The sequence below is a fragment of the Brassica napus genome, chromosome A9 (assembly GCF_020379485.1).
Source record: "Brassica napus cultivar Da-Ae chromosome A9, Da-Ae, whole genome shotgun sequence".
In the NCBI taxonomy this organism is placed as follows: domain Eukaryota; kingdom Viridiplantae; phylum Streptophyta; class Magnoliopsida; order Brassicales; family Brassicaceae; genus Brassica; species Brassica napus.
In genome coordinates, this window is record NC_063442.1 from 14,765,655 (window position 1) to 14,825,621 (window position 59,967).

Genomic DNA, 59,967 nt, shown 5'->3' on the forward strand with positions numbered 1-59,967 from the left:
TGTCACTCAAATCACTTCTGTTCTTAAAATGCAGCACCATTTCCGTTTATCTGCCTTAGCCAACAACAGTTCAACTTGTGATCGACTTATCCCTAAACCTATGGGCTTTTGGAATCTCAGTGTAGTTGTCTAGAGTAGGGACAAAATGGTAATTTCACTATAAAAAAAAGATTTAAAAGTATTTGATTATGTCTCTGAATACAATTTGATAAATGATGTCAGCTTTGATGTCGAAAAAATAAGCCTATATATATGTATATATATATATACACAAACTGCAATTTGAGGCGGGACGGTCCGCACGGACAAAAAAAAATCAAATCAAATGCGGGTTAAACTACTTGAACACAGATTGAATTGCATGATACTTCTAAAATAAGCATTTTGATGAAATATAAAGATTATGAATAATATAAGAGATAAATGTTTTCTTAACTATTTTTTATAAAAAAAAAACATTGAACCAATGTAAATAAAAATGAAATCTCCTAGTCATTGTTTGAGAATAAATTTGTCATGTGTCACCATCACAATGATTTTGAAATAAAAATGATGACATGTGAACATAGATATCTACATTTAATGCTAATTTATATTTTTGGTAATTTTTTTAGAATATGGTAATAAATTATATATCATCATTAATATAACAATAAATAATAGTACAAAAAAAATATAATAATATTTTAGAATTTTAAAAATATTATTTAATTATATTTTTATAGTAATATAATTTTTACCACTAAAAAATCTTCCAAATTTTATGCAGTTTTTAAGAAACTGTAATTTTCTAATCCCAATGCCATTAGTTGTTTTAATATCTACAAATTTTAGAAAGATTATTTGTTAAGTTTTGATAGTTATAACTAACAAAATTTTCTCCTATTTTTGAATTTAAATTAATATATTTTAACTAAAATAAATATATGAAAAATCTTTTCAAGGTTATTATTTTAAATATATACATATATATCATTAAATATAAATGTAAATAAAAAAATATTTAGATTATCTTAATTTTTTACATATAATTTAATTAAATATAAAATTAACTACTGTAAAAAATAATAAAATCTAAAAATTAAAAAATACATTTTTAAATATGGTTTAAATTGGATGAGTTTGTAAGATAACCATAGTGGAATAAAAATTAAGAATATAACCATGCATTGATAAGTGTGATAATTTGGCATAAAAATGGACCAGCTTTTCATTCTCCGCATGTGACTATTTGTGAATACATTGTGTGATATTGTGTTATGCTATATTTTGCTAATAGATAGATAGTACGGAACAATCAAGTAATAACAATAACACACCACAACGAAGAAAAGAGAAAGAAGAGGGAGAAGGCGAGGAAGAAAAGAAGGAGGACATAAAGGAGGAAAAAAAATAATTGTTGTCTTGTATATAGAGGGGAATGTGGGAGAGAGAAAAAAAAAAGAGAAATAGATGATAATGGATATTATTTTTTATTATATGTTTTTAAATCGAATGAAACACAACAAAACTGCGTCTTATTTTGAAATAAAATATGACTATACTATATATATTTGTATGATAATATAGATTTAAAGTCGCGTTATGGAATATTGAATAAAATTTATAAAATATATGTTTGATTTGAAAGTTTCAAAACATATTATGTGTAGAACAAAATCTATGTTTTTATTACGTAAAATAAAAAGTTTAATAATTGTTTTAAGAGAAATTAAAAGTAAAATTAGAAAACATATTTGTAAGAAGAAAAAAAAGTGTATGTCAAGGGTAATATGGTAATTATTACACAAATATCATAGACCAAATTATTTTATGGTTATATGCTTAATTTGATTATTGTTATAGACATGAACCTAAATTTCTCATTTAAATTTAAATTTTTTTATTTCTGCACATGGTGCAAGAAAACACCTAGTGAAAAATATAAACAACAAGCACCGACAAACAACAAAAGAAAATTGCATTTCATATCTCCAAAGTATAATAAATAAGGCTTATGTTTCTTCTAGGGACTTTAGAATCTAACTCTAAGAGCGAATAAAAGTAAATCTTCTAAGCAACTATCTTATATATTAAAACAGAAGACACAACCTTGATTCATGTGTGATTTTTTTTTTTAAATGAACATAATGGACCTATTCCTATAAAATCATGTTACATTTAATCTCTAATCTTATCATTTAATTTTGGGCATACCAGAAATTTTTATTGGGATATGAATAAATAGATTTAAACAATAGATGATCCATTTGATTTATAGATATTATAAATTAAATAGATATAATTTAATGTTGTAATACTATACCTCCATATGTTAATTATTTAAATATTTGTCGATGTTAACTTTTAAAATTATAAAAAAAAAATTTAAATAACAAAAATCATATTATCTAACAAAGATTAATCTTTACTTCCTTAAACCAATGAAAACAAATTTTAAACTATATAGTTTATTTTTAAAATCAAACAAAAGCTAAATGTTTAATTATTTACTCGATTATATAAATCTATGAAGCGAAAAGTTTAATTTTTTAAAAACTTTCTAAATTTGTGAAATGTTACAATATGACAATATAACAATATTTTACTAATCTTTATATATATAGTTACGATTTTAATAATGAAATAATAATCCGAAAATATATATATATAAGAAGATACAAATACATGTGAAAATTTAAAACAATCTATTCAATGAAAAAAATATACCATAAAATTATTATGTTTTAAAAATTGATAGATACATGATATACCTTAGATTTGACCTATTTTTATCCATGGTATATTAGTATTTTACTATATATATATATATCTATTTTTCCTACTTTTCTAGGTGTGTTTTCAGGTTCAGGTGCATTTCGGAGTAAAGCTATGACTTTGGGGCATTTTGGAGCTTAAAAGACATTTCATCCGAGCTGACCACTTAGAGGTCGACGAGAAGAAGAATAATCGATCGATGCGCATCAGTGCTGACGATCGATATCAGGAAATGCCTCGACAGATGAAGATTAATATCGATCGATGTACACAAGTACCATCGATCGATGTCGAGACACTAGACGCGACATTTTGTATTCAGCAGACTTAAAAACCAAGGCCAAGCCAAATTACCAAAATGCCCTGACGAGTTTTTAACCTAGTAGAATATATACTGCAAGTGTTTTGACGGCAGAGAGAGCTTTTCTTTTCTAGACCTAGTTTTGTTACAAGTTTCATTTGGAGAGAAGATCACTTGTGATTGGAACTCCTTGTTTCATTTTCTTATCATCTATTCTCTGAGTTTCTATTTATCTATTGATATGAATTGCTTTGCTATGTCTGAGTAGTTCAATTGTTAGATCCAGGGTTCAGATAGGTTTGTGGGATTAGCCCCAAACTATAGATCTGTCTTGTTGTGATATTCATGATAGATTTGTATTCATTGCTTGTTTTAGCCTAGCTAACTAGAACTTGATCATAGTATTGCATATTCAAGCACCCTTGTTATCCCATCCTGACATCTATCTATCATATTAGGATTGATAGAGAGGGCTAACCACCAATTTAGAATCTTAGTAGAGCATTTTCATACTCGCGCATAGGCCTGGCTAGAACCCGTCGATCGATGTCCTCAACTGACAATCGATCGATGTTGGCAAAAGTGTATCGGTCGACGTCTTAATAGACTATCGATCGACACTCTCTTGTGTCTGCATTTTAACCGGTGAGACACAAGATCTAGTCTGTTAACCAGTGGTACATGCGACAGCTGATCACTGAGTTAAGCGAATGAGCTCTAATATATCATGCATGCAACAGTTAGGCATCTATAGGAATTATAATCTCCAACACCTGAATAGTGGCCCTGCATCTAATATCATTTCCAACCTAAGTTACATTTATCATTTACTCGCTAGTTACTATTGCTATTTCATTTAAAACATTACAACCTTTAGAATTAATAAACACTAGATTTATTTGTTCCCTAACTCCATGTGGATTCGATCCCTAAGTACTACATCTGAACATCTTTTGATGAGAGTAACACTCCTTATAGTAATTTGAGTGGTATCAATACACATATATTATAATATATATCAATTTAGAATTGAAAACAAAATATTTATATAAAAATAAATGAAAACAAACCTCGCACGGTTGCGCGGGTCGAGATCTAGTTTCAACGGCTTAAATTAACTGATTTAGAAGGTTTGTGGATGATTTTTAACATTTGTTCCTTGTATATCGATGATTCTCAACTTCTTTAATTTTTGGATACAAGTGTTAGATGATAATTAAAGTAGCATATTATAACTGAATAATTTAAACGATAATAGTTATAAAATATATTTGTTGATGTTCTACCGTTTCTTTTATAATTTTTATCATTTATTTACTAAACATTTTTTAATCTAATGCATGCCATTTACAAAAGAAAAACTCCTAGATTATTTTTTGGATAAATGACACTTATTCTAAATTGACATTCAAATTATATAAACGATATAGCGTATTTTAAACACTATCAATAGTAACCAACAAGTTTGCCCGCAAAATTGCTTATCCTGCAAACTGAGCATGTCATACTATACGAATCGAAACCTGCGACAAATCAGCCCACACGATTCATAAATCAACCTAAATCCGTTATGGGTTGAGTCACTTAAACGGTCCGTTTAACATCGATGACCATGTTGGTACCTTGACCTTCTATGTGAACCAGATTATCGGTCGAACATGTATCCGGTTTAATAGAAAATGGTAGCTGGCTCGAGGATTAACTTTCTAGGTTGTTTTACTACGTTGAAATGTTTTGGCTTATTTTCAATTTAATATGCTAACTTCTATTTCTGTTTTGCCTTTCCGTATTTAATGTTTCGTCTTTTTTGATTTTATGTAAACATTGATATAGGACGACTTATAGTACTAAACTAGATGATAATCTGCGTGCATGCGCCAAGTGAGTTTTTATATGGTTTTAACATATTATAACACTAAAAATTTTATCGATTGTAATATTTAAAACATTACAACCTTTAGAATTAATAAACACTAGATTTAATTGTTCCCTAGCTCCTTGTGGATTCGATCCCTAAGTACTACATCTGAACCACTTTTGATGAGAGTAACACTCCATAGGGTAACTTGAGTGGTATAAAATTTGGCGCCGTTGCCGGGGAGCTTTGATCGCCATTAGATTTAGTTTTATTAATTCTTTTCTCTTTTCTTTACCCTCTTTTTCTAATAATTTTTCTTTTTCTTGTCTTTTCAGGTGCATGCCCAGCGGTACCAGAAGCAACAAGGAGAAAGACTTGTTGTTCTCAGACGATCCTGCTCATTTGGAACGCACCATCCGTAGAGGTCAACGTTCCACATCGCTCAACACAACCACTTTGTCGTCGATCGATAGGCACAATCAACCGTCGACCGACACCAGACCGTCATCGTCGATCGATCCCAATCGTTCGACAACGATCGATACTACACCGCGTACGTCGATCGATACCGTGTCGTCAAAAATGGTAAACATTATTATTCTAACTCAGGATGAGAACGGAAACCTGTATGACCAGGCCGGTCATCTGCGTAATGCAACATGTCAGAAAATAGATGCTCAGGGAACTGTAATCCCTGATGCTGATGCTACAGGAGCTGCTCAACCTGTAGATGAGGACGCTCTATCGAAACCACTGGCCGTCTACAATCTCCCAGATGAGTATTATTCCAACAGATCAGCAATTCGACTTCCAGAGATCCAGAAGCAGAATTTCGAGCTGAAGCCTCAATACTACACTCTCGTGTCACAGATACCCGACTCTGGGTTACCGCACGAGCATCCTATGGACCATTTGGAACGATTCGAGGATCTAATCGCTGCCATTCGGATGGAAGGAGTCCCCGAAGATTACCTGCTGTGCAAGCTCTTCAGATACACGCTGAATGGAGAAGCTATGCACTGGCTTAGGCAGCAACCCACAAGATCTTTAACATATTGGAGCGACATCAAGATTGTTTTTTTACGAAACTTCTTCGACGAGGCGCGCGCTGAAGAACTTCGAAACAAAATTTCTACATTCTCGCAGAAGGCTGGAGAGTCCTTCAAAGATGCATGGATTAGATTTAGGTTTTTCCAGCGAGACTGTCCACACCACGGATTTAATGAAGTGCAGCTGCTAAGCACTTTCTTCCGAGGTCTCGCCTTACAGTATCAAATGGCTCTTGATACGGCGAGTGAAGGAAACTTCACTACTCGGAATCCGTTGGAAGCTGTGAGACTTATCGAAAACCTTGCTAACAGCAGCAGCATCAAAAACACTGACTCTGAACGGAAGAAGTCTGTAGCCTCTATCGGGAAGGAACAGATGGACGAAGTAAGAGCTAAGTTAGATGTGGTGCACGAGCTTCTTAAGAAGCAAGTCTGTTCAGCTGAAGGAGAAGTAGCAGATACAGAAGGAGAAGAAGATGTGAACTACATCGGAGGTACCGGATTCTAGAAATTTGGAAACTAGGGCAAAAAAAGAAACTTCTTTGGAAATAGCCAAAGAAGTAATCAAAATTCACAATTTCAAAAACCCTTCAACAACAGCAAGAGCTACTCGAACTCTTACTACCAAAATCCACCACCCCAGACTCAGGAAAGCAAGATCGAAGAGATGCTTGATCGAGTACTGTTGGGACAACAACAAATTACCATGGATTTCAACAGTAAGATAGACTCTGCCTACAACAATCTGAACACCAAAATCGAGACCTTAGGGACTTAGGTGAGAAAACTTGAAACTCAAGTAATTCAGACGGGCGAGACTATAAAGAGGCAAGAAGCTTTCGCTAGAGAGGCAGGAGCCGACAAAGGAAAACACCACGTAAATGCCATCATAGATGATGATTTATGGCAAGTGGTGAGAAATGAAAAGCTTGAGGAAGGAGATTTCGAAATTGAAAGCTCCATGAGTCTCGGCGGATCCCAATGGTGTCGACTGATGTCGATGAACTCGCATTGATCGACAGACCATGATGAAGATCGATGGACGGATTGCTCCAGTCATCGATCGATGACGTCTGCCAATTCGACTGAATGCAATGCGGTTCGAATTCTAACTCATGAAGAATTCGCAGCTAAGCATCCTCACCCACCCTCCCCTTTCTATGATAAAATCTATCGATCGGTTGAGCCAACCATCGATCGACAGAGTGAGCCCGACGTCGATCGTCACAACACACCTCCCATCGATCGACAGGCACCTCTGACATACCGAGTGCGGTTACCTTCAATCGATAATGATTACATCAATGCACTCAGACCACCACCTAAACCATTAGCAAACCCACCCGAACCAAAATCCAACCGTTTAAATAGTTCACCAGAATCTGTTCAAGAAGAACAAGAATCTGAAGGGAGAAGGTTAAGGAAAATAAAAGGGAAGATTCCTAAAAACCTTAAGAGGGAAGCTAACGATAAGGAGATGAATGGTTTCACTAAACGAGTCCTCAGAATCCCAATCGAAAAACCTTTTGATGAAGCTTACTTCACACACCGGTTGTGGATGTTCTTCAGAGAAACAAAGGTAACTGAGGAGGACATTAGGAGAATGTTTCATCAAGTCAGAGGAAAGATGAAACACAGGATCACATTGACGAAGAAGAGTGATCCTGGGAAGTTCGCAATACCATGCGTAGTCAAGGGTGTTGAATTTTCCCATTTAATGTGTGACACAGGAGCATCAGTTAGTATCCTCCCTAGGATCATGGCAGACCAGCTTGGTTTGACCATCGAACCCCCAACAGAATCCTTCACCTTCGTGGATCTTTCAGAGAAACGATCAGGAGGCATCATAAGAGATCTGGAGGTACATATTAGTAATGCCCTTGTCCCTGTAGATTTTCATGTCTTAGACATCGAGCTTAACTGCAACTCTTCACTTTTGCTTGGAAGATCTTTCCTAGCTACAGTAGAAGCTGTATGTGACATGAACAAGAACAAATTGTGTCTAACTGTGGGAACCGAAATTCACACTGTCGATTTCCGTTTAAATAAGGAAACTAAGAAAACCCTAGTTTCCCAGAGGACCCGGATATCTGTTAATTACCACACGTCAAGCAATCAGAACACGAGAATAACAGCGATAAAAATAAGAAATCGAAAAGAGAGCAAAGTAGATCTTATTCCGAATCTGCGTATGAGCGTTACAACAAGGTATAAGCCTGGGCTCGAGAGCTGTCGGCGAGATTCCTAGTTCTAACAACCCTAAGACGGCTAAACCTAATTGAGTCGCAGCTCGAAATAACAAAAACGGAAAATTGCCTAAATTACTCTAAGTGCTAAGTTTGCTCTGAAAAAGTCCTCTCCTCTGCTCCTCGCCTAGGACTCTTTATATACTAGTTCCAAGGTCGGTTTACGCTTTTACTCTTCTGCCCTTAAGCCGTCATAGCATAAAATGGAGATTTTCCATTTTTCCCGTTCTTCATAATTATCTTCAAAACTTCCGTATTTATCCGCGGAAACTTGACATTTATCCGTCCTCGTGGGCCAAGCGTAAACCATGCTGTGGTTTACGGGCTTTTGGTTAGGAAAATCGTAGGATGGGCTTCGAATCGTGTTTTAGGTCCCTTTGGGCCGTTTTCCGACTCGACACGTTTACTACGAGTTTTCTGCGGTTTCTAATCCGCAAAGTTTGATCGATGAATTAGGATAGCGGGAAACATGGACTGAGCTTGCTACGGTCTTCGGGAGATAGCATTCGAAGGTTTGACGAGAATGCATGGACTGGTGTCGTATCGATGTTCGGAAAGGTTCAATCGCTACACAGCGACCGAACTTTGGCTCGAGCCCGGTCGCTACGTAGCGACCGAGTGAGACGAGTGCTCGGTCGCTAGAGCTCGGTCGCTACGTAGCGACCGAGCGGGACGATCGCTCGGTCGCTACGTAGCGACCGAGCTTCGGCTCGAGCTCGGTCGCTACGGAGCGACCGAGCGGGACGATCGCTCGGTCGCTACGTAGCGACCGAGCCTTGGCTCGAGCTCGGTCGCTACGTAGCGACCGAGCGGGACGATCGCTTGGTCGCTACGTAGCGACCGAGCTTGGTTTGTTCGGTTTGAATCCCAAAGGATACTTCTTCGTAAAAACTTCGTATAGGTTATTTTTACGAAAATTACGTCTCTTCTTTTACTAACTCTTTCGGAAATACGATCTACGAGGATTTTCGGGTGGTAATTCCGTCGTAACCGTTTTTGACCCCAACACTAACGCTCATAGACCCAAATATCCACTATGACCCCATCCGACTTAAGAGAAAGGTCATTAATTCTGTGGATTATGGGAAAGAACTTGGCTTCATTGGCGCATGCCATTGTGGAGCAGAGTATGAATCGGAGTACGAAACAGAGTACTCGGAATCGATCGACACCCTAACCTTTCCATCGATCGATTCTAATGTGTCAATGGTGACCGATGACCACAACAACACGTCACTCGACGTAATGCACCCACTTGACCATTTCGCTTCACCAAATTATTGTCACCAACATTTTGCCTTCCAACCTCCAAGCAAGAGAGGACATGATGATTATTCCATAGGCAGTTGGGCAGACAGTGGTTTCCATGAAAGTTTTGCAGTTGACACTGTAATTACTTCACCCAATGAGGAACATACCGAGGAATACGATGAGGATTACTGGAAAGAACGTGCAATAGAAATGTCTTTGCAGGATGAAAGACTTGAAACACACAAGTTCACCAACACGTTTCCAACATCGTTCGACGCTGTGCACTCCGCATCAGTCGATACCCACCCTCGTCCAGCAAAACAACCGCTCACATTGATCGACATCCACAAAGGAACATCAATCGATATTCGCGCCGCAGCGAAAATCCAGGAGCAGGAGAATATTCCCTCCCAACTAGGTTTATATATACCTATATAAATCGTTTTGCACCTCTTAAACCACCTACACACATCAGAGCAAACACACAAGCAAAAAAAGATGAACATTCTTCCTTCTACATCAACAGAAAAATCCATGAAGAGCAATCATCTCAAGAACACAAGTTCTGCAGAAATTACACTGCCATCGATCGATGTAACTGTATCTACATCGATCGATACTACTCTAAACTCTAATCTTTCTATTTCTAAATTGAATAATTATGCAAACATTGATTACGGTTTTCTAACACCTGATGAATTTGGTATTTTCAGGGACACAGATGGCAACGCACGTGCAATGGATGGAAGGATTTTACAAGTGTCCAGAGAGGACATAACAGACATCCTTCAAGTAGCCAATGGACCTGACAACCTATTCTTACAGCAACGTGGCACTCCAGACGTCATTCAAACAGATCCTAACAACCACGCAGGAGTCGCCACAACAGAGATCAACCCAGATCTATCACGCCAACCAAAAGGGCAAGCATCGATCGACGGTACAACGGAGACATCGATCGACAGGGTAACACCAACGTCGATCGATATGGATGAACCGACGTCGATCGACAGACGGTATGAATGTGGGAACCGCGCTTTCGACATGTATGGAGCCAGAAAGTTCACTTGGGAACAAAGGGACGAATATGGAGTCTACAGAGATGAGCGTGGACACGCACGAGGCGTAGCTGGTGAGATGATACCTGTCACAAAGGACAACATCAGGAAAATACTGGAAAGAGCATCTCTTTTTGAAGAGAGCCACATCTGTCTTCCAGAATATGCCACTTCCTTCACATCGCTCGACGCCAAAGTCTCAGCCATGAATGAGAGGCTGAGGACTTACGAGGATATGCATGACCATTTTATATCACCAGTCATGATAGATTTAAACAAATTGTCTAGTCAATTACTTGATGCCCAAAAGGATATTGAGAACATTACTAATCAAAGATTTTTGCAGGCAAAATCAGCATCGATCGACAGGCTAAGAGGACCCTGGATCGATGGCAAGAAACCTGTGGAGTTACTTCCTTACACAGCAGCAGAAGTTGACAAGATCACATCCAAGATCTACACTGCTCTAGACACCATGGAGGAACGACTTGACAAACGCTGCGATGACATCTACTTTCCATTCGACAACAAAATCAGTGGACTAGACAACCATGCAGAATGGCTACAGAAAGAAGTCAAAGCCATTCAGAGGCAACTCGCAGCTCAACATTAGATATCAGCATCGATCGATAGGACAAAAGCAAAATCGATCGACGGCAACTCGCCGAGATCGACCAACGAACACATCATCGCATCGATCGACGCTGAATCTATACCAATCGCCGAGCAGCTGATACACAAGACAGTAGAGTCAATGCAACAGGAACTGACAGATCTTTCAGCATACGCCTATGACAACATAGGCTGGCACCAGGTCAGCATTGACAACATTCAAGAAAGGCTACAGAACATCTCCAATGTACTTGGGAAGATGGATGACAAATGGAAAAGAAATGATGAGGCCACAAGAAGTTTCATTGCATCTTGGTCTAGAATGCGCAGAGATGACATGGATGCTTGCTTTCCAATAAGCAGCTGCTTCTCCACCCAATAGCCAATCACTACCACAGTCAAGCTAAATGACTATAACCAAGCGCTGAGTGGGAGGCAACCCACTATTAGGTATTTTACTTTGGTTTTATTAGCTAGCATTTAATTTCTTTCGTTTTATTTCTTTCAGATTTAGGAGACCCAAGTAGGAGGACTTGAATATCGACTGACGATGAGACGTCGACATCGTTCGACATAGGCAACCACACGACGATCGATGTAACACTTACACATCGATCGATATTTAATCTGGTCAGATGTATCTTACCTACTTGTTACATTTCGTACATTATAAGCTTTTCATCATAACTCCGGCTGAGTTACACTAAGACAGTGTAATTTATGTCTGGAGGGAGATTTACTGATATAATTTATTTTAGTCTTATGTAAAAACGAATTTCAAATAAATGATGCTTAGCTATTAAAAATAGGGACTATAATCCTATATTGATTTAAACATGAATATCTAACCAATCTTTAGCACCATTTTAGATTTACTGATTGTAGATAGCACTAAAGATGCTAAAGCGGATCAACCTATCAACTACACACTTACCTTGAACCGTATGAAGTAGCCAAAATTGAATTCCAACACTAAACCTGACATAACCGCTTGTCTTGGGGCTTGGTATACATGGGATCAGATTCTTCAGACAGGTCTGGAAGGTAACGCCTGGTTTAGATTATTTATCACATTTTCTCTCTCTAGATTTCGATCCTAGATTAGTTAGTATATAAAAAATAATATATATATATATATAAATAAAAAATATAAAAAAATAATAATAAATAAGATCTATTGTTTAATTAGGATGAGTCTGAACATAACTTGGTGGCTAAAACCATTAAGGCTTGATTCATAAAGACTCAAATTAAAGAGTTCGAAACGGGACTTGGAGGCGGCAATCTTCAAGGCTCACGTTCGCAAAGAACTCTTGGATATAGGTCAAAAAGAAGTGAACAGAACTTGGTGGCAACCACCATTAAGTTTTGATTCATGGAAACCTGTCCAATCTTGGTCACTGATCCTGCAATGGAAGCAGACTTTGACTCAAGAGAGAAATTTAGAGAGAGAAAAACTAGGAACTAACTTTTACATGCAGCTCCAGATACCTGTCTGAAATCCTTGCATCCTGTGATCGATACTCCCAAGGTAAAGCATTCACTTTATATTTATTCTAAGAAATGAAATCAGTATAGGGGATGTCACACGCGAATTGATGAGTTGTGTTATGTTAAAAATAGTTGCTAAGCTAGGATATTGCATAGTGTGCTTTTGTGATTATGACTTTTTAAATGTGGTTGCAAAATTGTTGAGGAAAGATTTCTATGTTTTTAAAATTTTAAATCCCTAAATATTTTCAAACCTCTTTCAGAGAAACTGCCTGTATGTTTTGCTTGAGGACAAGCAAAATGGTAAGTCTGGGGGAGTTGATATACCTTGGATTTGACCCATTTTTATCCATGGTATATTAGTATTTTACTATATATATATGTTTTCTACTCTTCTAGGTATGTTATGTTTTCAGGTTCAGGTGCATTTCGGAGTAAAGCTATGACTTTGGAGCATTTTGGAGCTTAAAAGACATTTCATCCGAGCTGACCACTTAGAGGTCGACGAGAGGAAGAATAATCGATCGATGCGCATCAGTGCTGACGATCGATATCAGGAAATGCCTCGACAGATGAAGATTAATATCGATCGATGTACACAAGTGTCATCGATCGATGTCGAGACACCAGACGCGACATTTTGGATTCAGCAGACTTAAAAACCAAAGCCAAGCCAAATTACCAAAATGCCCTGACGAGTTTTTAACCTAGTAGAATATATACTGCAAGTGTTTTGACGGCAGAGAGAGCTTTTCTTTTCTAGACCTAGTTTTGTTACAACTTTCATTTGGAGAGAAGATCACTTGTGATTGGAACTCCTTGTTTCAGTTTCTTATCATATATTCTATGAGTTTCTATTTATCTATTGATATGAATTGCTTTTCTATGTCTGAGTAGTTCAACTGTTAGATCCAGGGTTCAGATAGGTTTGTGGGATTAGCCCCAAACTATAGATCTGTCTTGTTGTGATATTCATGATAGATTTGTATTCATTGCTTGTTTTAGCCTAGCTAACTAGAACTTGATCATAGGATTGCATATTCAAGCACCCTTGTTATCCCATCCTGACATCTATCTATCATATTAGGATTGCTAGAGAGGGCTAACCGCCAATTTAGAATCTTAGTAGAGCATTTTCATACTCGCGCATAGGCCTGGCTAGAACCCGTCGATCGATGTCCTCAACTGACAATCGATCGATCTTGGCAAAGGTGTATCGGTCGACGTCTTAATGGACTATCGATCGACACTCTCTTGTGTCTGCATTTTAACCAGTGAGACACAAGATCTAGTATGTTAACCAGTGGTACATGCGACAGCTGATCACTGAGTTAAGCGAATGAGCTCTAATATATCATGCAAGCAACAGTTAGGCATCTATAGGAATTATAATCTCCAACACCTGAATAGTGGTTCTGCATCTAATATCATTTCCAACCTAAGTTACATTTATCATTTACTCGCTAGTTACTATTGCTATTTCATTTAAAACATTACAACTTTTAGAATTAATAAACACTAGATTTAATTGTTCCCTAGCTCCTTGTGGATTCGATCCCTAAGTACTACATCTGAACATCTTTTGATGAGAGTAACACTCCTTAGGGTAATTTGAGTGGTATCAATACACATATACTATAATATATATCAATTTAGAATTGAAAACAAACTGTTTATATAAAAATAAATGAAAACAAACCTCGCACGGTTGCGCGGGTCGAGATCTAGTTTCAACGGCTTAAATTAACTGATTTAGTAGGTTTGTGGATGATTTTTAACATTTGTTCCTCGTATATCGATGATTCTCAACTTCTTTAATTTTTGGATACAAGTGTTAGATGATAATTAAAGTAGCATATTATAACTGAATAATTTAAACGATAATAGTTATAAAATATATTTGTTGATGTTCTACCGTTTTTTATAATTTTTATCATTTATTTACTAAACATTTTTTAATCTAATGCATGCCATTTACAAAAGAAAAACTCCTAGATTATTTTTTGGGTAAATGACACTTATTCTAAATTGACATTCAAATTATATAAACGATATAGCGTATTCTAAACACTATCAATGGTAACCAACAAGTTTGCCCGCAAAATTGCTTAACCTGCAAACTGAGCATGTCTATACTATACGAATCGAAACCTTCGACAGATCAGCCCACACGATTCATAAATCAACCTAAATCCGTTATGGGTTGAGTCACTTAAACGGTCCGTTTAACATCGATGACCATGTTGGTACGTTGACCTTCTATGTGAACCAGATTATCGGTCGAACATGTATCCGGTTTAATAGAAAATGGTAGCTGGCTCGAGTATTAACTTTCTAGGTTGTTTTACTACGTTGAAATGTTTTGGCTTATTTTCAATTTAATATGCTAACTTCTATTTCTGTTTTGCCTTTCCGTATTTAATGTTTCATCTTTTGTGATTTTATGTAAACATTGATATAGGACGACTTATAGTACTAAACTAGATGATAATCTGCGTGCATGCGCCAAGTGAGTTTTTATATGGTTTTAACATATTATAACACTAAATTTTTTATCGATTGTAATATGAAAAATAAAAATGTTATAGTCTCTTAAATATATCATCGTTGTTGAAGAGTTAACGTATTACAACTCATTTTAATTATTTTTAAGACTTCATATGCACAAAAAAACATAGTGTCGAGCTTGTGGTTAGAATGATTTTGCAGCTGACACAAATCACCAAAACCAGATAGGAAGATGACGATAGGGGAATGTTCTCTATTTGTTTACTATTACCTTTCCATAAGTGATTTTATTTTCTACCTCCATAAAATTGTGCTTTCACTATCTTTTATGTTTCACTGACATAAGTTTTGTTTCTTTTTTTAACTTCTATGTGAATTCGATAAATTACACAAGTGTCAATTTAAAAAGATGCACATCTGTAAAAATTAGTTCCACTCCAGATACATATCTACGAATCAAAATCTTGAAGAAAATCACCGACAAACTCTATTCACAGGTTAGTGTTCAAATCTAATATATCAAGCTGTTATAGAATATAAGTGCATACTCAAAATATAAATGTATGACTAGTATATATTCACCAGTTCGGTCTAAAAATCATCTAATTCTAGAACAACAAAACAAATTAGTTATTTTATTAACATATGCTTTTGAGGTTTAGTTACTTAAGAGTATACCGATAAAAATATATATATATATATATATAATACTTTACCATTCTAGTATGCGTAAACAATGTATAAACTAAGAACTGTTTTATTTATTAAATGATAAACCATAAAACTTATAATAAATAGTTCAAATATCTCATTCGTACAATTATAATAGCTAGATAGGATATTATGGACAACCAAACATTAGACGAATGTTCGAATCTCTCATTCTTCGAACAAATTCAAAAGAAGGTGATTGGAATCTTGTCATGATATTTCATTAAAAGTTTTTTTATGGATAAAAATCAAGACTAAATTATTTAATTTGAATGAAATAAATAAATATATATATATATATATAGTGCTTCCACTATTAAAAATCACTTCAATTTTTAAAAAGTGTATTTCTGAGATTATCATGATCAAATAACATATTAGAAACCACTTATTTAAAAAAATAATATGTATTAAAAGTATATACATTAGAGTAAGCACATAAATCAAAACTAATACATTTTGTTTATTTACAATCATATTTTTGGTAAATAAATCAAATCAATCATTTTATTTACTTTATATGGTATATATTTAAAGTTTAGTGATATTCACATGTATATATACATATATATATATATATATTATTTCAATATAAATCTTTATTATTGACACTACCTACTCATATGATTTTATTATTATTTACATATTTCCTGCAACAAAAATTTGAACCATTAATCACAATACTTTTAATGTGAGATTTTTCAATACAAATTTCAAAATTAAAATATTAAGATCTCAATAATTTTCAATGCAAATTTTGAAATTAACATATTTTTATATAGTATGTAATTTAATTTAAATGATATTAATATTAATATATATTATGAGACTTCATTTTCATACGATTTATGATCATTTGTATCTTGCTTTAACAAAAAGTAGTTTAACCATTTATCACAATATTTTTCAATGTAGGACTTTTACCATTTTTAGTAATTTATAGTTGTTTTAAAAAATTTAAAATATAACATATAAGAAAAAAAAATATTTTTTATTAAATGTTTAATGCGATTGTGTAATTTCTTTTAGTAATATAGAATTAAACATAAAAGAGAGAGTACAAAAATGTTATCAAATATATATTATTCATAATGTGTTAATCATAAAAGGTTATTTCGTAGCTTTTATTTAAGAAAAGAATTGAATATATTTTTTTGCAGACTACTAATCAATTTGATAGTTAGTTTAATAAAAATATAATATATATTTATATGGACCAACTTATTTTTTTAAGGATTTTAAAAATCATCATAGTGATGACACGTGGCTACGAAAACATGTTGTAATGCTCTATGATTAATATAATGGGGATTTAGGGTCTGACTGGTTCAAACGCAGCGGTTGCGGTTGCGGCTGCGGGCGTTTGCGGATGCGGGTGGTTGCGGTTTCTAGCAGTTTTAAGAGATTTGTACGACTGGTTCTGCAGTTAGAAATTGGTGCGTTTGCGGGATACTTATGACTGATTAACTACCAAATACAGCAGCGGTTAAATAATAAATTAACAATATTTATACTTTATATAATTATAAAAATATCAAAAATTATAATATTATAATAAATATGTAAATTATATTTTCAAAGTTATAGTTTAAAATTTTTAAAATTATAGAAAATATTTTTATTTTTAAATTTTATAATATTAATTAAAATATAATATATATATTTTAGTATTTTTATAATTCCATTTTAAAAAATTTATTGAATATTTTTATTTTTGTATTTATATGGTTTTTTTTTAAAAAGAAAAAACATTATCCTCCCGCAACCGTCCGCAACCGCAAACGCTAGCTGGAACCAGCTTTTGAATTTAAGAGGTTCGGAGCGGCTTGAAGCGATTTGTAGCGGTTTGTATGATTGTTTCGAAACGCTGTCAACCGCTACCAACCGCAAAAGCTGCGTTTGCGGGTGGTAGCTGGAAAACCAGTCAAGCTCTTAGTTAAACATAACAATTAAAATATTTGCTGGTTGGTTAGTCATTGAATAAAATTATGCTCTTTAATTAATCTGTTTTGATTGTTAATATCTGGCGACAATGACATATACCATATGATTAAGTCCTTGCTAATAAGAATTCAATTAGACAAACATTCCTCTAGGTCCGGTTTTATTCCATGTGCGCTTCGTCAAATTTAAAAGTTCCATGGTTGAACCGGACTCCGATTTAATAGAAAATGGTAGCTGGTTCGGGTATTGGCTTTCTACTTGGTTTGAAACCGAATCCTTTGATATACTTTGGCTTATTTGCTTGCAATTTAATATGCTACCTTCTTTTTATATTTGGCTTTTCGTATTTATTGCTTTGGTCTTTTTAATGATTTCATATAAATATCGAATATGGGATCAGGATGGCTTATATTATCAAATTTAGCTAAACATAATACTCGTCTACAATGCGGCACCTGAGTACAACTGTACAAGCCAATCAAACATATGCTTGAAGCCTTAAAAAATTATATTACTATTAGGGGCCAATTCTGAACAGAAATAAATAAATAGCTATGTAGGCCTGGGACGGATCGGATATCCGGGCAATTTTAAGATATCCGGATCCGGATCCATAATTTTACTATCCTTATCTGGATCCGGGGTTTGCGGATATCCAGGTGTCGGATATCCTTCTAAAAATTATAATATCCAATGGATATCCGGATCCGGATTTGGATCCTTAAAATAAATAAAAAATAATATTAATATATATAATGTTTTTAATTATTTCTATGTATAATATTACAAATTTACATAAAATTTATATATACTATTATAAAAATGAAAATATATTAAATAAAATTAGTTTTTATATATAGATATTACTATTTTTTAAATAGTTATTAATAAAATTTACGGATATATGGACTAAAAAATCAAGATATCCGGATTCGGATTCGGTTTTGACGGATCCAACATTTTACTATCCGGATCCGGATTCGGCCTCTCCGGATTTGCGGATCAGATCCGGATCGGATCTCGGATAAAAATCTCTGGTGTAATGTTGATAGTGTACATATTAGAAGTAGATAAAGTGTGTGGTTTGATTTCTCCCCAAAATATTTCAAATTTTTATGGTTTTGGAAGGCCGAATACATAATTGGGCTTCAGGACCAAAACTTCTCAGGCACAGCCCTGCTTGTCTGTCGCGATTTATATATTTGCTGGTTGGTGTGTCATTGAAAATCATGCTCATTTGAATTAATTTGTTTTAGATTGTTAATATCTGGCAAAAATGATATAGTATGCCATGATTAACTCCGTGCCTGTAAGAATCCAGTTAGAAAACATTCTTAAGTTCGATTTTATGTCATGTGCTTGGTCAAATTTAAAAGTTGCGTGGTGTGGAGTGATAATACATATAGTAAAATTTGGATGGTATAAGCATCCATTAACCAAGTATAATAAATAATAAGCTATTTATCTTTCCTTGAACGAAAACACCTTAATAATTTCATTAATAAACATGTAACGAATTACAAAAAATAGATAATTGAAGAATAAAACAAGAAAATTTGAAATTACACGAAATTTTTGAAACAACAATCTTATTTTTAGTGATAATTTAGAACATAGATTTTAAAATGTGCTATCTCTAAGCACATTGGAAACCAGATGGAACCTTCGTACCACACTGGTTAAAGAGAACAGTCAGTGAAATAGGAACACGAAGATTAATAATGCCAAGGACATTAGCCTTCAAAGCGGTGCAGAGACAGACCCCGGCATCGAGATTAACTAGACCTTTGATAAGGGCGCAACATTCGGTCTTTTGTGGTAGAGAAACCTTAACCAAATTCAATACGTTGGCACATACCTTGAGTTTAAGAGCATCTTTACAAGTGGGTTTGCGGGGAGACGACGGTGGGGGTTTCTTGTTGGGGCTTTTGGACGGTGGTGGTGGACAAGGGGCCGATGTAGAGCTGACCAAAGTGAAGAAGATGACATTCAAAACAAGGAGAAGAGCAATTTTAGAGTAAGCCATTGATGGAGTGAAGTTTTAAGAGTTTTCTCTTAGAAAGTTTTCTCTCTTTATCAAGCTTGTGATGTTGTGTGGAGAAAATGGAGAGAGTGGTATGGCTTTTATAGGGGAAGATTCTGATCGGCTAATGTGTTTTTAATTACAATATGACGAGTGGTAACGAAATGTATTATAAGTTCGATGAACTGTTCACGTGAAGGATTAAATATTTGAAAGTATAATTATTAGGAACTGATTGATCTTACAAACTGTCAAGACATAAGGTTAATTAGTCGTTACATGCATGTAACATGCAAGAAATATTAAATTAGTCAATACATAGACAAAGTTCACATTCATAATACTACTTTTTATATTTACACTAACCATTTTTATCCTCACTAGAAAATACATTTATAACTCTAAGATTAACTAATCTATATTTAGGGTTTAGAGTTAAGAGGTGTAATAGGATTTTGGAATGTGAAATTCATGATTTTAATAAATATAGAAATAAATACTTAATTTTTTTTTAAATAGTTTCAAAAAGAAATTTTGATTTTTTTTTAGAAAAGATTGAATTTGAAAAAATATAATTTGAAAACATAAAAAAAAATTATTTTATTTTTATTCACTTAAATAATTATTTATTATATTTAGAGAGAGCAAGTATTAGAATATTTTACCTCTTAATGAATGATATATTTTTTTAAAAATGTCTATTTAGTGAAGGTAAACATGAATAATAGTACCAACAAATTGGTAAACATGAAAATATTGCTAAAAATACCACATTCATGATACCATTTTTCATGTTTACACTAACCACTTTTACCTTCACTTTTAAAGAGAGAAAATACATTTTTAATTCTAGATTTAACTAATCTAGACTTAGAGTTTAGAGTTGAGGGGTGGAGTAGGGTTTTGGAATGTGAAATTTATGATTCTAATACATCTATAACTAAATACTTAATTTTTTTTTAAAAAAATTTAAATAGTTTTAAAAAGAATTTTTGAATTTCAAAAAGAAATTTTGAAAAAAATCCAAAAAAATATATATAAAAACTTCGAATTTGAAAAAGTATAAGTCCATTATAGAGGAGTACAATAACGTGGAGACAAAGTCTAACTTGGAGAATCAGTAAAGCTTGGAGAACAAGTATATCGAGGACTTTCCATATGGACATCACATAATATTCGTAACACTTCCCCTTGATGTCTATTATAGCAAAGTGCTTTCAAAACGCCGTTGATGTTGTCTTGTTAAAAACTTTACTAGGAAAACTCAATGGGAAAAAACGTGGTTAAGAGAAAAAAGTGCAACGCATAATAACTTCCCCTCATGTGTACATACGTCAAAATCTTTGAAATGATATAAACCGATAAGATAAAATAATATCTTGGAAGTAGCAGTGTGTAACACCTTGTTGAATAAATCAGCTAAGTTATCACTTAAACGAACATGCAGGACACAGACACCATCATTCTTCTATAGTTAATGATCCTTCTTACGGTTGATTATTTTCTTTGATTCTCTTGATCTAAAGACTTTAGAATGGTGATAGAATTTTATCTTTGAAATTCTAATATACCACTTGAATGTCTATCATTTGTGTGTTCTTTGTTGCTTCGTTAAAACCTTATCATGGGAAAATCTTGTGGGATAAAAACCATGATAAGTAAAAAGAGTACAACCACACATATTGTCATATTTCTTCCCTTGGAAGTAATACTTTCAGGATATGCATTCCGATCAAATATATATCTTTAGAAAATTGGGCTTAGCAGAATAAACTCTTTTGATTTCTATTATATATTTAGAGTCTTAAGCCTTCTGGTCTATAATTCTCTTTTGATATAGACAACATTGTCTTGGTCTATTTGGACATTAAGCCAAATCATGTATTTTCATACACTCGTCTAGTCATTTATCTTATACATAAGAGTTATTCATGTTCTTATGATAAAAGTTACTGTTGTGACTTTCTTTTTTGTCATGCGAAATTATATCTTTCAGTTATGAAAAAATTATTAACTTGCTCAGTAACACTTTAGATATGGTACTTCAAGACCAAACATATATTATCATATTAATCTAAAGGGAAATTTTCAAAAATGACTCAAAATTTGATTTTGAATACAAAAGTGTACTCTAAATTCAATCAAATGCAAAGTAACCCAACGTGAAATTACAACAATCTCCTTATGACTAAACAAAAAATATGTCTTGGGTTTTACCATTATAACCCTTTGTGTGAGAAGAGTTACAAAGAAATCTTCTCAGAGAAGACTTCTTTGTAAGTCTTCTCGTTCAGTAGATCTTAAAAATAATTTAAATTTCTTATAAAAATATTTTGATGGGAAAAAAACTGAAATCATGTAATAATAAATATTTCTAAAGATATAAATTTAGTTTTACTAAAATTGATTTTTTTTTTCAACATAGATGAGCGAAAGAAGATTAACTCATGATAGTCTTTCGTTTAGGGTTTGGTAACATATGTTATAACATTATTGGTATATTTAGAGTTAGATTTTGAAATCTTATATTTTTAATTTTTTTTAACCTATATGTGTTTAATGACTATCTAATAATTTGATTTAAACACTTTCTTAGTATCTTAAAAGTTTAAAGAAGTGTTTTTTTTTGTTTAGTTGTTTGCTTATAGGGTCTGGAAGACTCACAAAAGACTTCCCAAGAAGTCTTCTGACATATTCCACCTAATTTTACTAAATTTAAGGTTCCTGCCTAATTTTTAAAAGAATTTATATTTTCCGCCTAAATTGAAGTCTTCCAGAAGTCTTCTAGGGGAAGTCTTCTCATGTATTAGATCTTAAAAGTAATTAATAAATTTTATAAAAAATATTTTGCAAGAAAAAAAATCAAAATCATGTATTAATAAACATTTCTAAATGATAGAAATTTAGTTTTACTGAAATTGAATTATTTTTAACATAGATGAATTAATGTAGATTGAGTCATGATAACCTTCAGTTTAGGGTTTGGTAACAAATGTTATAGTATTGTTGGTATTTTTAGGTTTAGATTTTGAAATATTATCTCTTTTGTTTTAGTTTGACATATATGTGTTTAGTGACTATCTAATTACTTGATTTAAACACTTTCTAAGTTTCTTTTAAGTTTAAGGAAGTGTTTTTGCTTAGTTATTTGATTATAGGGTCTGAAAGTCTTCGAAAAGACTTTGGTTTAGGGTTTCGTAATATATGTTATAGTATTGTTTGTATTTAGGGTTTAATTTTAGAATATTAACTTAAAAAGAAATGCTTACAACGGATCTTCAACATGGTGCAAATAAACTCGGCCAAGTGTGGATTTTCATAGGACGGCTCAGATGATACAGTTAAACGTAGATCCTCATAAAGTATGTAGTATTGTCGGTTGTCGAATCTTCTATGTAGTTTTTCTTATAGTTATAATATCATAATCAATCAGTGTTAAAAACAATATAATTTTAAACTATGACTCTAACTAATAGATAACATGAAAATAAAGAAATAAAATATATGTTATGAAATACAAACACAAATTTGAAAAAAATATAGAAACCAAATGACCCCACTCATTCTCTTGCCTAAAGTATATAAAGGTTTTTTTTTGTTTTAATATTTGCCTGTTTTCGATCAATTGAGTATTTTGTTTCATAATACATTGATAGTTTGATTTTAATAAAATATGATTGATTATATTTATCTTCTTAACTAGAAAAAGTGACACTATTTAAACTATAAACTAACCACCAAATGAATCTATTTAATTTTTAATAAAGATAAATTTATCGGTTATATTATTATATCCCTTTGTGAATTTGTAAAATCCCTTCTCATTGGTTTATTTTCGAGTTGACAAAAAAAAAGAAGCAATTCCAAACCGTAACAATTGCGGCAAATGTTTCGAGAAGGGCTGGGCAAATAAACCGAATCTGATAACCCGAACCGAATCTGATCCGATAAAAATGAATCCGAACCGATCCGAATCCGACGTAAGTACCGAATGCATCTTGTTTTGTGGTATTTCGGGTTATGGGTATTATCCGAACCGAATCCGAATCTAAATGGATATCCGATAGAACCCGAAACATTCAAAACCTCGAAAAGATCTTGTACCAAACATGATCTCAATTCCTAATATGTATCCAAAATACACTAAGAAATATTAAACATCTAAAATACTTATCTATTACATGAAGGTTGGTGGTTCTATTACATGAATGTTGGTGGTTCTATTACATAAAGGTTGATGGTTGAAGATGGCCGTTTAATCTTGAAGTATTTAGATTTAGATTTTGTTTTCGTTAAAAAATATTTATCATTTCATGAGAACTTGGTTTTCGTTTTATGCTTTTATTTATTTGGTTTTCTTTTTATCAGTGAATATATTTACTTTTCGTTTGATTTTGAATGATCATGGTTGATGTTTCTTATTTTTGAATCGATTTTACTTAAGTTTTGGTTACAAAATAGGTACAAATCAGGTATTTTAAAACTGACGAACCGATTTTACTCATGTTTTGGTTATAAAATAGGTAAAAATCAGGTACTTTTAAACCGAAAAACCGATTGAGACCCGAACCTGAAAGTATATTGGGTTGTGCCGGTTCTTTGAAGATTTATTAACTCCGACCCGAACCCGATAGAATCCGAACCGGTTCCGAACCGAACTTTCATATAATCCGAATGGAGCTGATTTTGATAAATCCGAAAAACCAAAACCCGATTGGATAAAACCGAAACTAGATTGGGACTCTGAATGCCCAGGCCTAGTTTCAAGCGTTTTTTTTTTTTTTGAAACGCGAGCGTTCATTTAAATACCTAACATATATATATGGGTGGAGAAGAAATTGGGAACCTTCCCAATCCACCACCTATTTTTTAATTAGAATTATAAATTATAAACGGCTTTCGTTATATTTTTAAAATTACGGTGGCCACTAAAGTATAAAACTATTTTCCTAACAATTTTTTCCGGTTTCCCAAGTTTCCTCCTCTCTCTCAAGGTCTCATTTAGCGTCTTCTCTCTCCTCTACGCCGTGAAACCGATTTCCTCTGGCCGTTAACCGTTTTCCCGATTCAGTTTCTAGCCGAGGACTAGCTTTGTTTATATTCTTCCTTTCGTGTGGATTGTGGATACGTGTATGGATTAATTTTGACTCGGCTACGCGGCGACTCGGATCTCCGCGTTTGACTCGGTCCTCGCTCGTTTCCGCCGCGTTTTCGCAGAATGTGGCTTGCCTTATTTGCATGCCGGGCTTTATATTGAATTCGCAGTCTCGATATCGTAGGGTTTCCTCTTTGTTCTTTGCGGTTGGTTTTGTAATCCGTCGCGGGGAAAACGGTGGCTCACGGTGGCAGATTACTTAATGCTATGGTGAGATGATTTCTAATTCAATTTCGCTTGAAACGATTGTGATAGATCAGATCTCGTACATTGCTTGAATTGGTGGTTCTTCGTTCTTATCTCTGCTTCGTGAATGGATAATCATCTCGCACGCGTTTTCTTTCTAATTTGAATTCGCACGTGTGAATTTGAGCTCTGTCCTCTGTTGAAACGACGACGAATCTCTCGACGGTGTTACAACTTTGAAACGGTCACGTTCTTTGACTTTTAGTGTATTAGTCAAAGAGATAAGGCCTTTTATGTGGTAGCGAAAATGTGTTGACTGTTTCCATTTTCTGTGTTCACTTTTATATATTTGTCTCTATCTTAGTGTGAATGGTGGACCTATTGTACATACTTGACCAAGTATATATATATATGTAGAAAGTTGAAACTTTTGATGTGCATCTTGATTAATGTTGACACAATGTTTTGCCAGGCGGAGAGGAAAAACTACTTGTCGAAAGAGGCTATAGATGGGTTACAGTATCTGAAACGTAAAAGGCTTCAGAAAATGAGATCAGGCTCTGTCAATGGAACAGTAGGTCTCAGCACAATTGCTAGAAGCGGAGGTGATGCTACGAGACCATCTTCAGCGTCATGTGGAATGAGATTACGGGTGACTGGCAAGGGTGGATTCTTGAAGGAGGAGAGGTTTGAGACTGATGATCTTAAATGGACCGAGAGGCTTCCAGAATGTCCTGTCTACAGACCAACAATGGCTGAGTTTGAGGATCCTTTGACTTATTTGCAGAAGATTTTCCCAGAAGCTTCAAAATATGGTAATACTGAAATCGAATATCTCGTTATGCAACTATTTAATTTTATTACCTGCATAAGTTAATAGCTTCAACTATTACTATAACATGTGCTGTAGGCAATATAGTAAATATATTATCCCTTTATTGGTGTTTTAACTTTGATCAATCCCGTTTACAGGTATCTGCAAGATCATATCTCCTTTGACGGCAACTGTACCTGCAGGCGCTGTGTTGATGAAAGAGAAATCAGATTTCAAGTTCACCACCAGAGTACAGCCTCTTCGTCTTGCTGAGTGGGATTCTGATGATAAAGTTACGTTCTTCATGAGTGGGAGGTTTGTATTTAACCCTGAATTAATTTTTTAGCACTGTATCTTCACCTTTAAGTTCTTATTTGATTTGTAAATTACTCAGGACCTATTCATTTCGTGACTATGAGAAAATGGCGAACAAAGTATTTGCACGTAGATATTGCAGTGGTGGCTCTTTGCCCGACTCATTCCTGGAGAAAGACTTCTGGAAGGAAATCGCGTGTGGCAAAACTGAATCAGTTGAGTATGCGTGTGATGTAGATGGTAGTGCATTTTCGTCTGTACCTGATGACCCACTAGGAAGCAGCAAATGGAACTTGAATGTATAGATTTACTACAAACTTGAGCTTCTCTATATTTTTGGTTAAGCATTAAGGAAAACATTTGCTCGGTAATTTCAGTTTGGTACTTATATGATTATCTTTCTTGACTTTCAGAAAGTTTCAAGGCTACCGAAGTCTACCCTGCGCCTTCTTGAAACATCCATTCCGGTATGTCGTACAGTTACATCAAGGTCACATAAGAAGCTTCTATTTAACCTCTTTTAACTTGGATTTACTTGTTTCAGGGAGTCACTGAACCAATGCTTTACATCGGAATGCTGTTTAGCATGTTTGCCTGGCATGTTGAGGATCATTATTTGTACAGGTAACTTAAATAAATTTGGCTCAAGTATATGGGTTACTAGTGATGGCCATCTAAAGTATCTTGATCTGACCCTTTTTTACCTTTGTTTCTAAAACAGCATCAATTATCAACATTGTGGAGCATCAAAAACTTGGTACGGTGTTCCAGGTTCTGCAGCTCTAAATTTTGAGAAGGTGGTTAGAGAATGTGTGTACAGCGATGAGATTCTGTCAACGAATGGAGAGGATGGAGCCTTCGATGTGCTTCTAGGGAAGACAACTATATTCCCACCAAAGATTCTGTTGGATCATGATGTACCTGTCTACAAGGCTGTACAAAAACCTGGAGAGTTTGTTGTCACATTCCCCAGAGCTTATCATGCTGGGTTCAGCCATGGTAAAACAAATTTATTCTGAATCTAAAATTTTATTGGTCAGAGAGTTGTTATCATATTCATTTGAAATTATGGTTGTGTTTGAAAAAAATATTGTAGGTTTTAACTGTGGTGAGGCAGTGAACTTCGCGATGGGTGACTGGTTTCCCTTTGGAGCCATTGCGAGTTGTCGCTATGCTCATCTTAACAGGTTGCCATTGCTTCCTCATGAAGAGTTGATTTGTAAGGAAGCAATGCCCTTAAACTCGTGTCCCAAACCCGAGAATGTGGATTTTTCACCTTCGGAATTGTCAGGACAAAAAAACATCAAGACTGCGTTTGTGCACCTGATTCGTTTTCATCATCTGGCTCGATGGTCTCTAATGAAGTCAAGATTATGCACAGGCCTTGTTTCGAATACATACGGAACCATCGTATGCAGTTTGTGTAAACGGGATTGCTATTTGGCGTTTATAAATTGCCAGTGCTACTCGCATCCCGTCTGTCTCCGTCATGGTAAAGCTATTTCTCTGTTATCTCCATCAACACATCTTTCACTGCTGTTTATTTTTTTTTGTAATTGGCGGTGTGTCATTGTGTAGATGTTAAAAAGCTTGACCTTCCATGCGGGACAACCCGAACTCTGTTCCTGAGAGATAACATTGAAGTCCTGGAAGCTGCTGCAAAGAAGTTTGAGGAAAAAGGTGGAGTTTCAGATATGATTACAAGTGATGAAGATTTATATGCCTATCCATCGCCACTCAAACTTGCAGCTGCAAAAGAAGAAGGATATTCACGGTATTCCACTATATACTTTGACTTCAATACCGAGTTGGAGATGGCTTCTGGAAACCCTGTCATGAGCTACGAAGCAAATGCTTCATGTATCTCTTCTGTTGCTGATGATTATGAATGCTCAACAACTGCTGTTCACGTAAATTTCTGACCAAGAACTCACAACAAGCTCTCTTTAACCGTCTTCTAATGTTTTGAATACTGTTTCTCGTTACAGAAGCAGGTAAATAGAGGAGCTAACTGTAGTAGCAGTAGTGATTCTAAGCTCTCGGAAGACGTAGCAAGCAGCAGTAACAGGAAGACTCGGTTCTTCTCTGCGGTTCAAGATGAAGTACTAGGTACGGACCAGGAAAGTGAGGGTTCTGATTCCGAGAGTTTCAGAGTGAAACGACGTTCGTCGCTGAAATGTGGGAACCGAACAGTTGTTCAGGAAACAAGAGACTCTGAGCATCATCAGGTACTGAAAATCGTACATACTATTTACGGTATTCATTTATTATTCAGCAAACCCTGAGATTTTGTTTTGTTTCGTGTTTATTAAATGAAAATAGGGACATAAAAGATTGAAGAGATCACAGAAGTACCACGAAGGAAGATATAGTAGTAGTAGTAGTAGCAGCAGCAGTAGTAAGGAAGAAGAAGTGTTCGTAATTTCAAAAAGAAAGGAAACTCATGAGCGGCAGCAAAGTGACGTGAAGAAGATTGAGAATCATTTTGGTGGTGGGTTTAAACGTCTGAAAGTGACAGCGTTGATAAGGCCATAACGTGACAGACAGCCTTCAACTTCCTCCTAACTACTTTTTTTTTTAACTGACTGCTGATATCTCTAACAATACGGGAAAGAAAAAGCGAATCAAAAGCAAAATATTCAGTATCTGATTTTATTATGGGAGAAGAAAGAAGCAATAAGGGGATAACCAACCAACCAAACAACCAACACTATTGGGTTTGTTTTTAGGATTTTTACCAAATCTTTGATTCTTTGTGTACATCTTTGTGTACACTTTTAAATTAACTCTTTCTGTTCCTTCTTCTTTTCATCTTATGATGTAAATCTCTTATTTTGTTTTTTGGTTATTACTTTCAACAGAAAAAGTCTAGTTTTTTTTAACAATGGCTTTTGTTGTTGTTGATATGATGATGCATAGAGAGAGCTTAATCATCTCTTAGAGCATTTTCAATTCATCTTCATATTTTGCTATGTTGTTATAATTAGAAACTAGATTTTGACCCGCACGCCCGTGCGGATGTATTTATTTAAAGAAAATATGATGTTATTTGATTTTTATGTCACTATTTAGGGTTAGGCAAAAAACTCGAATTCGAAGAATTGAACCGATCCCAATCCGAATAAGTTGTACTAAATCCGAATCGAAATTGATTAAATATCCGAATTATTCAAAATTTGGTATTTGAAGAACTGAAATCTAATCCGATCTGAACCGAAGTATTTTGGGTATCCAAAATAGATTTATATACTTATATATATTAATTATTTTTAGATTTTATATATATAAAAACATCCAGAATATATATGATACTTTTAAGTTTGCTTAAATGCTTGAAAATATATACAAATAATCAAACGTAAATATCTTAAATAGTTAAAATATACTCAAAACTATAAAAATACTTAAATAATTATTAATTCTCTACCAAATATTTAAACCAAACCTATTTAAATTGATTATTCAAATCCGAACCAAATCCTCAAAGATCTGAAATGAACACGAAATCCCAAAAAGACCCGAAAAAGAACCCGAACGGCTACCCCTAATCACTATTATATATATATCCTATATGTGTCATCATAGGTTACAAAATATGTGTTATCATATAATTAATCGTATTTTATACGTACCATCAAATAAGTTTTCTTATAATTAATAATATTTTATACGTACAATCATATAAATAACCACATAAATTGTATTTTAAAATTTAATGTGAAATATAAAAACCATAATTTAAGTTGGTGTTTGAAATTGGGATTTGTATTGTATTTTTCTTATATATATTAAAATATTTTTATAATAGTTATCGAAAAATATGTTAGTAAAAATCAAATTTTGAATATATGTTTATTTTTGAATAAATTTTTGATATAAATCAATTTTAAATTATTATTTTGATTTGAATATATATATTATCAAGTAACATAGACCCATTACTTTTTAATATAATGTAATGAACTTTCAATTTTTTAGTAGTATAAGCCCATTATTATTATTTTTCTAACTTACTACTATCCATGTTTCCAAACAATACTATTTTTTAACTACTATCCATATTGCCAAACAATCTCAATGTGTACTTCAACTTTAATAATATAGATACGTACAATCATATAAATAACCACATAAATTGTATTTTAAAATTTAATGTGAAATATAAAAACCATAATTTAAGTTGGTGTTTGAAATTGGGATTTGTATTGTATTTTTCTTATATATATTAAAATATTTTTATAATAGTTATCGAAAAATATGTTAGTAAAAATTAAATTTTGAATATATGTTTATTTTTGAATAAATTTTTGATATAAATCAATTTTAAATTATTATTTTGATTTGAATATATATATTATCAAGTAACATAGACCCATTACTTTTTAATATAATGTAATGAACTTTCAATTTTTTAGTAGTATAAGCCCATTATTATTATTTTTCTAACTTACTACTATCCATGTTTCCAAACAATACTATTTTTTAACTACTATCCATATTGCCAAACAATCTCAATGTGTACTTCAACTTTAATAATATAGATATCTCATCTTACCCAAATTTATTTCTTATTTTAAGAAAATGCGAGAGCTCATTTCTCTTTTCAAAGATGCCTAGAGGGATCTGGATCCGCACCCTTTTTTGGAATGTTCCATGCTATTGAGGCTCATACGAACGCCCATATGAATAAGTTTTGGAGTGTTACGTGGATGGAGCTTGCAAAGAGGAAGATTTGTTTTATGGGACAAGAATGGTTTAACATTACAGGAGATTTGCAAGACCCCGACATGGAAGGCATTAATATTCAAAATAATCTTATCACGACAAACTTATGAATTGCTGAATGTTAACTTGTGTTATTGATCTCGATATTACAGAGTATATATAGTCTCATGCTCGTAAACCTAGAGAGAATAATGTAAATCTATCAAATAGGAAACTATCTAATAAAGTAGATATATATGAGTATATGGTAGCTTCATATCTCTCGTAATATCCCCCCCCCCCCTCAAGTTGGAGCATGTAAGTTTCGAATGCCCAACTTGGAGAAAAACATGTCAAACTCCTTGCGTCCCAAAGCTTTAGTGAAAATGTCGACAAGCTGTTCTTTCGTTGTTACATAAGTCGGCTTGAGAACTCCTTTAACAAACTCATCTCTAATAAAGTGACATTCAATCTCAATGTTCTTCGTACGTTCATGAAAGACTGGATTGGAACTGATATATATAGCAGGCTGACTGTCACAATGCAACGTCATTGGCTCTGGATGATTAACGCCCATTTCCTTGAGTAACCCTTTAAACCATATAAATTCCTTAGTAATTGCCCCCATAGCACGATATTCAGTTTATGCGGAGGAACATGATACTGTGTCCTGTTTCTTTGTTTTCCATGAAATTGGAGATGTTCCCAACTGAACTATCCAACCTGAGAGTGAGCGACGAGAAGTAGAGCAGCTTCCCCAGTCTGAATCACACCAACCAGTAACATGAAGAGATGACTTTTCATCGAGAATAATGCCTTGACCAAGCGTCCCCTTTAAATATCTCACCACTTTCAATGCTGCAAGCCAATGCTCTTCCATCGGTGCTTGCATAAACTGAGAAAGGATGTGCACTGAGTAGGTAAGATCTGGACGTGTCGCAGCTAGATATATCAGTCTACCCACCAGTCTACGATAGCGTTCTGGTTCAGTAATAATCGGACCTTTAACTCGACCTAGTTAATGATTCTGATCCATTGGAGATCCAGCAGGCTTGCAGCCAAGCAATCCCATCTCTGTGACAATATCAGTTGCATACTTCCTTTGACATAAATAGAACCCAGTAGCGCTCCTAGCTACTTCGATTCCCAAAAAATATTTGAGAAACCCCAAGTCTTTCATGTGAAAACACACAGACAAGTAGTCCTTAAGTAACTTAATATCGGCTGGACTGCTCCCAGAGATGATCAAGTCATCGACATAAGCTAGTAATCTGATGGAAACACCATGTTTAAAATACACAAAAAATGAGTAATCCGACTTTGTTTGCGTGAAACCTTAGTTGAGGAGAGCATCTTTAAGTTTGGCAAACCAACAGCGAGGAGCCTGTTTGAGACCATAAAGAGATTTGCGAAGGCGACACACCCGAGTCTCATTAGGTGATCGAAAACCTTGTGGGATTTTCATATACACCTCCTCATGTAGTTCTCCATGAAGGAATGCATTGTGAACATCCATCTGATGAACTTCATGATTCTTTTTAGCAGCATAATCCAAGAAGACCCGAACTGTCGTCATCTTTGCAACAGGAGAGAATGTATCCGTGTAATCGACCCCATGTTTCTGCCTGTTTCCACAGACAACTAGTCTCGATTTGGGACGTAACACAGTACCATCAGAATTATATTTGATCGTATAAATCCATTTTCTGACTAGCGCTTTCTTATTCGGAGGAAGAGGCTCTAAATCCCATGTGTGTTGTTCTTCTAGAGCAGTGATCTCAGTACCCATTGAATCATTCCAAATTTTATCACTTTGACAGCTTCCTGAAAGCTACGCGGTATATGATGAGATTCCAGTGACGCCAAGAAGCTGCGATGTTGAGAAGAAATTTTTTCACAAGTAAGTACATCAGAGATCGGATATAACGAACCTGAGGACGGCTGTTGAGATGGTGATTTTGCAGAGTGAGAGAGAGAGAGGAATCAAGAGAAACTGTGTTGACCACGTAATCACGTAAATGAGACGATGGAAGCTTCGGTCTGTGTCCTCTGCCCAGATTTGGAACGTCAACTATTTCTTGTTGAGATGCTCCGACTTCTTCAACAAGAGGAGTGTTGATTGTGTTAATATGTGGTTCAGGAGCCACTACCGTTGTCTGGTCCATAGTAGTTCCATTGGCTGATGTCGTCTCTATTTCCTCAACATGTTCTTCTACTGTCTCTGCAACCTCTGAATCAGAGTCATCAGCCGCTGCCTCACCTATCTCTGGCATTGGCTCTATTATTGGTAAGGTCTGAGAGGTAGCAGCAAAAGGAAATTGATCCTCACAAAACACCACATCTCTGGAAATGAACACCTTTTCTGTGTCCATGTCAAGTAACACCCATCCTTTCTTCCCCATCGGATATCCAAGAAACGCACAACGTCGACTGCGAGTTGCAAATTTGTCGCCATGATGATGCTGATTGTGCGCATATGCTAAGCATCCAAAAACACGAAGATGCTTAAATGATGGGATCCGACCATATAATCTTTCGAAAGGTGTTCTCCCATTAAGCAGCTGTGATGGTGTTCTGTTGAGAATGTAGACTGCCGTTTTAACACACTCGCCCCAATACTCGATTGGAAGATGTGCTTGAAACCTCAATGCGCGAGCAATATTGAGGATATGTTTGTGTTTACGTTCCACTCTCCCATTCTGTTGTGGAGTATATACACATGATGTTTCATGTTGAATCCCATTTTCTTGAAAAAATCTGGAGAGACACAGAAATTCTGTTCCATTGTCACTCCTTATTGTCTTGATTTTCTTCGAAAACTGTGTTTGAATCAACGCGACAAAGTCTTGTAAATGACGTGAGACAGAAGTCTTATCTTTCAAAAGATATACCCAAACTGCTCTGGAATGATCATCAACAATGGTTAAGAAATAACGAGTGCCACATAAAGCCGTAGTACGGTATGGACCCCATAAATCACAATGAATCAAATCAAAAATTGCATTAGAACAAGTCGAACTGTCTGGGAAACATTGACGAGTTTGTTTAGCGCGAAATAAAACATCACAATTCTTAAATGAATCTTTATTACTAGAAACACCAGGAAGCAAACTAACGATACGGTGAGACGGTGTCCCAAACGATGATGCCACAAGATTGATTCTTCACCCACACTAGTAGTCAGCGAAGTAACCGTCTCAGCAACCCTCATCCGATACAGTCCCTCTCTCTCTCTCTCTCTCTCTCTCTCTCTCTTTCACCCATCCCAATCAGCGTCCTCGTAATGCGGTCCTGTAACAATAACAATTTATCAGTTATTTGTCCCACCAAACCATTATCAGTCACCAATTGACCAAAAGAAATCAGGTTGGTGTCGAATCCATCAACAAGATAAACATTATGAAGAGTAAGATGTGGATTTAAGAGAACAGTCCCCTGTCTCGAGGCAAGAACATTCAAACCCGTGGGTAACCTTACTGACACTGGAATTATGAGGCGAACATCCTCCAGACATTCGACTCTTCCAGTCATATGGTGGGTCGCACCTGTGTCTAATATCCATTCAACACAATCATTCTTACCGCTCAGAGTGTCTGTCTTTGGTTTCTGTCCCACCATTTTTTGAATAATCTTCCACTGCTCATCCGATATACCAGTGAGACCCTGACGATCAGCTTCTGTAAGTGTCACTGGCCCTGAAACCGCAGCAGCATTAGCCCCAACGATCTGTGTGCTATTAGCACGAGGCTGCATACCCGACCTTTGTTTGTTCCACCACGGCCACGACCAGAAGTTCCATACCACTCTGGATAACCGACCACTCGAAAGCAGGCGCTAGCTTCATGACCCATACGCCCACAAACCGTACACTTCCTCGATAGGTCCTTGTTGCCAGGATATGATGACGATGTCTGCAAGCTATTAGTCGGACGATGGGTCTGGTCCCGATTAACTTGAGAAGCACAGCTCATTACTTGAGTTTCTTGAACCACAGTAGACCGAATAGTTTCATTCTGAACTATAGTTTGATACACGCTGTCAAGGTCTGGGAGAGGTGTTATCGCACATATCTGAGAGCGAATGACACCATGAGCTGAGTCGTCAAGACCCGATAGGAAATCATGAACCCGAAGCATCTCACGTTCTGTCTCATGTGCTGTGTTAAGGTCGCACTCACACTTCCCACAACTACACTGTTTTGTGTTCATACATTCCCTAATGCCGTCCCAAATCCTTGTCAGCCTTCCAAAGTAGTCATCTACTGATGACCCGTTCTGTTTACATGTAGTTAAGGAGTTACGTAGTTGCTGCAGTCGAGCACCACTTTTCATTGAGAATCTCTTTTTGATGATATCCCAGAGTTCCTTTGCTACTTCTCTTGTCGAAATTGATGATCTGAGTTTAGGTTCTATGGTCTTGTTTATCCAACCCACCAGCAGATGATTATTAGCAATCCAATCTTCAAGTTGAGGAGAGTTCGCTGCTGGTTTCGGGATACTCCCATCAATGAAACCAAACCTTTTGCGTGAACTCAGTGCCATACGTAAATTAATCGCCCATTCCTCGTAGTTCGTACCGTTTAGCAACGGGGATGAAATAACAGCTCCTGGGTTATCTCCAGACGTGAGATCATATAGTGAGATCGTCCGTCTTTTAGGTTCTGCAACTGCCTCGGTGATAGACATCTTGTGCAAAACTTGATTGAATCAGTGATCTTGAATAAGCGGCTATGTTTCTCGTATATGAAGAACAGAGGCAGCTCTTTTAGAAAAAGAAACCAGCAAATTTAGAGGAACGGATCTTGCTCTGATACCATGACAAACTTGTGAATTGCTGAATGTTAACTTGTGTTATTGATCTTGATATTACAGAGTATATATAGTCTCATGCTCATAGGCGTAAACCTAGAGAGAATAATGTAAATCTATCAAATAGGAAACTATCTAATAAAGTAGATATATATGAATATATGGTAGCTTCATATCTCTCGCAATAACCTTTTACTAGGTAATTATCCGCGCCTTGCGCGGGATGTGATTATTAGTTTCGTTATTTTTAATAAAAACACATTAAATCTGTTTAATCTGGATATTGGTTCGGTTTTAAATTATTTTTTGGTTTATTCTGTTAGAATATTTGATTTTTTAATTTTTTCGGTAAAAACCAAAAATTATTATTATTTGTTTATTTTTATGTTATAAATTTTAGATAATCGTCATGTCGAACCAATAGTTTCATATTATAGTTTGTAAACGGATAATAGTTCAAGAAAAAGAAAAGAAAATTATTAAGACTAATCATTTCACTACAATTTGGTCGGTAGTGAAAGAAGCATTAAGAAAAAAAATATTTCAACTTCCAAAAAAAGAAATAGATACTTCAGTAGTGGTAAATACTTATAAATTTAATTCAATAAAACATTGTAAAACTTATATAAACTATAATATATATAACATATATATATATAATTATGTACATATATGTATATATATATATATATGCATATAAAAGATCGAATTTGATAATCACTCCTAAAAATATTGGTATTGTGATTTGCTTTTTTTTTAATTGTATTTTAGTTTTTGATTTACTTCGTAGAGTTATGCATATCCATATTTCTTGTTTCAATTCAAAACGGATAACAAATTGAATCAAAACTTATAAATATTTTGCCCAACTTTATCGGTAAACAATAAAAATAATATATATATATATATATATATATAGTTTAGTTTTTGATTCGTTATTTGTTTTGATTCGAACTGAAAAATCCAAAGTTTTATTAGAACCATGCATATGAGTTTTATATTAAAAAAGTACAAAGTATATAGCGTGAACACATTTATGAATATAGTGTAAACGTGTTAACATATTTATTATCAAATCATTGTGAGGCTGCCACGTGTCTATTATAGTGTGAATGCATTTATTGCAGAGGATCCCTTTAATATATAAGGGATCTGCAGAGTGTAAATTTGGGCTATGGAGTGTATGAAATTCTTATAGCTCTCGAAGGTGGTGTTCGCCATTCAATAGATGAAGATGATATCTATATCAACGAAATTGCTGATTCTCGCTTTTTTACATGAAGGAATTTAAACAGTGTAAAGAGTTGTTTCTTCACTTCACAATCCAAACATATTCCAATAACAAAAAAACACAATTGCAGACTAGCTTTCACGCAGTGCTCAACATTCTCATTCTGCTATGGTTTATATTGATTATGTTCCATTGATTTGGTTTTCAGTTCTATGTAGTATAGTAGCTGCTGTTGACAAGAAGAAAAAAAAGTTTCTTACTACAGTTGCTGAATGGTAGTGGTTGTTTATAACCGAAAAATATTGTGAATTCCTGCTAGTACATTGTCCGTTGTTCACTTGCTAAGCTATACACTGCAAAATATAAGCTTAGATCATGAGCAAAGAGTATAAGGCGCTCCCAAATATGTGAAACGTCCTTTGAAGGAAAAGAAAGGTCTGTCACCGGAGTATAACAATCTCTTGAGAATGGGTCTTGCCGAATTTAATTGTTTGTACAAAATGTCTCTTGTTCCGGAAACTAATCACTCGCTTTATTTGGATATTGTTTTAGTATTAGTTTTGGATACATCCTTTTAAAAAAAACATGTACTGTATATTATTAAAAGCTTTGGAATTGTTTGTGTTTAAATTTGCTAACCGAATTAAACAAACTAAAATACCTGACAATATGTATCAAAAACCGGATATTGTTTTGTCAAAAACACCAAAACTAATCAGCATTAGTATTCAATTTCGATAAGAGATTCGGTTTATTCTAAAGTTTCTAATACCTGTAAGTGTAACACATGCAGATAATAATTCTCTGTTCAAGACTTTTAAAACGTCTAGAGGCTACATTATTGAGCAACCCAGTTACTCTTAACTTACCGTACCACAGAGTATAATCTTTAATCCATGTCTTAATTAATTATTTTCTTTTCAACATCTCTGTAAAAGCTATAGGAATCTCAATCAAATGAGTTAAAAACTCGTTGCTTTTTATAAACGGAGATATCTGAGGCGTTGATCTTTCTTTGTATCCTTCATCGCAAGCATCCAAGCTATCCATTCCAAGATTCATACGAGAGATAAGGTCTTTGTAATCATGATCTTCAAAGGTTTCCATAGCTAAGTTCAATATCTGAGCAGTGCCTGAATAATCGCTGAGACACTCCATTACCAGCATGTCATTGTCCTTGGGATATTTCTTCGCGTCAAAATCCTTCTTCATCTGTGCATGCACTCTCTTCGTTTTTGACTCAGCGTTCTTCATCGTCGCCATGACTAGTTCGCTGAGATTTTTAGCGGTTTTGCACTGCCGACACCCTTCGAGAGACTTGAGGCAGAAATCGAGTTTGAGCTTTCGGTTTTTCGCTGTTGCTTTCTTGCAAGAATCTTGAATGAGAGATTTTGCTGTTGCGATAACGTTTAAGAGGAGAAAGCACGTTACTAGGTAAAGCAGAAATTTCATTGTTTTTTCTCCTTTTACTTTGTTTGTTTTTCTTTAGGAGAAACAGAGGATATGATGAGAAGAATAGATCGTTTTGTTTAAATATGTTTTAAACGTTCTGATCCAATTTATACCTCATGTCACGCTTTTTTTAGAGGGCTCATGTCACGCTTTACCACTCCACTTACGTCGTACTCGTATGTCATACTTGTTCGTTTTGACACACTCTCTCACTTCACTTCAATTTCTTGTCTGTATGTTACAGAAAAAAAAACTCATAAAAATAATAAATGTTAATTAGATTAGTGTAGACAAAAGTATACGTAGCAGCAGTGGTGGAACCAAGAAAATCTTTTATGGTGGTCAATTTCATAATTAACATATATTATGGGGGTCAATTAACTAAAATTTGCAATATTTAATCAGTTTTTAAAAAACTCTAACCCGCCTTTAAAAGCGTGGAAATACTTTTTAACAAAACTAAACTTACAAAATTAATATATTTTAACAATTTTTGATAAGTTTTTTTTGTCAGCAACATAAACATAATTCTGCAAACTAAAATGGTAGTTCTGCATTCAGATGGACAACAAAGACTTGATAATTAAAGTTTAAACATTTTATTTTTAGTGTATTTGAAAACTATATAATTATATTACTTTTTATTTATATTAAATATGAAAATTATATATTACTTAATTTTGTTTTTAAATTGTTTCAACATGTTTGTTATAAATATTTAATGAAATATCTGTAACTATTTTGATTAATTGTGTGATATATACTTATTTAATAAATTTTGAAATTATAAAACTTATTTTATGTCAATTTATTGACTCTTAACATTTTCTTTGTATAAAATTTATTCAATATCAATTTAAACCAAGCATAACTGACCTGGACCCTCTTTCTTTTCCTGCTGTGATAGCGGTAGTTCGGTTCGCTATGGCTCTAATACCCGCGATGAAGCAAACAAATAGGGTGTACTCTCATTAATAATTATATGCTCTTAAGAATAAAAACAATCTAAGAAAAAGAATCTAATAAGAAATATTTATTATGTTTAAGTGAATGCAGTTTTTATTTATGAAAATATAAATAAAATAATCCATTAATTCAATCTCCTTTATCAAAACAGAATTATTCTCATGGACCAACATCTTTTTGGTAAGTTGTTAAATTAAATACACAATTCTACTATATAGTTAAACCCATTCAAATTAATTAATACTCTATCCCTTATATTCCCACTAAATGTGTTTACAAACAACTACTAAATGTGTTTTCAAACAACACATAATTAATCTTGTATCCAAATAATATAAAACATTATCTAATTAATTTTATAATAAATAAAATTATTTTGCAGTATCTAAATCTGCGAAAATAGTTATACTTATTTTTTGAATTTGTTTCGTAAATGAATTGAGTGTTTTAGCCAAATCACTGAAAATGAGATAAATAAAAAATTATTAAAATATAGGACCTAATATTTTATATTATTTAGATACAATATTAATTATGTGTTGTTTGGAAACACATTTAGTAGTATAAGAGAGAGAGAGAGAGAGAGAGAGAGAGAGAGAGAGAGAGAGAGAGAGAGAGAGAGAGAGAGAGAGAGAGAGAGAGAGAGAGTATTAATTAATTTGAATGGATTAGACTATATAGCAGAAGGGTGTTTTTAATTTAAAAGCTTACCAAAAAAATATTGGGTCCATGAGAATGATTATATTTTAATAAGAGAGATAGAAAAAAAAATTCATAGCACAAAAAAAACTTTACAAGTAGCAGAATAGGTATGTAGCAGAACAGGTAGATGCTTAGTTAATTAGAATTTGTACAAGTATATGTACTGTATGCTTTGATATATTTCATTTGTTAAATTTTAAATTGAACAAGACCTTAAAATAAAAGAGTTGAACTAACCAATTAGTTTATAATTTTCATATCATTTTATGTTCAATATCTTTAATGCATGGTTTCTAAAGTATTATTAGCCGGTGTTCTCAAAATGCGTATTTCGCAACACCATCGTGAGTAATTACTCTAATCTCTAATACAGTTTCACTAATTCACATGTCTAACTTTTTTTATTTTGGGATAACTTTTTTGAGTGAGTACTAAAGTCTTCTGTGTTTAAGTTGAGACAGCTATGTGTGTGTATGTGTGGCATGCTTTCGTGTTTGCTTTTGAATCCCGTGATTATTCATGTGAAAGCAATCTTTAAGTTTAATCCATGTCTTAACTAATATTTTCTTTCAACATGTCTATAAAAGCTAAAGGAATCTGAATCGTATGTGTCAAAAACTCGTTGTATTTTATAAACGGAGATATCCGATGCGTCGATCTTTCTTTATATCTTGCACTGGTTCCAGTTATGCATTCCAAAATCCATATGAATGGTAAGGTCTTTGTAATCACGCTCTTTAAAGGTCTCCGGAGCCGCTTTCATGGAATAAGCAGTGTCTGAATAAAGGCTTGGGAACTCTCCATTACCTGCTTGTCAATGTCCTTAATTAAGATATTTCTTTGCCAAAAAGTTCTTCTTCATTGTTGCCTTCACGCTCCTCATTTTCATCTCAGCATCCTTTAGCGATGACATGGTCAGTTCGCTGAGATTTTTTGCGGTTTTGCACTGTCACTGACCCCAAGTCTGTGTCTTTGTCTTTGTCTTTGTCTTTGTGGGTGTACTTGGTATCTGGTTTTGCTGTCTGTCCATGGTGAATGCAGGTTAGGAGGGCTTCTGCAAGCTGTTTTTGGATGTGCCCAATCATTAAGAGCGAATCATCTTAACATGTTTACCAAAAAAAAGATTGGATATAGTTACTTTTATGAGTTTTAAATAATGATATATGAAAGTGGAATTTTAGAAATATATAAAGAATAAACAATTTAGAAGGGAAATCTCTATGAACCTCAGAATTGATTTAATAAGCATGTCTCTTCAAAAACATGGGGGATTTGATCCATGTTCTAAGCTCCACTGCTGGTCTTGTCCATTTGAATTTGTGAAAACTCAAACTAAGATATTCCTCATGTCCAACCTGACAAAGACATATGCTCTGTGTTAGTCTCCGATAGTTTAACATCATCACTCTTTAAAGGTAGAGAAAGTCCATTTTGTAGAGCTAATAAATGTACAATCAAGAAATGTCCCAAAGAGAGTTAGGACAGGAGTGACCGATTCTGATAAACTCACATGTTATGAATAGATGGTATCAGCGGAGCAGCCAAATGCAATGAATGTAGTAGCCTCTCAACTTCATTGACAAACTCCTGAATAGTGGATTAGGAAATGTTGCTAAGAAGCCAGGGATAATATGATATCAGTTGATCCATAGTGAAAGTAGAACACTAAAAAGTTCAGATGTGCAATGGCAAAGCTTATCATTGGGGGAAGAAGCTCGTTGTACTTGTACGTCTCAGATGTTCAAAGATACTATGGTACATTGTTATATGTGGAAGCACTGTGGTCTAGTGGTTAAGGTTTAAATACTTCTACACCCAAGTCTGGGGTTCAAATCCCAGATTATGCAATTTCTTGCATATTACAGGAAATCCAGGTTTGAAGTCCCGAAGAGAGCGATTTATTAATGCAGACTACGAAAAAAGACGTACAAGGGCTCTTCAACATGATGCAAGTAAATCTGGTCAGGAGTGGATCTTCATAGGACGGCTCAGATGATACAATTAGGCGTAGATCTCATAAGAGAGGTAGTATTATCGGTTGTCGTCTATGTAATAAAAAAAGGTTGGATGAAAATTAACTGGAAATGAATAAATTGATTCATTTTTATATGTTATTTAAGACCTCTTTCAACTTTCCTTATAAGTCTTTGTCTATAATATGTCTCTCAATTCATTTTCCATTAATCTCAGAATATCGAGCAAGGGGTGACTGGACTAATTTCGGTCATATAGATTATGGACATGTGATTATGGATCGAGTGAATTGTGTGGATTGATATATGATACCATTAGGGCTGTTCAATATGGTAAAACCGAACCGTACCGAACCGAACCGAACCGAAATAGACAATATGGTTTGGTTTTGGTATATACCATATAAACCGAATGGATATAATTTTATAAAAACCGTAGGATTTGGATATGGTTTGGTATATAACCGATTAAACCGAATAAACCGAATAAAACCGATTAAAAGTAGAAACATATAATTATGTATCTATTTTATAACAATACATGAAAATCTATTTGTTACATAATTTAAATTTGTGTTAATAACTATTACCATAATTTTATAGTAATAAAAAACCTTAATTTGTAAAACACTTGAACTATAACTAAATAACAATACATCGCAATTCAGACATTTTATTTTCTAAGTTTTTTTTTTATCTTTTTGATTTATTTTAGTCTTCACTAAATTAATATGAAGATTATAAATTTGATGGACAATAATTAATGGAAAGTTTTCAATTGAAAAACCATGATTTTAATGAACACTAAATATGGAAGAGTGAAAAAAATTTTCTTTCATGTTTCTGTTTTGTTTCATATTTTTATTTTCAAAATTTCAAGTTTTGATTTTAGTTATAGATTTGATTATTTTATTTGACGGTAGAATCATTTATACTTATTTGTTCATTTATTTGAACATGTAATATTTTTTTAATAAATGACTATCTTGACAATCTATACTATACTAAAAGGGGGATATAAGCCATGGAGAGGGTGTCCACATAGGATAGAAAAATCAACCAATCAGAGAACCCGAAATTGCCATGTCATCTCATTTATTTTTCGTAAAAAATAAAAAAAACAATGCGAAGGAGAGAATCGAACCCGGGTTGGTATGATATATATATAGAACAGTTACCACTAAGCCATTGACACTTTCTTGGACACATATAAAGAACCACTAAGTATATAATCACAATCTTTTATGTACATTTACAATAATATGAATTCAACTTTCAAGACTCCGATACTTTGTTTTGTAAAAAAAAAAAAGTAAGTGGCTAAGTTAATATATTCTTAGAAAGTGTGAGAACGTTGACAAATATGAAAAAGCATAGATTTTTGTTTTCGTGACAAAGTTAAGAATTTTGTAAAAGTAAGTTTAACATATAAATTTTCGTGACAAATATGAAAAAGCATAGATTTTTGTAAAATTTTGACAAAACAACTCAAAACATACTTCTCTAATGTCTTAATAAAATATTATTTAAGGGTGTAATAATTAAATATATTAATTCAATAAATTTTGTAATTTATAGACAAAACAATAACACAACAAATTTTGAAACATTTGTTTAACCTATCGATTTTTTTTCATGAGAATCCAACTAAACAAGATAAAAAAAAATTAGATTTACAAATATTTAATTACCATTTTATTCAATTTTGATTAATTTCAAATTGTCATAATGTATCTTTTTGAAGTTACAAATATGAAAAAGCATAGATTTTTGTACAATTTGACAAAACAACTCAAAACATATTTTTCTAATGTCTTAATAAAATATTATTTAAGGATGCAATAATTAAATATATTAATTCAATAAATTTTATAATTTATAGACAAAACAATACCACAACAAATTTTGAAACATTTGTTTAACCAATCGATTTTTTTTTTCATGAGAATCCAACTAAACAATTAGATTTACAAATATTTAATTACCATTTTATTCAATTTTGATTCATTTCAAATTGTAATAATGTATCTTTTTGAAGTTACAAAAAAATAATGTTCTTTCTTTATTACACTAGCATTGTATATAGATTCTATATACACAAAATAAATATAATATAACAACATAAGCTTGCTTTCCCCGATTCATATGAAAACTTTTTAAGTTATCCACCAAAGCAAATTAATTAAATCAATGAAATTGTTAAAATACAGCAAATTAATATATAATTTTATTTTAAATTAAATTATTTAAAAAGTGTATTTTCGTTAAAACAAAATAATAAATAAGTAAAACTGATTTGATGGTAATTTTTATGATATATATATATATATCAATTCTGTGAAAGAAATAGAAGCTTAATATGGAAAAAAATCTTAAATACAAAAACCTCTAAAAATTAACAAAAAAAACTAATAAATTAAACTATGATATCACTTAAAAGCTTCTTAGACCATATTAATAAAATATTTAAGCGATAATTAGACAAATTTGATTTTTTTCCAGCAAAAATTTATTATTAATTAGCATCAGTTATTTCAAGATGTTTAAGAAATGGTGGACAAAAAAATAAGATGGACATTAATGATATATGAACTATGAATAGTACTTTGTGAAGCAGACTTAGATAACATATCTGCACATCCATTTCCAGTCCTTTTTGATGCTTAAATTCAATTTCTTCAGAGTAGTTATTCCACAAATAGATCGTATGAGATATTGTTTTGATATGTAGATTTGTTTTTTCAATGTTAAGAAGATTGATAACTGTAAAAATGTCTCTTTCGAATATGATATGTCTATAACTGAGTCCCCAACATGAGACAAGTTTGTTTAAAAAGTAAATAATTTTATTTTTCTTATATTATATAATCAATATATATTATTTACTGATAATAAAAATATAGTTATTCATCTATCACAAATATCTATGCAATATGTGAATCAAGTACAACAATCAAACAACATAATGATTTCCACAAAGAAAATTTAAAAAATATATTTATGTTATGAAGTCATATTTTATATTCTTTAAATAATGTAATACAATATTATACATTATTTTTTAGAATTGAGAAATACATATATCAGTTAGACAAATTAAGCGATAATTAGACAAATTTGATTTTTATTTTGTGAGTAAAAAGTTTATTATTAATTAGCATTACTTATTTCAAGATGTTTAAGAAATGATGGACAAAAAAATAGGATGGACATAAATGATATATGAACTATAAATAGTTTTTTGTAAAGCTGACTTAGATAACACATATGCACATCCATTTCCAGTCCTTTTTGATGCATAAATTCAATTTCTTCAGAGCAGTTATTCCACAAAGAGATCGTATGAGATATTGTTTTGATATTCAGATTTGTTTCTTGATTGTTAAGAAGATTGATAAGTGTAAAAATGTTTCATTCGAATATGATATGTCTATAACCGAGTCCCCAACATGAGACAAGTTTGTTAAAAAGTAAATAATTCCATTTTTCTTATATTATATAATAAATATATATTATTTACTGATAATAAAAATATAGTTATTCATCTATCACAAATATCTATGCAAATATGTGAATTAAGTACAATAATCAAACAACATAATGATTTTCACAAAGAAAATATAAAAAATATATTTATATTATGTGGTCTTATTTTATATTCTTTAAATAATATAATACAATATTATACATTATTTTTTAGAATTGAGAAATACATATAATATCTTATCCGCGCGTAGCGCGGTTAAAAAATCTAGTATGACTAAAAATTCATATAATATGATCTCAAACAAAATAATTATGTTTTTTTGGTATAAAACCGAATAAACCGAAAACCGACGGTATATAAACCGAACCGAACCGAAGTAAATATGGATCTAGAATGGTAGTTATATTTTACTAACCGAAATACCGAAAACCGAAAAAAACCGAACCGATATCCGGATTGAACACCCCTAGATACCATGATAAATTATATAGACTTTCAGCTCAAACCCAATTAGCTGATTCATGATAAATTGACTAGTCTAATTACACACATTTGTATATTAAAAAAAAAAACAGAATCATGAATGATGCTATATAACCTTCTAGTGTTTATCAATCATAAATATATAATTGTAGAATAATGAATATTTCTGATAGGATAATCTCTTTTCTCTTAAATTATTAAGTAACCATTAATCCATATGTTAAATAATATATTTTAATAGTTTTATCATATCATATTTGAAAAAGCCAAAGGAATCAAAATTTTCTGAAACAATGCCTTATTCTCTTTTGCAACAGGAGATTTTTTATGTATTGTTTCTTTGAATCCAGTTTCACAAGTGGTCGGTGCATCCAAAGCAGCACTCAAGTGCACACTAGCGCTTCTGTAATCGCTTGATTTAACATTTTTCAAAGCTTGGTTTAAATAATCTTTACCATCAGTATAAAGCTTGATGCAGTCTTGTCCATGAGAATCTTTACAACGTTACGTTAATCGTGTTGGACTCAGCATTCTTCGTAGACGCTATGAGCAATCCTTTGAGATTAGTTGCGGCTTTGCTATGCGGGTCGGTTTCAAGAGACTTGACACAAAAATCATATTTGAAGAGAGGGTCTTTAGCTGCAGCTTTCTTGCAAGAATCTTGAATAAGAGTTTGGGCGGTTGTGAAACAGATCAAGAAGAGAAAAAACATAACAAAGAAAACGGCGAATTTCATTATTTATTTTAATTTTTTGTTGGGGAGAAGAGAAATGAGAATGGATTGATAAAGAAGCTTATCCTTCTGATTCAATTTATAGTGAAAATGAAACAAAATATTTTATAGTAAGATCGTTATGTAATTTAAGAACTTACCATTTTAGGCCAAATTGTTTGTTGTAGAACTCTTTCGATGCGATGCGTTATTTTTTAAAAATAGAGATAAAAATGTTAGTGTTAAAAATATATCACATATTCACTTATAATGTTTATTTATTACATTATGGTCAACAAGCAATGTTTGCTTTCCATTTCCAGATATAAATGTTAAATTTGGTCAACTCCTTCATCTATGTTTCCAAATTATACATGATAATGATATTACAGAATGGGAAGTACCCTTTATCTACCATTTTGCTATTTTCATCCAGATTTTAATATAAGAATAAGTGTTTTGAAACACGACCATGACCCGCGGTTGAACCGGTAAACCCAGCGACCCAAAATAAATCTGGTTTGACTTTTGAAAAATAACCAATATTTAAAAATCCAATAAAACTCACAAAAATCCATTAAAACCCGGAATCCGGTGACCGGTTACCAATAAATAATTTTTAGTTATTTTTTTAGCTTTTAATTATTTTTTAAAGTCTGTTTGTAACTTTGTATTCTAAATTTTCAATTAACAGTTAGGTTTTCAGCTATTTTAAAATTTGATTGAACTTTCTGATTTTTTAATCATATATGATACCAATTATATTATTTTATTTGTGATTTTTAGATTTGATGAAAATTTTACTATTTCACTTGAAGAAAATGAAGTGCACGATGGTAGTGAAACCAAAATTATTTGATATAATTTGGTGTTAGTTTATTTTTGTTATGAACAGTTTATTACAATGATATTTTACTTTTGGTTTATTTTGGATTTAAAGTTTAATTTTATTATTCACATTAGACATTTAATATTTATGGGTTTTAAACGTTGATATATTTTTATTAGATGTCATAACTCATAACTTGTTACAAAAATTGTTAAATAGTCTAAATCATTTTTGATATTTTGTTTGTCAAATGAAAATGAAAATAAAAATATAGAATCTAAAGTTAAGTGTTTTTAAAACATAGAATATCTATTACATTTTTATACCTCATATATAATATAATAAAATTAATTAATTTATTAACCCATGGTTCACCCGCAGTCAACTCAAAAACCTTTCGGAGACCCGAGAAGTTATCCGGTTCAGTGTTCGGGTCGGGTTTCAAAACACTGTTAAGAACCAAATATATTATCTTAAATATTTATTTCTTAACTCATCGAATTAATATTATGTGCAAGCCTCCTTAGTCCAATGGTTTTATTAAGGGTTCATTAATGCTTCTACACAAGGAGGTACGAGGTTCAAATCTTAGAAAATGTAAATTATGCAGATTATGATAAAAAAAAGTTACAGCAGATCTTCAGCGTGGTGCATGGCGTACCATGGAACATGGATCTCATAGGACGCCTCAGAGTGGCGCAGTCAGACATGCATTCTCATATGGTAGTAGAATTGTCGGCTCTAGAATCGTCTATGTAATATTTTTCACCGTGGTAATATCATAATTAATCAAACGTTAAAAAAATCAAATTAGTTGTTTACATATTGGTAAACATACAATTTTTGCTTTCCATATCCAAAAATCAAAGATATCAAGCTTATATTTATGTGTTAAAAAAAAATCAATCTTCTGTTTCTTAAATATGGCATCTTGGTTTATAAGTTGATAGGTGTCTATGATGAATAAAATTGCTTGGCATTTCTATTTTTTAAATAAAAAAAACTTTTTGTAAAAGAATTATCAGGATGCTTAAGTATAATAGAATACTAGAAACTGATCCGCACATTCACAGATATTTGTTTTTCATAATTAGAGTTATATATTTTAGATATATCGTAATATAGCTAATTGTATTCAAAAGACCTGGACCAGATCAGATAATATAGTTATTTTTGGTACAAATATCCAGACTCATTTCTATACATTTGTTATTTAGGTATTTTTAGGTTCATATATTTAAGCGGGGCCCAATTTCAAAACATAAAAAACAATACCGAAAAGAACAACCCGTACATAAATGGATAGGCAATCATGCTCATCCGTGCTGATATTGGTTCTTACATTTTTTTTCATAATTAGCATTATATATTTTAGATGAATTATAATATAACTAATTATATTCAAAAGACCTGGCTTGAATCGGATAATATAGTTATTTTTGGTACAAATATCCAAAACTGTTTCAGATACATTTGTTATTTAGATATCTTTAGGTTCCTATACATGAAAACTTAACTCATCCCGACCAAGAATGACCCAACTCAAAACTCACACATAAATTTATAATGTTCAATCATGCCTAATTTAAAAAAAAAAATCCGAAAAGAACAAGCCATACCTAAATGGATACCCAATCATGCCTAACTCATTTTATAAACTAATAAAAATGACTCTTTCTATGTGTTGGGCTTCACTAAGTGAAACAAAAAGAGTTTTTATTTAGTTAAATAATTATATAGAGTGAAAACTAAGTGAAAATAAATGTAATACATTTTTACTATTTTGATTTAAGTTATTATTTTTTTCACAAAACAAGTCTTTAAATTATGTTTTTTGCTATGTAATTTTCCACCGATTGAAACTAAAATAAAATAAAAAAATTAGTTACAAACTAAATCGAACGTTAACTATATGCAAAACCTAGTTATTTTACATTTTGATTTTATAACTGACACAATGTTAATGTTGATTAACTAATAAATAAAAAACATCGTTACTATTATTTTGGTAAATATAATTAATGATGTGAAGTATTGTTAAGGTAATATAATTAATGAAATTATGAAACTGAGTGAAATATGGAAAAACAGTTAATGTAATTATATTAATAAAATTACTAAAATGACATTATACTTCTTTTTTTTATATTTCAATCCATGTTTCTAATCAATTTTTATTTATACTCTTATCCATGTTTCTAAACAGTACCAAACGATCCTTTTATTTTAATAAGAGTTATTTTTGGATTCACCAACCAATAGTATTATGTTATTGCATATTCAATATCTTTTAAAAAAGGAAAACAATATTGTCAAGTTATATTATGTTTTTAAAATAAAAAGGTAAAAATAAATAGAAAATAGTAATAATTTCAAAAAAAATTAATATTTTTATCGTCATCAGCAAAACACTAAACCCTAAACGCTTGGATAAATCCTAAACCCTTAGATAAATCCTAAACCCTAAATTAAAAATATTAAACATTAAGTAAAAAAACACAAAACCCTTAATCCCAACCCTAAGCCCTTGGATAAAAATAAATAAAAAATAGTAGTAGTTGCTAAAAAAAAGAAAATTTTTAAATATTTTTAACGCTGTGAGCAAAACACTAAACCCTAAATACTAAACATTAAATCTTAAATACTAAACTTTAAACCCTTGGATAAACCATAAACTCTAAAATTTAAGATTTATCCAAGGGTTTAGGGGTAAGGATTAAGAGTTTAGTGTTTTAAGTGTTTAGTATTTTTTATTTAGGATTTAGGATTTATCCAAAGGTTTAGGGTTTAGGATTTCGGGTTTTGCTGACGGCGTTTAAAAAGTTCCTTTTTTTGCAACTATTAGGATTTTTTTTTTAACATAAAATAACTTGACAATATATTGTTTCCTTTTTAAAAAGATATTAATATTAAATAGTAGAATACTATTGGTTGGTGAACATATAGGTTCACCTTAAGGGGTGAACCCAAAAATAACTCTTATAATAATATAGACTAGAGATTTACCCACGCATCCGCGCTGATATTGGTTCTTACATTTTTATACATTGATATTTTTTTTTCATAATTAGTTTTATATATTTTAGATGAGTCGTAATATAATTAATTGTATTCAAAAGATCTGGTCCGAATCGGATAATATGGTTATTTTTGGTAAAAATATCCAAACTCGTTTCAGATAGATTTGTTATTTAGATATTTTTAGGTTCATATACATCAGAACCAGATTCATCGAGACCTAGAAGGACCCAACTCAAAACCCACACATAAATTTATAATGTTCAAACAATGCCTAATTTCAAAAAACAAAAACTGATACCTGAAAAGAACAACTCGTAAGGATAGCCAATGGTCATGCCTAACTAATTTATAAACTAATAAAAATGATTATTTTTATGTGTTTGGCTACATTAAGTGAAATAGAAAGAGCTTTTTAATTAATAAATTATATGGAGTGAAATTAAGTGGCAGTAAATGTAATAACTTTTATTATTTTGATTTAAGTTATTATTTTATTCACAAAACATGTCTTTGAATTAAGTTTCTAGCTACATAATTTTCCACCGATTGAAACTTAAAAAAAAATTAGTAAAACAAACTAAACCGAATGTATAACCCTATGCAAAATCCAGTTTACATTTTTTATTTTATAACTGGCACAAAGTTAATGTTAATTAACTAATACATAAAAAATGCACTATATTATTATGGTAATAGATATAATTAATGATGTGTTGTATTGTTAAAGTAATATAATTAATGAAATGATTAAACTGAGTGAATTATGGAAAGACGATTAATGTAATTATATTAATGGAATTAATAAAAAGACATTATACTTTTTTTTATACTACTATCCATGTTTCCAAAAAATTCGCATTTATACTGATATCCATGTTTCCAAACAGTACCAAAAATTATTTCAGTTTTAATAATATAGATTAATGATAAGTTGTATTGTTAAGGTAATATAATTAATGAAATTGTTAAACTGAGTGAAATATGAAAAAAACTACTTATAAGGTGATTTCGAAAATTATTGCAAGAAGACTCAAAGCGACGCTTCCGCAGGCGATTGAACTGAACCAATGTGCTTTTGTTGAGGGACGACTGCTTCTAGAAAATTTTCTTCTTGCTACGGAATTGGTCAAGGATTACCACAAGCTGTCCATATCCTCTCGGTCTGCGATCAAGTTGGATATAGCGAAAGCATTTGACACCATCGACTGGGCTTTCATTGAAGCGACCCTGAGAGCTATGAACTATCCAGACATTTTTGTTACTTGGATCATGAGGTGCATAGATACTGCAGCGTTCTCAGTTTCTATTAATGAAGAGTTAGAAGGTTTCTTCACCAGTTCTAGGGGTATTCGACAAGGATGCTCGCTCTCCCCGTACCTCTATGTTATTGTAAGTAATGTCCTCTCCAAGCTCCTAAACAAGGCTGTTGTTGATGGAAACATTGGAAACCACCCTCAGTGTGAGGAAGTTCAGCTATCTCATTTGAGCTTCGCAGATGATATAGTAGTCTTCACAGACGGCACGCCAGCTTCGCTTCAGGGAACGTTGGGCATTTTTGGAAAGTTTGCTCACATGTCAGGTCTTCAGATAAATGTATCTAAATCAACAGTCTTCGCAGCCGGTAGGGGAAAACAAGCGCTGGAGGGTGAAGCGGCTGCTGCAGGCCTCTCTGTCTCGGCTTTACCCATCAGGTACCTTGGACTTCCCCTAACCACCAAGCTTATGACCAGAAGTGATTATGAGCCACTGATTGTGAAGATTCGAGACCGTTTTCTTTGCTGGACGAGTAAAGCTCTCTCTTATGCTGGGAGATTGCAACTGATAAAATCTGTTATAGCTAGCATTACAAATTTCTGGTGCTCAGCGTTCTGCCTACCTCAGTCATGTATTGATGAAATAGAGAGCATGTGTTCTGCTTTCTTGTGGAGTGGTTCACCAAACATTACATCTCGCGCAAAGATTGCATGGGCGGAAGTCTGCTGTCCCTATGAAGAAGGAGGTCTGGGTATTAGGAGAGTGAAGGAGGTCAGTACTGTATTTGTACTGAAGCTTATTTGGAGGTTGTTCTCTCAGTCTTCATCGTTATGGGCAGTTTGGGTGAAGCAGAACCTGTTGAAACATGAGACTTTTTGGGATGCAAAGGACACGGTGATAGGCTCTTGGGCTTGGAGGAAGCTTCTGAGGTACCGTCCTCTTGCTAAGCAGTTTATTCGTATGAATATTCATGATGGACTCGACCTGAGATTCTGGACTGATCTGTGGCACCCGCGTGGCTGGCTCATTGATATTGTTGGGGAGCTAGGTACACAAAAATTGGGTATAAGAAGAGATGCCAAGATTTGTGAAGTCTTTCTTGATGGAGACTGGAGATTTCGCCGATGTCGTGACCAGCGTATCCAAAACTTAATTCTTGACATTCTAGCTTTTCCGGTCAGCTTGGTGGAAAATGTACGAGATGGAGTTCAATGGAGGAATGGGGAGGACACCTATGGCGAGCAGTTTGTATCTAAGGCTACTTGGGATCTCACTAGATGTCGCAAGGAGAACGTGGTCTGGAGCAAGCTGGTCTGGTTCCCACAGGGTGTACCGCGGTTTGCGTTCATCACTTGCTTAGCTATCCGGAATCGACTCTCAACTGGCCATCGTACGAGTCAATGGGGCCATCCCCAAGGTTGTCTCTTCAGTGGTGAGCCTGACGAGACCAGAGATCACTTATTTTTTGCGTGTCCCTACCCTTTCACGCTCTGGATTAAGGTGGTTGGGAACCTGTTTGGACAAGAACCTGATCCCGACTGGGATACAACTATGGCGCATCTTCTCACGGGATCTTTTGACAGGTTGACGTTCATACTGCTGCGGCTTGTGTTGCAGGTTACGATCTACTATATATGGCGCGAGCGGAATGACCGCAAGCACAATAACTCAGCCCGGCCTGTCAATCATGTTTCTAAACTGATTGATAAAACGGTCAGGAACCGTATCACTTCCACTGGATATGCTCTGAAGCCAAGGCTACAAGGTCTAATGAGAAGATGGTTTGAAGCACATATTCTTTAATTTTTTTCTAAGTTTTGTCTCTATTCTTTAAAACCTAAAAAGCTTTAGGTATTGTACATACATTCTTTTGCGATGATCAATAAATTTAAAATTTCATCAAAAAAAAAAAATGAAAAAACTATTAATGTTATTATATTTATCGAATTACTAAAAGGACACTATACTTTTTTTTTATATTGTTATTCATGTTTCCAAACAATTATTATTTATAATGCTATCCATGTTTCCAAACAGTACCAAAAAGTACTTCAGTTTTAAAAATATAGATAATTAATGAAATTGTTAAATTGAGTGAAATATGGAAATACTATTAATTTACACTATTAATTTAATTATATTAATAGAATTAATAAAATGACACTATACTTCTTTTTATCCATGTTTCCAAACAATTCTCATTTATACTGCTATCCATGTTTCTAAACAATATCAAAAAGTACTTCAGTATTTAGTAATCTGGATACTTTGGTATATTTGGAAAGGAAGGAATAATAAATTTTATAGTAATTTAGATATGGATCCTATAAACACGCTTAACTTTGCAGAAACAGAGTCAAGACTTTGGGCTGATGCACATGCAATGAACGAAACCAGGACAGTACCCCAAGTTGAGATTATGACTCTTCCTGCAATTTCGGGGAGATGGTGTTTTACACATGGTTCTTGTTTCGGGCAAGGTTGGCTGAGTACTTTAGAAGGTTTTGATGAGCTGTTGGGAGCAAGGAATGTCCGGGCTTGTTTATCTCCTCTACATGCAGAGATAGAAGCACTACAATGGGCAATTGAATGCATGAGAAACTTACCCTAATTTCAGGTTACGTTTGTAACGGATTGTTCTCAGTTGTTGAAGATGATTTTGGAACCAGAGGAATGACCAGCATTTGCAAGTTATTTGGAAGATATTAAATCCCTGAAAAAAGGTTTCACACGTTAGGAGATCATCTATGTACCAAGAATGCAAAATTCAAGAGCGGATAGCCTAGCACGCAGTGTTAGGAAACAACCGTCGTTTGTCGTTCACATGGATCAACATCTACCAGAGTGGTTCACAGAATGGTATGAGTTTGTTGTTGATAACAAAAAAAAATACTTCAGTTTTAATAATATAGATACACGTCAAGGTATCAAATGTTTTGAGCAATTTCATTTGTTTAATTTGTGAAATGAACAAGAAGTTAAAATCAAAGATTTGAAGGCTACATTTTAATAAATTCGCAGAAGGTTTACTGAGACGAAAACTCTTATATCGTTTTGTCACCTCAAAAATATCTCATCAACATTATAGTTAAATTGTCATATAAAGTATTGTTACACTCAATCACAAAGTAGTGCATTTAATTTAAACTTGTTAGCAAAATAGCATTTTAGTGTTTTTAAGTCCCAAATACATATTATTTCAGAATATTGATTTTTCCAGTAAGATAATATCTCTAAACTCTAAATTTTATCTGAAAAATCTAAATCCATGTTAACTATATAGTTTATATAACTAGGAAGTGAATCCATGTTAACTAATACATGTAATCTTATTACATAAAGTAGACTTTGTCTCTCTTTTTAGAGAGACACGTCATCAAATAAAGAGAAGAGAGCCTGACACGTGGCAATCTAACATAAACGATTGATCACGTTTTGCTAATGGACTTGCCCCGAATATTAGCTTATAGAATCTGAGAGCCCAAACTAGACAAAAGAGAGGATCATATCGCCATTTTCTTCTGCATTCCTCACAGCTTTAGGGTTCATCGGGTTCTATGAATATCCGCTTCTGTCTGGCGGATCTGAAATAGCGTGTGACCCAATGATTCGTCAGTAAGCTTTCCATCGGACTCTGTTCATGACGATTTAGATTCGATTTTTCACCTCTGAAGCGTTACAAGTCTCATTGATTCAGCATCATTAACCCAAACTTAACTCTTCCTCACGATCTTAAATTCAATGAATCTTATCCATCTACCAGTCGGTGATTCTCACCTATAAAAAACTTAGTATTCATCCATTAAACATCATCCTCACATTTCCTAATACTGAGAAAATTTTTATTTTCAATATTTGAGAGCATCGAATTTCTTACCGGTGATTTGAAACGAAATGGACTTCCGGCTATCTATGGGCCCACAACAAGCCATCCTGGATTGGCACCTGAATCCCGTCAACCCGACCCGTTTCCTGGACGCCGTGGAGTGATTTAGTCAGCTTCTACGGCTGTTTTGTCGTCTGAGTCATCATATTCGGTACGTCCTTCGTCGTTATCTCAAATCAGCAGATTGGTTTGGAAAAGAGGTTAGATCATCAGAGAAGAAACTGAAACGATCTCCAACGACGGAGGGGAAATGCGGAGATATAGGATTTGATGGTGGTGGACCTGTCGAGGAAGCCGCAGCTGTTAGAACAGAGACGGTGGCCTTCCGGCGTCTGACATAAACGTTTCTCCGCCACAGATCTTGAAAGAAAGTTTGATTTTTTAAATAAAAAATCAATTGATTTAAAGAGATAATGAATCTGCAGAATCTAAAAGAAAGAACATGACACGAACCGGAATCTGGTCACAGAGAGAAACACAACAAAAGAAAAACAGCATATCGATAATTAAAGTGAAGAAAATTTTATTTCGCTTTCTCAGCAACTAAACAGGGATTACAAGAAAATAATGAGATGGAAAGTTTATTAAAAAGCGAGAAGGAAACATCTCATAGAGAAGATATAAGAGATATCAGAGCGGAAGAGGAGTTGTGTAAACTGATAATTCTTGAGAAAAGAAGAAGGAGAGGCTTTAGAATCGGACCTTAAAAATGTCTACAATCGTTCAATAGTTTAACTGGACTTTAAAAATTTCTATCGTGAAGATATTTAAGAAATCAGAGTAAAAGAAAATAGTAAAAGGAGGTGAGGTCCACTAAGCAAGCATCGCCATTTGATTCCGACGAGCACCATGTAACCCAAACATTTAAAATTTCAAGAATTGATTATTTTTTTACGGGCAATCAAAAGCTCAAACTTGGACAAACCTTTTACATAAAAAATGAAGTCTCACACCCACAACATTAAAACACAGATCGTTAAATCAAAGATAACGATTAATAATTTAGAGAAGACACATGTAGTTAACGTGTTTACCAATGGGTGAAAGAGACGAAGCCTCCTAAAGCAAAACTTTAGGACATTTTATTTAATTGCAAATAGTGCACATGGTTAAACAGTGTAGACCCCAGTTGTTATGAAAAAAAAAACATAATTCCATTAGGATTGTAAGTGACCAAACATCAATAAATCCCAACACGACATGAAGCCCACTACAACTTCACACATAAACACAAGAGAGCTCCAGCCTTCTGTACCTGCAAAGATGAACGTAATAGACAAATAAAACCAGACTGCTTTTAGTAACAAATTTACTATATTACAGTCTGTCAATGAAGGCCAAATCTACCTTACAGCTAGAGCTTAAGGATAAGATTAGGAATCAAACTAGATACTTCTAAGTCGTGGGTATATATATATATATATATAAATATATATATACATTGTAATAGCTCATTGTAAATTATCAAGAAAGTATTATTCAGAACTAAAAGTATTGTCTTTTTTCTAAACATTCATATGGTACCAGAGTCATTATAAGCCTTAGAGCATCTTTATCCCTAGAAAAAGAAGGGTCTCTTAAGCAAAAAAGTACAGGAGGGGCCCATAAAATAACAAAAACCGTATGCCCAAGTTGCCAAATAAGAGACGTTTTCGGTGGGTTTTTTCAACTGTTCGCGGGTCTCACTGACACGTGGCGGCCTGTAATTGGTTCTTTTTTAAAAAAAGTTTTAATCAGACAAAAACGAAAAAAAATAAGAAACCCATTAAGGGTCTGTGCGATAATGATGCTCTTAATTAACATATATCAGCTAGGGGTGGGCGTTCGGGTACCCGTTCGGATTCGGGTCGGGTATTTCGAATTTTCGGGTATTTCGGTATAGAGGTGTAGAACCCGTTCGGGTATTTCTGTACATCGGGTTGGGTTCGGGTATTTTTAATTCGGATTCGGTTATTTCAGATCGGGTTCGGATATTTAGATTTTGAAAAAAAATTAAAATTTTCATTTTTCAAGTATCTTGTATTTAAAAATATAACTTTCTGTTAACTAATTTTTTATTTTTAATAGATTGAATGGTTAATAGATTTGGACATAACATTTTAAAACTAAAAAGACATTAATTTAGTTATTTTTTTAAAAAAAAATTGGATGTAACTTTTTGTTAATTTTTGAAATAAAAAATTTGACATGCATTTTAAGTGAGTAGCAAATTATTTTTTCTGTAATTGTATGTATATCATATGAATTTAAAGTATGTGTAGTATCAATATAAATATTTTATATAAAATGAGAGATTTAAACTAGAAATATAAGGTTAATTATACATATGTTCGGTTATCTTCGGATATCCATTCGGGTTCGGGTAACCAATCTCTCCTTATTCAATACCCGTTCGGGTATTTTGCTACTTTGGTTTGGATTTCGGTTCGAGTTTTTCGGATCGGGTTCGGGTGCCACTTCGGATATCGGATAAAGTGCCCACCCCTAATATCAACAATGGTTGATCGACTCAATCCCTACCAATTTTCTGGTAATGTTCATGTCCTCAATTGCATTTTCACAAAAGGACACCTACAAATTACTATGATGCCTTTAGTGAAATCTAAAATAAATTTTCCTTTTGCTAAAGGACTTTCGGAAAAAAATTATACTTTAACAAAAAAAAACTTTACAATACATCACATTTACTATACAATTGATGAAGCGTTCCAACCATCTCACAACTCATCTATAAATACTGAAATGCAACTTGTATTGAGCCGCAAACAAAACAGTATAGATCAACATGGTCCAACAACATCCCTTCTAAAAGCTTCAAAGCCTCCTCAAGTAAATTCAGGTTGACATTATTGCACGGTTACGCTTTTTCTCTAAACATGTTTTTGTAACCTAATGCAAACAAACTCGATTCTAATGGATGCTACAACCGACACTCAAGTCAATAAGAACTTCGACCTACACCCGATGATAGTCTCTACTAGCATCATTGCACATGTACAACAACCTTATGACACGATGTCTCACGGGTGGTAACTTAAAAGATCGTTATATTTGCGTAGTACAAGAGTAATTTCATAATATTGATGACATAAACACTTCTCAGCATATATAGCAACTGAAGGTATGCATCACAAAACTATTTATCTATATAATAATATCATGCATGGTAAATTCCAAGGTTGGTCGGTCAATGTTGGATAAACTAGGCGTGAATGTAACGTGGAAAATTATAGGAGAATACAAGCAACAATCACATGTCACCACTACAACTTTGAAAACCGGATACTTCCTTCTACTACAAGAAAATGATAAGTTTTGCTTTCAAAACTAAGAAAAATATGTTAGATAATTGTCTTGGGGTACTATTTCGAAAATCATAACTAATACAAAATTATTTCAACTACTTTAAGACTTTAACAATGACCTACACCGAGTTAGAATTTAAGAATTAAAGAAAAATATTTAACAACTTTGGATGAAAGTAAAAAACTCGCATTTAGTTTTACATAAAAATAAACAATGACATATGCTCACATTCTCCATGGCGCATATACGGAACTATAACATTCCCAAAAGAATCATGCAACATCTGGGTCCAAACCAAAGAACAGCACACCCAATACACTTAGGCCTTGATTGGCCGAGCAGATGATAAGTCAGTAGCAATATGCTATAGAGGCAGTATGCTAGAAAAACTGTAAGCTTTTGCTAAACTGTTTAATAGAATAATTGGTAGAGCAGTATGTATATGCTATTTAAAATTATCAAAATTAGTGTATAATATATTTATTTCTAATGAATATATTTCTAATATATATATATATATAATTAAAAAGATAAATTAATTTATTTTATTTAATAATTTCAAAATTATGTTTATATAGGAAAATATTATTTAAAAAAATTCAACTAAAATATCTATTTTTAAAATAATATTTCACATTTAAAATATAATTAGTTATAATATTTAACATTTAAAATATAATTTAATTATATATATATATTTAAATTTGAAATACTATTTTAAAAGAATATTACTGTAAATTTATTTTAGAAATCAAAATTTTATTTTCTGGATATAAAAATAATTTTATGATATTATTAAATAAAATAAATGAATTAGTTATATATATTTTTTAATTTTATAAATTATAAATGTAAATGCTCTTCTAAAAGCTTC

At 33.1% G+C, this 59,967-nt stretch overlaps 3 protein-coding genes, 1 non-coding gene and 1 pseudogene across 7 annotated transcripts; 1 reads left to right on the plus strand and 4 right to left on the minus strand.

The window, feature by feature from the left end:
• Positions 1 to 6,029: 6,029 nt before the first annotated feature.
• On the minus strand, positions 6,030 to 6,136 carry LOC125578737. The gene has a single exon (XR_007316820.1). It is a non-coding gene; the product is annotated as a small nucleolar RNA R71 (small nucleolar RNA).
• A 13,121-nt stretch (positions 6,137 to 19,257) lies between these two features.
• LOC106364446 (14 kDa proline-rich protein DC2.15-like) lies at positions 19,258 to 19,901 on the minus strand. Its single transcript, XM_013804022.3, has one exon. It carries the CDS (start codon positions 19,810 to 19,812, stop codon positions 19,423 to 19,425), a length of 390 nt encoding a protein of 129 aa, XP_013659476.2. The 5' UTR covers positions 19,813 to 19,901; the 3' UTR covers positions 19,258 to 19,422.
• Positions 19,902 to 24,584: 4,683 nt separating this feature from the next.
• On the plus strand, positions 24,585 to 29,169 carry LOC106366838 (lysine-specific demethylase JMJ706-like). 4 transcript variants are annotated; one of them, XM_048740675.1, is made up of 11 exons: positions 24,585 to 25,174; positions 25,623 to 25,965; positions 26,123 to 26,279; positions 26,359 to 26,578; positions 26,693 to 26,746; positions 26,824 to 26,903; positions 27,001 to 27,278; positions 27,376 to 27,771; positions 27,858 to 28,189; positions 28,268 to 28,507; positions 28,602 to 29,169. In XM_048740675.1, the coding sequence occupies exons 1-11, from the start codon at positions 25,172 to 25,174 to the stop codon at positions 28,812 to 28,814; spliced, it is 2,316 nt and encodes a 771-aa protein (XP_048596632.1). In that variant the 5' UTR covers positions 24,585 to 25,171; the 3' UTR covers positions 28,815 to 29,169. The 4 variants fall into 4 exon arrangements, with proteins under 4 accessions (XP_048596632.1, XP_048596634.1, XP_048596633.1 ...); XM_048740677.1 differs by having other exon boundaries at positions 26,359 to 26,494; XM_048740676.1 differs by lacking the exon at positions 24,585 to 25,174 and having other exon boundaries at positions 25,500 to 25,965; positions 26,359 to 26,494.
• An 8,734-nt stretch (positions 29,170 to 37,903) lies between these two features.
• On the minus strand, positions 37,904 to 39,460 carry LOC106365449 (pectinesterase inhibitor 12). The gene has a single exon (XM_013804877.2). It carries the CDS (start codon positions 38,472 to 38,474, stop codon positions 37,932 to 37,934), a length of 543 nt encoding a protein of 180 aa, XP_013660331.1. The 5' UTR covers positions 38,475 to 39,460; the 3' UTR covers positions 37,904 to 37,931.
• A 6,468-nt stretch (positions 39,461 to 45,928) lies between these two features.
• Positions 45,929 to 47,364, minus strand: LOC125578288 (annotated as a pseudogene).
• Between the last annotated feature and the right edge of the window lie 12,603 nt (positions 47,365 to 59,967).

Coding starts and splice junctions, on each gene's coding strand:
- LOC106364446 (XM_013804022.3), bottom strand. CDS start 19,812: ATGGCTTACTCTAAAATTGCTCTTCTCCTTGTTTTGAATGTCATCTTC.
- LOC106366838 (XM_048740674.1), top strand. CDS start 25,584: ATGTGCATCTTGATTAATGTTGACACAATGTTTTGCCAGGCGGAGAGG. Junction 26,280..26,358: donor ACGTTCTTCATGAGTGGGAG/GTTTGTATTTAA, acceptor TAAATTACTCAG/GACCTATTCATTTCGTGACT. Junction 26,579..26,692: donor GCAGCAAATGGAACTTGAAT/GTATAGATTTAC, acceptor CTTGACTTTCAG/AAAGTTTCAAGGCTACCGAA.
- LOC106365449 (XM_013804877.2), bottom strand. CDS start 38,474: ATGAAATTTCTGCTTTACCTAGTAACGTGCTTTCTCCTCTTAAACGTT.